Source organism: Halichoerus grypus, chromosome 8, assembly GCF_964656455.1.
Source record: "Halichoerus grypus chromosome 8, mHalGry1.hap1.1, whole genome shotgun sequence".
Taxonomy (NCBI): domain Eukaryota; kingdom Metazoa; phylum Chordata; class Mammalia; order Carnivora; family Phocidae; genus Halichoerus; species Halichoerus grypus.
Genome location: NC_135719.1, coordinates 16,862,616 through 16,934,704, shown reverse-complemented (window position 1 = coordinate 16,934,704; position 72,089 = coordinate 16,862,616). Strand labels below are relative to the sequence as shown.

The following is a 72,089-nucleotide window of genomic DNA, read 5'->3' as shown; positions in this document are numbered from 1 at the left end:
AGGCATCCTGGGGAGACTGCATGGGTACTTCTACATAGTGTTTGAAGAGAGACAAGAGCAGCAAGGCCTGGACCGATCCTCGGGGCACAGCGGCAGTTAAGCCAAAATCCTCACACTTGCAGCAGGTGTCTTAGGTGTTACAGAGTGTGATGAATAAGAAAGCTTATGAACGAGGAAGAAGAGGCCCTGGCAGGGGTGTAAACAAGGAGGAGGAAGTAACCAAGACAGAGACATGAAGCCAAAGGGGCCAAGGGTGAGACAAAAGAGCGCCCTGCAGCAGAAGTCAGAGGAAGGGGCTGGTGGGGAGGTGTTGGTTAGTGTATCTTTGCTGCCAGAAACGTATGGGAAGGAGGACATCCAAAGTGAGAAAATTCCTGAAAAGGCAGGAAGGGAAAGATTTCCAGGCTCAGACGAGAGAATCAAGTTTGGAAATCGAGGCGGGAACGGTGGAAGGATGAGTGTAGAAAGAAAGGTTATTTGCTGGAATGTATGGCCACAAGCCACAGCAAAAGAACTTTGCTAGCTCAAGTAGAAAGGAATTCATTTGGAAGGCTTTGGGGCAACTCCCAAAATGCATGCGAAGGCCAGATAACCAGACTCGGCAAGAGGGCTGAACCAAGGGAGACTGGGCCTAAAAAAGACAGGTGAGCTCCAAGCACAGCATGAGCTTGGGTTAGGCCCCATCACTGGTACTAGACACGTACCAAGGACACAGGTGTCATCTGGTCTCCTCTACTGTCACCTCAAAGCTCTGAAATCCCCAACTGTCCTCCCAAGATTCAAAAGCCCGGTGCCAAGTGTCTTCTTAGCTAACCCTCCATTATCTGCCCACTCTCCCCCCGCCATGACTTCTAAGAGCACCTGACTATTCCGCTTTCTGAGACATACTTGATGTCCCACCAGATACCCAGGGCAGACATTCTTTCAAAAAATAAGGCTCTTACAAAAACAAAATAAAACAAATGAACCAAAAGCCTCATACAGTCAAAAGTAGCCAAAACAAGAGACACTTGTCTACCACTTGCCACCTCGCCAATTCCCAAACCTGCATTTCAAAACCAAAAGCAAAACAACGTATATGATGCAAAAGTCTTCTGCCTCACATAAAAACAGTCTGCCTTCGTACCGCCGAAATCACCCTACTACCCAGAGCAAGCCATTAAAATCTCTCCACTCTATCCAAGCTCCAGCCCCAAGACCCCCGACTGACACCCTTTCCTTTGGTTTGCATTCTCTAGCAAGCTTGTTCTGGTATTTTGCAAACCACCAAGCAGTGACAAAGTCAGACAACACTAATGCATGTGTAAACTTGGTGGAAAGAGATTGAAAAGGATGTTAAAACACTGACATGATACAATAAGGAAGGAAACTCTGGGTAATAGCTTTAGTTCTCTTCTCTGTGGCAGGTCTCCGCTGTGGGTCACATCAATCGCTTCCCTACGCCAGAGCCCCCTCCACGTCTACTTTGCCTTCAGCCAGCACTTTTGCAGCTGGGGACACTTAATCCTCGGGGTGAGCCTGTGACCCTCAATGTCACACATGAAGATGTCGGCTCTGGGTCATCCCGCGTGTATAGGGTTACAACAGCCTTTCAGAACTGCCTTTCACTAACTTTTTCTTTCTTTTTAAAACATCCTTTGGTTTTATATCGGGCAAGAGCAAAAATAAGATTACTTGATAGTAAATCGCCCCTATCGTACAATTACAAAATGCTGCTCTTTACCACATTGTAAGATTTCAATACGCAGCCAGCCTATTTCTGATTTCTTCATGGGGACTAATGTGATGTAATAATAAAGATGGCTGTATCCCCACCAGGTAATTCAAATCCCCACTTAAATCCTCCACAAGTGGCCCCAACTTTCCTCTTGTCAAAATAAAGACTAAGACGCAAGATGGTTTAGGAACAAATGAAAACTCCATCGCCTTCAACCGAACTCTAGCTCTATCTGTGCAAATAGTAAGCAGTATTTCCCTCTGATTCAACCATCTTTCATTTAAAGAACTATTTCACACTTGAAATTCTCAGGCCATATGCAAGTGTTATGGGATAAACTGCGTTCCTCCAAAATTTATGTTGATGTCCTAACCCCAGGTAACTCAGAATGTGAATGTATTTGAAGATAGGGCCTTTTAAAGAGTGATTAAGCTCAAATGAGACAATTAGGGTGAGCCTAATCCAATCTGACTGATGTCCCAATACGAAAAGGAAATTTGGACACACAAAGGGACACCAGGGACATATACACAGAGAAAGAAAGCAGCCATTTGTATGCCAAGGAGCAAAGCCCCAGAAGAAACCAAAGCTACCTCTACCTTGATCTTGGATTTCCAGGCTCCAGAACTGTAGGAAAATACATTTCTGTTGTTTAGCCCCCAGTCTGTGGTACTTTGTTATGGCAGTCCTAGCAAACTCATACAGCAACCCGTTCAAAGAGACCAACTGAATTATTAGTAAAGAAAACAGTGTATGAATTGCCATCTACTTTCATCGGTGTTTTAAATATTTTTCCCATGTCATGAGTGGATGGATTTTGTAATTCCCAGTAGGAAAACATACTTGAAAAGCCTAATGGCAAATCAGTTGTAAAACGTTTTTGCTGTGTCGGGGCAGGCAGTAAGGACTGTCTTCGAAGTCCCCCGACTTACTTTATTAGAAGGCCAGATAGATGCTGGCTGCTTGCATGACTGTGTCCCTCGTTAAGTGATCTGTGTTGTTTTTCTTTCAGCAAAGGCTTTATTTGTTTAAAAGACATGAGTCTCGACTTCCAAATTGAAGTGACCGTTTGCAGATAAGATTCGTAAGTGTCCTAGGTCCACTGCCCCCACCTCAGACTCTAAGACAGGGAGTGTTGTACAGGTGACTTATGAATGAAGTAATCCCAAAGGCAAATTAAGTCAGAAGATCAGGAAAATAAAAAGGAGGAAGCCAAATAAGGACATGTCTTCAAGCAACGTTTTACAGATAATCACTTCAGGTATATCCCACGATGAGGATCACTGGATCATGAGAGTGTAATTTGCACCTCAGCCCTGTCCTGACCCAAGGCAACAGCCATGGAACTTTCAAACTCCCAAATCCATCAGTCACTGGCTTAGGGGATAGGAAATTGCCAGACTCTACCAGGCCAATCCTTTGGGGGGAAAGAAAGAGCTTCAGATGCTGTCTATTGGGAGCAAAAGCGCCTCAAAGTCCTGGGGCCCCAAAAATAAAATAAAAGGGACTTGAGGAGGTCTGGTGGGAATACCAGCATTATACATCACAGTAAACACTGAAATCATTCTGTTTCTTCAACTCATCCGTAAGATTATGGGTCGTATTCTGGAAGGTCACCTAGACTTTTGGAGTCTGCATTGCTTTAAGAACTTCAGCATCACTCAGATTTTTATTAGGCCCAGATATTCCTATCATTTCTACCATGCCCCGCCTCCTATTCCAGGCATTCCTTCCTCAGGGAACCCAGCTGAAATGAGCTACCTGAGCTATAGAGTCTCTGTGTTCCCACTTCCTCTGCCCCGCCCCCCACCTTCTTCTCAAACCTTCTTCACCCGGCCCATCCTCTTTCTGAGGGTCTCTCTCTCTCTCTCTCATCACATCCTTCACTCCTACTCTCTGATGTTCTACATTTTTCTAGACTCTTGGTTGGATTTCTTTCAGCACTGTGCTGGCATCCTTATTGTAATCTGGTTGACAAACAAGAACAGTATCATGGGCTGATTTTCCCCAGGGTCTCAGAAGAATGCGTGCTTTCTCCTGCCACCTCGGGCTGGGTTGAATTAGGACTTACATTCCTGTCTCTGTCACGGCCTCCAGTGGGAGCATTCACGGTTTTGTAGTCTGAAAAGTCCCTTGATTTCTTGGCCTTTATATTGACTAATTGAGAATTTGGCTTAATAGGATACAGCAAAAGTAGGCATAAGAGAAATGTGAGTCATATGCTGATACAATTTATCTGTCCCTGTGGGGCCTGCTCAGGCCTAATCTTACATACTGCTTGGATATGGTGACGCCTTGCTGAATGGAATAGATACACAGGTCATAATGAGTAACTCAGGGCCTAGGGTCACCTGGTTTTCCATAACCAAGAGTTCAGTTTTTATCAAGGCCCAATATCAACCCCAAAGCTCTTTCTGTAGAAGAGAAGAAATTCCTGCTAAAAAGTAACTGGACTAAATCCTCAGTGGTCTGAGATTCTCCTCTTGGGGTTTGTCATTGTCTCCTCCAGTATCTTGATATACTTCCAAAACTTTAAGTGCCATTTATTGGATCTGCTTTGACTGCAATCTGGACCGTCTAGGGAAAATTGTTCTGGATCCCATTCCAATTGGGATACTATTAATTTTCTAGGGCTGTTCTGTTGTAACAATTTACCACAAACTCAGTGGCTTCAAACAGCAGGAATTGATTCTCGCACTGTTCTGGAGGCCAAAAGTTAAACATCAAAGAGTTGGCAAGGTTGGTTTCTGCTAGAGGCTCTGACGAGAATCTGCTCCATGCTCCTCTCCTAGATGTTGGTGCCTGTGGCAATCTTTGGCGTTCTTGGCTTGTAGATGAATCACTCCCATCTCTGCCTCTGTCTTCCCATTGGCCTCCCCTCTGGGTCTGTTTGTATCTTTCCCTTTTCTTATGAAGATATTTATCATTGGATTTAGGGTACATGTTTTTATAAGGATGATCTAAATCTAGGATGGTTTCCTCTAAGATCCTTGACTTAATTATGTCTGCAAAGACTCCTTTTCCAAATAAGATAACATTTACGGGTCTTGGGATTTAGGACATATATTTCAACCCACCACAGAATTATTTCTGATTACTCAGTTATTAGCTTTAAATATCCATCCAAACATAACATATATTCTTACTAGTACACAATACAAGGTGGAGGAAACAAAGGAAACCTGTCTTTTACTTTGGAAAAAAATACTCCAACATCTCTAAGACTATGAGGTAGTAGGGTTTTCACAGAATTTATGTCCCTTTCCATGACATACATAAGTTTTACTAAGGCCAAAGAATTTTCTTGTATTCATATTCTAGCAGCTCATGTCACCAGTACATTTGGCCCATGTAATATGTTATGAATGAGTGAGACAGTCATGCCTCTGTAGACTAAATTGTGGCATGGAGCCGAACAGTTGAAATAATTCTGAGGTAAGATGGTTATGACATGCTGTTAGATATCTACCTACGTAAAATAAACTATCCCAGTGGATCAACAGGAGGACTTTTATTGCTTTGCTCCTCGAAAGAGATCACCTCCAAATAATAAATGCAATTGGAGTTGCCACCTGCTAAGCTTTAACAATTCATTTTCTTTCTCCAAGACCAATCCAAGATCAGTTGACCTGGCCAAACCTGAGAGTTAAGTAAAAACAAAATAGAAATCGCCATCCTCACATCTTGAGCCCTACTTAATGCCCATCACCCAATGTGATGAGCACTGGGTTTTACACACAACCGATAAATTATTGAACACTATGTCTGAAACTAATGATGTACTATATATGTTGGCTAATTGAATTTAAATAAAAATTAAAAAAAAACATCATCCTCATATTTTCCCAGGAAAATAATTTTTGGGGGGTAGCATTAAATTTAGACATTTCTCCATAGACTTTGTAGTATCTTTGCATTATTAGTTTGATAGCTAAAGGGAGCTCCATAGGCTTCAACTTGGCTCTTCTTACCTTAATAGCTCTTGTATCAAAATCTGGAAGGCCAGTTCTTCCAGGATAGAGGGTATACATAGCAACTACATGCTCACCAACCAGATAATTGATCACAAAAGGGTTTGTGATCTACTAAAACTATGAGAAGCATTTGTGAATCAAAACTCCATTTGTTTCTTGACCCTTGTAAGACTCTATTATGACCAGTGCAAAGCAATGGTACACTGAGATCCCAAGAATTGATATTACATATAGCCAGTGTCCAGTGACCCTCGGAAGATTTGAGTAGCTCATTCTCTTTAGGGGGAAAAACAAAAAAACCTGCTACATAGCTGAAGGGAAGTTAAATAAAAGATTTAATATGTGTATTTCTGACTCTTTTTTTTCAAAACCTCAAAGGTACTCAGTCTGACAATCAGGCAGTGAGGTATGACATTTTGATCCAAATTCTATTCTCTCCAGACCAGGAGCACTTTTCAATTATAAGAACCACGGGAAAGGGGATTTCCACTTTGGAGAAGATGGACTCTTCCCAATATTTTTCAATATGGACTCTTCTCAATACTTTTCTCTGTTCGTCTTACTAAGTACAACTAAAAATCCTGGATGTCTTCTCTATTTAAAGGAGAAACAGAAAAATCCACAAATACAGTTGGAGACTTCAACACCCCTGTCAACACTTGATGAAACAACTCAACAGAAAATCAGCCAGTATAGAGAATAAAAGATACCCTCAACCGATAGGATCTAATTGACATTTATAGAATACTCCACCCAGCAACTGCAGAACACACATTTTTTTAATTGCCTGTGAGACACATACCAAGATAGACCATGTTCTGGGCCATAAAACAAACCTCAACAAGTTTAGAAGAACTGCAGTGATACAGAGTGTGTTGTCTGACCACAGCAGCATGAAACTAGACATCACTCATGGAAAGAAAACAGGAAAATCTTCAACACTTAGAAACTAAAAACACACTTCTAAATAATACATGGATCAAAGAGGATGTCTCAAGGGGAAAAAAAACAAAACATTAACCTGCATGAAATTATGTAAACCCCTCATTCCTTCTTTTCAGCTCTCTGGGGTATGAGGGCAGCTGTCTCATTCTATCTTTCTGGAAGATTCCATGCCCAATGAGCCTTCTAATGGTAGAGACACCATGGCCCCAATACTGACTGTCAGTGGGCACTTTTTTCCATATTACCACATGCAATAATTACATCAGTTATTTAAATATTTAATGTGGCTTTCAGAATCCTGTTTCTTAAGAGAAAAGAAATTTTATTATCTTCAGCCACACCTCAGCCAGATAGACAACCCCAGAGAGCCACTGCTGTTCTATCCCCTTAGATTATACTGCCTTCAAGACACTTCTGGATCCCACACTGTAGATCACTGGGTGTAAGGACACTTGGTTTCATACAGTGGAGTCCAACTCTGCCTATGGAGACTTGGTAACTTCCAGAACTGATGGGAAGCTGGGTAACCAGGCTTTGAAACTCAGCTGGGACGAGGAGAGACCAGACAACAGGAAGTATAAGCATCTTCTTCCACAGAACTATCTTTTTAGGACATCTCCACCCGCAACACTATCACTAGACCTCAATATCATCATTGCAGGACTCTGGATGCTGCCATAGTGCCCCCCCACCCCCGAATAATGTTCCAACTCTCTCTACAGGACACGACCACTCATTTAGGAATAAATGTCCCAGACAAGAACATCCATCTGGCCCCCGTGCCACCAAGTCAGGATTCACAACTGCATTTACTTGCTTTCACCCTAATAATTATGCTGTCTTGTTTCCCAAGAATGACCTTTAAGATCTCGGTAAATTAGAAGTGTGGAGGTAAATGATGGGTGGATAGAGGAGATGAAATTGATGGGCTAAAGAAGGTGGATTAAAAATAATCTATTATTAAACTCTTTATTTGCCTCTACCCATTCATTGGCAGAAGGGATGGAATGCCCAGGCCAAATTTTATGGTGAAATTTACTGTATTACCTTACTGAAAAGACCAGGAGTAGATCTGACTTTAATTGATAATTAATCCAGAGTTCAACGGTCCAGACCTTGGTTTTTGTCTGCTTCTCAGAATGCATCCCCTCACCTACACCTCAGACTCAGTCTTCTACTCCACATGGTGACAAGAAACCTGCTGCTTCCCTGGGGTCCTGGTCCTCTCAGCTTTAAGCCAAGTAATAAGAGGAAGAAGGGTCTCAAGGGTGTCTTTCATTTGAGTTCAGCAAACCCTCAGTGTTTCTCACTATGTTAGCCCCGGACAAATTCCCTAAACCCTAACCTGTCACCACAGTCAATATGATGTTCTGCATTGATTGGCCAGGCTTTTGGAGGGATGTAGAGCAAGATTATAAGTAGAGGCCCATATAGTATATGTCAAATGATTTTAAAATTTTAAATCAAATTACATGTTAAGTAAAATATATTCTACCCTCTTAACAATATACTTTAACAATAACCTGGGAGGAAGGTCTGCATTTAGAATTCTCAGACTCCTTTGAGGCCTGCTCTGGAATATGGGCATCATGGAAAAGGGTAGCCCAAAGCCTGATGAATTCTCTTTCCTTTCTTACCTGTGGCCTACGGCCTGATGAATTCTCTTTCTTTTCTTGGCTCTAGCCTGTAGCCATATGTACACATGTGGTCACTCTGGCGTGCACATCCATACTTGGTCCACAATGCCACAAACAGCTAGCTATTAACCACCCAGGTGAGCACATACCAGCTGCCTTGTCTGCTCTCAGGAGAGGGAAGAGGCCACCATGTGACTTGGAAGCAGGTAGAGATGTTTAGGAAGGTCATTTTGGGATCCTGGATACTTAGATCTAGAACATGGACAAAAATGGGAAGTGGGGGGTCCTGTTGGGCATATCAACTGGGCTCAGTGTATTCTCCACAGTGCAGATGAATATGATGCAGGACGGCTGAAGCAGGACCCAAGATAGGGCCCTACTTGCACAGATCTGGGGGCAGTGCTGAGCAGAGGGTCAGCTTCTTGCCCTTCCTTATAGTCAGGAGTGAAATCAACACCACAGGAAGCATAGGGCCATTGAATGAAGATCTAAGAGTGGTCCTCCAGAAAGAAATTAGAGATCGCCCTCAGACTTTGGATAAATGGGTATCGGGTGGCCAGGAAATAGCAAACGCCAACTGCACGCATGACTTTAAATATGCTTTAAAATTGGACAGGTGTTTTTGGCTCCCACTTTGTTGCTCTTCTGGGTCCACTGTGGGTCAGTTTGGTTTCCTTCCAATTTAAATTTCACTGCTTGCCTCCATTAGCCCCGTGCCTTTCTCTGCTGTGCTAGTGATCCCGGGCTCTGACCCAGGCAGAGATTCCACTGAACTCTCTCATGGAACATCACCCCAGCCACAGCCCATTGCCTCTCATCCGGACGATCGTAACTGCCTCCTTATGGGTCCGGTTCTCTGAATCCTGTTTTTTCCCTCACCCTTACACCCGACACTCATCCCCTCACTGCTGCTGCCTTCTATCAACAGACATTTTCCGTTCTGTAGTCAGAGCAAGAATCTTTTAAAAATAATTTTTAAAAACCTAAATATTGCACCTGCTATGAAGACCCCTAGCCCTCAGGACAACGCTGCCCCTCAGTGTGGTTGGCAAAGCATGCGTGGTCTGGTCCAGGTTAACCCCTCCTCAAACACCTCTCTCCGCTCTGCCCCACGGGCCCTCCCTCCCCAGTTGTGGGGGATTTCTTTCACTTCTTTGGATCTCTCTCTCTCTCTGTCTCTCTCCCTCCTTGTCTTGACTCTCTTATCTCCATAGTTTCACAAAGTATTTTCCCTCTCCCAAATGCATTCACATCTCCTTCCTTTTACTTTAATTAAATAAATACTCATCATCCTTTAGCTTTTAACATAAAAGTAATAACCTCTGGGATACCATGCCTGACTCACCAATACAGGGTGTGTTCCCCAAATGCAGAACCCCACAGAGGATGCAGCCTCATGGCAAGTCAGATTATGTGTATAATGACACATTCCTATATTAGGCAAATTCATGAGGAATGTCACCTTCAGTTCTCAACAGAACTCTATGGGGTGCTTGGTTTTATTATTGCTTGGAAGATGGGGACTCTGAAGCCTAAGGACTTAGGGACTTCTCCAAGGCCAAGGCTACATAGGTAGCAACGGGAGGTGCCAATTTTCTCTCCAAATACCATGAACATCAGCCTATTATTTGCATCCCTGGTGTCCCAGCCTTCCCGACAGTAGAGAGATCATGGTTTCTGTAATTCCTAACACATCCTCCTTAAAAGCCCAGGCTGGAGCTGACTGAAGCTGCCAAGAAAACAGCCAATTAGTGCTGTGTTTGGGGTTCCTTTTCCTCTGTATTACTGCACTCCTTGAAGACTCCTTCCTTTGTTTATCCACTGAAGTTCAGCAGACCCCCTGGGGCTTGCTCTAACATGGAATCATAATAATTAGTCCAAAATGACAATTCTATTATAATTTCACTTTTATCTCCGGAGATGCCCAGACACCTTGCCAACACTCAGTCTGTACTTTTGTCTGAAGATGGGACCAACTGTGGGAGGAAGTGGGAAGTCCCCTTATGGAAGCAAATGTTGTAAAAGAAAATTGGTATCTGGTTCCTGTCCCTTGTGCATGCGTAATATGTGGGGGTTAACAGAATGCACTTGTAATTTATAACTCTATGCTGACAGATATAAGCTTGGCAAAGGCAATTTTAGGGCGGGGAGAGGGATGATTGTTATATCTGGAGTGCTCTATGTCTCAGAATTTGATTGTAAGTCAACTTATTCATGGCAATCAACTTGGAATGAAGGGTTTCATGGGATGTAGGACTTCCGGTGATAAAGCTGGGACAGTCCAGAGCAAAATAAGATGCGCTGGTTGCTTTCCCTAACACAGATACCAGCTATACCTACTATCATAGGATAGTTATAGTTTTAAATTTTTGAGTAAATTTCAGAAAAATTCCACTTTTTACAGTGGCTACACCAGTTTTCATTCCCACCAACAGAGCACGAGAGTTCCTTTTTCTCTACATCCTTGTCAACATTTGTTGTTTCTTGTGTTTTTGATTTCTCAATGCTCAAAATTCTAGGATTTTTTTTAAGTAGTCTCCACGCCCAGCCTGGAGCTCAATGTGGGGCTCCAACTCATGAGATCAAGACCTGAGCTGAGATCAAATCAGATGCTTAAACAAATGAGCAACTCAGGTGCCCCAAAGTTCTAAATACCAAGTTTTTAATGTATAAATTTCTATAGATGATTGTCTCCCAAAGCTATTCCTGCTATGATGTTGATTGCTTGCTTTGTATATAAAAATGGACTCTAGAATTGGACTCTGGTTCAAAATATAGCTTAGCCACTCACTGGTGAGTGGTCTTGAGTAGGTTCAACTACTTGGGACCTCAATTTTCTCATCTGCTTAGTACAAATACTATTATGGTATGTTCAAAGAATTAATGTAGCCAGAGTACTAAGCACCAAAGTATACACTCTAAGCATTCAATACATTTAACCTACTGTTTATTAATACCACCATTATTAACATCTCCTTAAATCATTACTTGGTCTATTATTCTGAAGTTATAAACTTTTACTTCCTTCTTGGTGCCTGTATTAGTCAAGTTTCTCCAGAGAAAAAGAACCAATAGGAGATAGATAGATAGATAGATAGATAGATAGATAGATAGATAGATAGATAATGATTTATTATAAGGAATTGGCTCATGGAATAGTTCAAAGGCTGAGTGTTGGTGGTATAGATGCTGGGTCAGGTGTGAAGGTCTGAGAACCAGGAGCACTGAGGGCAGGAAGATATCTCAGCTTCAACTGTCAGACAGAGAGAGATTCGGACATTTAAGAGTTTGGGTTGAATGATGCCTACCCACACTGCACAGAGCCATTTGCTTTAGTCAGTTCACCTTTTCAAATGTTAATCTCTTCTGGAAACATCTTCACAGGCACACCCAGAAATAATGTTTAACAAACATCAAACACACCCAGAAACAATGTTGAATCCTGTGGCCCGTCAAGGTCACTCATAAACTTAACCATCACAGCGTCCAAACTGGAACACATCCCCTTCTGGACAAACAACTGAACGCAGTGGTAATACCTTCTCGCACAGATCTTCCCGAGTAGCACTTGCTCAGAGACATTTGTGTTGAACGTCTTGGGACCTACCCTGCGGGCTGCACGTACACATGGGCCCCTTGAGGCATCCCATTTCCTTCATCTCTACAGCTCAGTGAGAAGCAGAACTGTCCCTTCTCCTGACCTCAACTGAGCACGTCCATGTCACACAGTTAGGGAGCAGTGATCTAGATCCCAAGGCCTGTCCTTTTCCTCCAAGTCCAGCGCTTTTTTTTATTGTCTCCTGTGTCTTTTGAGATAATCCCTAGCGCCACCGTTAAACAAAAAGCAGTAGGCAGTCTTAAACATTGAAATGTTGCTCAAAACCTCCTTAGTAGGGACAAAATAATCTATTCTTGAAGGAAGAAAGTTGAAATTCAATGTATTCAGGTTGAACTTGCTGCATCCTAGAACATTAAGCCTGGATGGTTCAGGCGATTAAGCATCCGACTCTTGATTTTCAGGTCATGATCTCAGGGTCGTGAGATTGAGCCCCTGCATGGGGGGTCTTCGCTCAGCGTGGAGTCGGCTTGTCCCTCTACCTGTGCCCCTCCCCCCACTTGTGTGCTGGCTCTCTCTCTCTCTCTCTCAAAAAAATAAATAAATAAAATCTTAAAAAAAAAAAAAAGGACATTAAGTCTCTGGCATTGTTCTCTCAGACCTTCTGAAACCTCACAGAGATTAGAGGACATTTTGAGATTAAGCAAACGGGTCAGAGAATGAGGATAGGAAGGCCTCTTGAAACTCCACTACAGATATTGACTTTAAGCATAATAGTCCTTTAAGGAGAAAGTTTAACTGACAACATAGTCTTTTTTTTTTTTTTCTTTCTTCAGATACCTCTTGTGAAACCTATTTTGACCCAGAATGTTTATTTTGGATGATCCGTGAATTTTTACGTTGAAGGGGACTTCAGGGGTGAGGCTGAACAACGCCATTTTGTGGCCAGCAACAACTGAGGCCAGGAAAGCTGAGTGACATGCCCAACGTCACACCCCAAGGAAGGAGAAGCACCACTGATAGGACCTAGATCTCTTGATTCTTAGTTAAGGGTCTCTTCAGTTGTGAGCCTTTCCCTGTAGGTCCCTTGTTACATTTTTCTACCAGCTACAAATGTCCTCCCAAGTGTAGCTTTCTCGGAGAGCCATGAGCCTGGAGCGTTAAGGATATGCCATGTGGAATCAGCCAAATCTTAAACCTTTCTCTCTGGCCTGCCTGGTCTTAGCCTTGTTTGTGACCTGGGTTCTAGCTTTCATTCGGACTCCCTATTTTTCCTCCTCTCCTCTGTGCATTTTTTTTTTTTTTTTGATTTTATTAGGATTGATAAAGTTTGCTTTTGTCTGCACTCAGGATATTACTTAATAAAATACAAGGTCACTTGTGTGAATGGGAGTCAACATATGGTAGTGATTACATGGTAAAGGAACAAAAGCCCAGCGAGGGAACACAAAAGCACATTTTCTGCTGCCAACTAGCAGCACTCACTGAGGGAAGCAAAGAGTCTGCCTGTAATTCTGTCAACAAGCCTGAGGCACAGACTCTTGAAAATCCCAGAAGTGAATCTGTGAGTGAGGGGAAAAGCCCTAATGAAAGAAAATAGAGAAATGAGCTCTGTGCTGAGCAGAGTCACTCCCTGTGGCATTGTGATTGGGGCGCAGGCATCCACCCACATACACTTGGGCTGAAGTCCCTGTCTCCCACCCTTGTGAACTTTACGTTGTTGGTCACATGGCGCAACCTCTTTGAGACATAGTTTATTTTCAACAACAACGAAAAGGGGAATACTAATAATACCTACTTTGCTGAGTTATTGTAAAGGCTGTAAATACTGTCTGATGCTGGGCATGAGAACTCAAGACATGTTAGCTATTATTATTATTATGATGATGATGATGATGATTATTACTAGCACCTTCCATCATTATCATCTTAGTCTAAGCCATCATGATTGATCCTACCTGGCAAAGATCAGTAGTTCATAAGAACTTCCCGACAAGTTATAAATACAAACTATTTATATTTTACCATATGTGTGTTTGTGGATACAGTTACACAATCTTTTATCCAAAATCACAGGTCATACACACTTTAGAGAAAAAAAAAAGAAATCAGAACTTTGGAAATATTAGATAAGTTATATAGGGCACATAGCGTATGCTATGTAACAATCCCAGTGAATTCCTGAGTAGTGCCCTACAATCAGTCACATTCACTTCATTGTCAGGGGTTCCCAAGACCATCCCCAGACCTGGTGATTTGCTAGAAGGACTCGCAGAAGTCAGTATATAGTCATGCTCATAGCTATGAGTTATTATAACAAGAGGACACAAAGCAGAATCAGCAAAGTAAAAAGCTCAAGGGACAAAGTCCAGAGGAAACCAGGCATAAGCTTCCAGAGTCTTCTCCCAGTGGGGTCACACAGGATGCACTTGATCTCTCCAGCTACATATTGTGACAACATATGTGACATGGCGTCTACCACGGAAGCTCATTGGAGATTCAGTGCCCAGGGTTTTTAGTGGGGACTCGACACATGAACACCCTCCACCTTGCACAGACCAAAATTCAAGACTCCCAGAAGGAGAAAGAGGTTTTCAGCATAAGCCACATTGTTTCTATGAACAGCTGAGCATAGTAAGCCGCTCTTATGAGTCAGGGATGGTGGCAACCCTCCCAAAATGCAAGTTTCCAGATGCCAGTCAGGAGCCAATCATGCGGAGGCCTTTTTAAGGGGGAGCAGTCTCAGGCCTGCTGCGCTCACTCTTTCCACGCAGCTTTCTGTAGCAAAATCTGTGAATAATTACACGAAGAGTCATGAAGACTCCAAGCAGCCTCATGCCACTTTGGGTCAGGCTTTGCCACCAAATCAATTCAGATTAGGTCAAGTATTGCTGTAAAACATGTCATGAAAGCCTGTGGTTTTCAGAACTTCTTGGGTTTTGGAATTGCCATGAAGAGATTAAAGCTGTTTTGTTCTCTCTCTCTCTCTCTCTTTCTGCTTTTTCTTTCTTCCTTCCGTTTTTCCTTTATTCCCTTCTCTTCTCCCTTTCTTTCTCTCTCTCTCTTTCTTTCTTTCTTCTTAACTTTACCTTTGCTCAATCTAATTATTAAGGAAAATGTATACAGTTGCACAAAAGTCAGGAGGTGAGAAATGCAAGCGTTTCATACCATTACAGGCTTTATACCATACATGGTGGTATGATGTCCCTTGAAGGGAGATTGTGATAAATGTAGGGCAAACCCTAAAGCAATGACTAAAATAACCAAACAAGTGGTTCAGCTAATGAGCCAAAAAGGAGATAAAATGGAATCCCAAAATTATATTTAATTAATTCCAAACAAGATAAAACAACAGAAAAAGGGAACAAAAAACAAATGGGACAAATAGGGAACAAACAACAAGAAAACAGAGTTAAACCTAATGATATCAATGATTACATTAAAAGTAAAGAGCCCAAACATTCCAATTAAGAAGCAAAATGTCAGATTGGAGAAAAAAGCAAGACCCACATTCGTGTTGCCTAGCAGAAATGATCTCTATAACAATGCAAATAGATTAAAAATGAGGATGAAAAAATATGCTATGTTAACACTAAAACACAAAACAAAACAAAAAAACAGAAAAACCAAGCAGAGTGGGTATATCAGTATCCCACAAACTAAATTTCCAAGAATATTAGAAGAGATAAATAAGGTAATTTTATGGTGGTAAAAATGTCCTTTAAGAAGACAAAACAACCAAAAATGTTTATGACCTAAGAGAGTTTTAAAATTCACAAAGCAAAAATCCACTGAAACTGCAAAAACAAACAAATTCACAAAGAGAATCAGAGATTTCTATCCCCCTCCCTCAATAATTGATAGAGTGAGCAGACCTAAAATTCAGGCAGGATATAGAAAAATTGAACAAAATTATCAACAAACCTGACTTATGTTACATATATAGAATAATCCACTCCAAAACATCAGACTACACGTTCTTCTCAACCACACATGGAACATTTTTATAAAGTTATAATTTGGACCAGAAAACAAATCTCAATAAATTTTGAAAGATTCAATTCATGCAAAATATGTTCTAGGATAAAGTTAGAATTTAATTACAACTCAAAACCAGAAAGATTGCTTGAAAACTTATGAAGTACAGAAACTAAGTAACATATATTTAGGCAATCCATTTATCAAAGAAGCAATCAAAAAGGAGAATTAGGAAATATGTTGAATGGAAAAAGAAAATAAAAACACAGCATGTTAAAATTGGTTGAATACTGTAAGATAACACTAGGGTGATACTTGTACCACGAAACAATTCTATTAAACAGAACACATGTCTTACGTTAATGGCCTATGTTTCTACCTTAAGAATCTAGAAAATAAAAGGAAAGGCACATTTGATCCAAAGAAGAAGAAAGCAAATAGAAATGGAAATCAATGAAAAGGAAACAAAAAAAAATTATTACTAGAGATAATAAATGAAACTAAAATTATTTGAGAAGACTGATAATATGTAATATTGACAAACTAGCCAGGCTTGATGTGAAGGAAAGAAAAGAAGACCCAAATTGCTAATGGGACAGATTACATTAAAGCTGATTCTATAGCTATTGGTGAACCTCAAGGGAATTTTGTGGACTTTTTTCTTTTTCTTTTTTTTAGATTTGATTTATTTGAAAGAGAGAGAAAGAGAGAGAGTGGGGGAGGGGCAGAGGGCGAGAGAAAATCCCAAGCAAACTCCGCACTGAGCACGGAGCCTGACATGGGGCTCAATCTCGTGACCCTGATATCATGACCCGAGCCAAAATCAACATCCATCTCTTAACAGACTGACCAATTCAGGCGCCCCCAAGGTAATTTTCTAAATAACTTCATGTCAATAGATTTAACAATGTAAACTTTGAATTAGGCAAAAAAAAAAAATTGTTTTAGATCCAACTTCAAAGCATAGTTATAATCAAATATTTTTTAAAAATATACTTCAACACTTTTTAAATGTCTGCTCTTCAAACAACACTGTTGGGTGGATAAAAATATAATCCACAGACTAGGAGAATATTTGCAAAGTTTAGCTCCGATAAAGGATTGGAATCTAGGATAGGTAAAGAATACTCAAAACTCAACAAGAAACAGCACAATTTTAAAAATGAGCAGAAAGTCTGATCAAATATTTTACCATAGCAGATATATTGATGGCAAATTAGTACATACAAACATGCTAGATTTTGACAAGTCATTTAAAAATGCAAGTTAAAACCACAAGGAGGTATCACTACATACCTTTTAGAATGGCTAAAATTAAAAACCATAGAAAGTACTGGCAAGTGGGTGGAGAAATTGGAACCCTCATATACTGCTATTGGAAATGTAAAATGGTACATCCACTTTGGAAAATCATTGGAAGTGACTTTAAAAATTAAACATCCATGTACCATATGATCCATTCTACTCCTAGCTATTTACTCAAGAGAAAAGAAAGCCTATGTTCTTTCAAATACTTGTATACAAATATTCACAGCAGCCTTATTTATAATTGCTATAAATTGGAAAGAATCCAATTGTTCATCACCAAGTGAATATATAAACACATTATGGTATATCCACACAATGGAAACAACTCAGCAATATAACTGAATGAGCTGTTGGTATACACTACAACAAGTGTATGAATTGAGAACTAATTATCCTGAGTGAAATAAGCCAGATAAACATAGAATATCTTCTGTAGACTTCATTTATATAAACTCTAGAAAATGAGAGTTAATCTACAGTCATAGAAAGCAAGGAAGGGATTGCCAAGGGGCACATGGAAACTTTGGAAGATGGATATGTTCACTGTCTTGATTGTGGTGATGGTTTCGTGGATGTATAAATAATTCAAAACTTTAATAACGGTATACGTTAACACGTACATTTTATTATAGGTCAACAATTAAATAAGAACATTGTACAAATATGTCAAAACTTATTAAATTGCATACTTTAATATGTAAATGTTATTAAAGGTCACCTATACCTCGATATTTAACCGCAGATGAGAGATTGTTCCATATCCACCCAACAAAGCTTAAAAACAACCCTCAAGAGAATCAGACTATTTCCAAGCAAACTTAATCCGCATTCCAGAAAAAAAAAAAAAAAAAGCCTCCAGATACTTAAAGGAATAATCATTTAAAAAATTCAGCACTAAGCAACATAAAATTCACACTGCATGGCATTTAATCGAGATTGACAAGGCAGGCAGGGAAACAGGAGAAAAGACCCATGGCAAGTAGAAAAAATTCATAAATAGAAAAAAACCCGGAAGCAAAACAAATGATAAGAATTAGTAGACAAAGAAGATAAACAGTATTATCAATATACTCTCTACATTTAAAAAAGTGGAAGAGAGAATGAGCAGATAGGAAAAATAAAAGATATACAAAGAACCAAAATCAAAATTTTCAAAATGAAAAATAAAATGTCTGTTGAAAAACACATTGGATAGGATTAAGAGCAGGTAAGATATTGCAGGGAAAAATTAATTAACCTAACCATATAGAATGAAACACACAGAAAATGGAAGCCTAAAGATGGAGAAAAAATGAGCAGAGCATTTGTGAGCTCTGGGACAACATTAAGTGGCCTCACATATATATGTGTGTGTATTATTATATACGTGTATTATATATGACTATATTAAGTGTATATACAAACAGTTTTCAAAATGAAAAAAAATGGGGTCATAAAATATTTGAAGAAAGGATGTTTGAAATTTTTTTTTATCATAACCAAATTCAATGAAAACCATAAACTCACAGGTTCAAGAATCCTAAACAGATTATTCATCACACACTTATTGTGTGTGGTAATTAGGCATGGTAAGAGGTCTCTAAGTTTATAATCCTGGCCTCCTGGTGTTCATGTTCTTGTGTCATACCCTCTCCCTGCATATGTGATGAATTTATTGGTTTGCATCAAATAAAAGAGAATATGGCAGAAGTGATCAGATGTCATTGCCAAGATGAAGTCACAAAAAGATGGTGGCTCCATCTTGGTCTCTTTCTTTCTCTCTTTGATCACCAGTGGCCATGACATGGGGACCCATAGGCCACCTATGGAATAGCCCATATGGTGAGGAATGATGGTCTGCCAACAAGTGTTTGAGTGAGTTTTGAAGCAGATTCTCCAGCCGCATTTGAGCCTTGAGATGACTGCAACGTCATGAGAGATGTTAAGCCAGAAACATCCATCCTAGCCACACCAGGATTCCTGCCCCATAGAATCTCTGAGATCCTAAATGCTTGTTGCTTGGAGCCATTCAGTTTTTAAGTAATTTGTCACCTATCAATAGGTAATTAACATGTTGAGTATGCATGAATCTAAAATCAAAAATCTTACATTCTAGAGTTTATCCTTGAATCGAGAAGGTTTTCCAGAAACATTTGCAAAACAAATGAATGTATGAAAGATAAGACAGGTACCCCAAATAACTGTTACCATAAGGATGAAAGCAATTGTTCTTCATTAAAGCTTTATAAGATTGGCAAGGATATTGCTCTGAGAGTTCTTGGGAGGAGGCATTGCTTCTGGTTGAGAAAAGAGGGGATTCTTTCAGGAGGAGACAGTATTTTGGACCTTGAAGGGATAGAATTTGACTACATTTTTCTGACAATGAATCTAGGCACTTGGAATGAAAGAATTAGTCAGAAGACTGATGGGAAACCAAAGGGCACGTATAGGAAACCGTGAGCAGAATGTAGCATGAGAAAACAAGAGAAAATATTGATGGAATAAATACTACTCTTCTAGGCAGATCACCATGACTTCTGTTTTGGACTCATGTTATAGAGATACTGCATATTAACACAAAACATTAGTTCTTACAAATAACTCTTTTTTCATTATACTTTCCTTAGTCACATTGGACATGTGGTATCTACCTGCGTTAAATTTAAAGGCATGAGCTAATTAGCTTTCTTATTCTCAGAGAATAATAGTCAGATAAAGCGCAATGGTAGACTACTAATCTCTTCATTAGGCAGAGTATTTCTGTATTTCAAAAAGCTGCAATGACAGGTACACCTCGAGAGAGGTGTGATCACAAAGAAGAAAAATCCATTTTCTTTTCTGACTTACGTTACACCTACACGTAGTATGAACTTTGATTATATTGGGCCCCTTTGACTTATTGTCTATATTATTTATCTTCACACTTTGATTTTCTTTCCCTGATGGTTTATAGTAGTTTTTCCTTGCCAATTTAAATTCTAGCTTCCTTCTCCATACTGTTCATTGATCACTCGCTTTCTCATTATTAATTTCCGCCCTTTAGAGTCCAATAACACTTTTCATGGTGCTGCTAATTCCGTCCTTTTTTCCACTGCCATGTTTCATCATTAAGTGACCGTGGGAGTTTCCAGCTCGTTGGGGACACAAGCCTCCTTGAACACACCTTGCTCAAATGTGCACTTCAGAGCTGTACAAAACATGAGCAGGAAACAGCACAATGACCCTACATGCATTTTAAAGATTTTATTTATTTATTTTACTTGAGAGAGAGAGCGTGCACACAAGTGGGGGGGAGGGGCAGAGGGAGACGAAGAGAGAGAATCTCAAGCAGACCGCGTTGAGCAGGGACCCCGACTTGGGCTCGATCTCCCAATCCTGAGATCATGACCTGAGCCAAAACCAAGAGTCAGATGCTTAACCCACCCAGCCACCCAGGCCCCACATTTTAAATGCTGGTCCTCTGAGCCTACTCCTTCTGACTCAATTTACAATTCTCTTTAATTTAACAAAATTGACATTTATGCCATATACTAAAATACAGTTTGTTCAGGTGAAATAACATGATGTTAGGCTTTGCTTGGTTCTTAAGAGAAGTGATTAGTTTTTATTGCTGGGGAAGAAAGAGCCTGTAAGAAATGAGACATTATGGACACAAAACTTAACCAAGGCCCAGAATGTTTTAATCTACTGTGTGGGCATATAGCTTGGATGCCTGCCTTAGTTTTATGGAATTCCTGAACATATTTTACCCCTGAATGTGTGTGGTAAAGCATACTCAGTTCGATATCTAAGGCTGGGATTTTCAAATGAGAGTTACTAAAGCGAAATTCCATTTTGCAAATTCATCAAGTAGGGTCCAGTTTCACCAAAATCCATCAAGAATAAGGAGATAGGTCACAAACTCATTTGGAGGGTGGGTGCAAAGGTCATTATAAAAGTTCAAAACTACAACCAAATTTGTCTGACATTGAGAGAATCAGCTGTGAAACTCTCTTTCCTTTATGATCTAAAATATATTTTGCATTTCACTGAATTGGTTTTTATCCTTCCCATTCTTCATTTTAAAATAAGCCTAATAGGAAGTTCAAACTACCAAGCCAACTTATTTTTTTAAATAGGCCCTTAACAGAATGTATAAAATTTTAAACATAGAAAAAAAAAGAGCACATTTATACTGGAAATTAAGAAATTCATTTAGTATTAAGGTCAAATTTATTATTATTTTTAAAAAAGATTTTATTTATTTATTTCCACAGAGATAAGAGCACAAGCAGGGGGAGTGGCAGGCAGAGGGAGAAGCAGACTCCCCACTGAGCAAGGAGCCCAATGTGGAACTTGATCTCAGGACCCCAGGGTCATGACCTGAGCCAAAGGCAGATGCTCAACCGACTGAGCCACCAAGGCATCCCAGATTTCTTACTATTTTATTCTCTATTTTGGGCCCAGAGTCTCTCAGGAAGATACAACAATAGTCAGTATAAATATGAACCTAAAAAAATAGGAAAGCAGGTCATTGTTTACCAAGTCAGCTTGAAAATATTATTATGCGCTTAATAAAACCCCATGTATTTCCTGACTACTTTTCAATCCATTAATTAGTGATTCTGTATTTTCTTTGTAGGTCCTCATTACAGCCAGTAATTGGAGGCTCGATGAGTGAAAACTTATTCAAATTATATGTCCCAGCACTCACAAATATAGGCTGGAGACGTCAAGTCCAAAATTTGTTAATGTCCTCGACTAAGTGTTATTTGTTTCCATGTATCTATATTTTAATTTTCTGATTACTCGAGTAAACAATCACGGAAATATTGCTAGACGGGTCTGGCTTCATTTTCTGAATTGATCTCCTGCTGGTTGAGTGTGTGTTCCTTGCAGTGGTGTGCGCTAAGACTCAATCCTGAGGATCTCCTCTCTCAGCAATTGGGGTTGCCCGGAGTCATTGTGTTTGCTAATTCCCTTGTATATTTTCTACCTGGAATCCTGCACCTGACTCTGTCCTTTACTTGCTGGACCCTGCGGGTGCTCCTACTACTTCTGACATGCTATTGTGCTCATTTGTTTCCATGTTTTCCCCCTTCAACAAACTGTGAGCCCCTGCGGGGCAGGAGCCTCATCTCTTATTTATGTATAGCCATAGTGTTTACTTTAGGGCTTGACACATTGTTGGCCAGGGGGTAGGAATAGCCACCTGACTTCTAGCCACCTGCCTTATCCGGCCAGCACAGAGTTAATAAATGAATTCCTTTAGGTGGGCAGTTTGTGGGAGTCTCTATTTTTTTGTATGTGGCCAGTCACACATTTATTTCACCAGCCTGGCCCCTATAGGCATGCTAGTCTGTGGCCCTCATTGTAGCTACTCAAAATATGTTGTAGTTATGTGGGTGAATGTGTCAATGAATGCCCGTCTAATTGCACAGAAAACTATTATTCCAATATTCCAGTCCTGAAAATTCTTTCAGTGTCATCTCAGACTTACAACAGTAAAGGTAGAAAAATATAACTTTGTTATACAATGTCCAAAAAAGCACTGCAGAGGTAGACCTCTCTGAGCATTCTAGTAGTCAAATTAGGAAAACCAGTTCACTTGTGCTCTGTACAGAATTCAGGGGATGCCAACAAACCAATCGTGTGGAAAAGCCTAGGTTTGCATACCCGTCATGACCGACAACTTCTACCTTGGATCATCTTAAAACAAGCGCGAGGATTTTAAGAACAATAACCCTGGCCAACATTCCAAGTGCAAATTCAACAACACATTTCTCAAGACTGATTCCAAGATGCTCCAAACTAGGGCCAATGGCAGCACGCAAGAGAACAATCCAACAAAAGGATTCCGTGTGGGCCACGGCAGTGCTGTACCGTATGGAATGCTCTCTTGGTCTGGTTTAATCTGGGGGGAAAGCTTAAGCAACAAGCTCATTGGATGGAATTCACATCACCATACATCAAAATACCGATGCGGACGAAGTATTCTTGAGAAAGGTTAAGCTTCACCTAAAAAAGTAAATTTGGGTCTGCTTTAATTAACTGATAAATGGGGGACTGAGGCTCTAAGATTTCCCCTACCATTTCTCCAACAATTTTAACTTTTTAAAAGCAACTATTACCAGATGTTCATTTTGTCCATAAAAATTCTCACCCTTGAAAACTATAATATTTATGAAAATGTAACTTTGAGCAACCTACTACCTGGGAACATATCCAGCCAATTAGCTTGTGTTAATACATGTGTGGGTATTTGAAATAATTTGTTACATAGGCTTATTATTAATAAGACAGTTAAATGTTGGTTTTGGTTTCCAAAGAAAGATTTTATAATAAGTCTTCCTTCTGAGCTATTAGAAAGTAGACTCCTTTTCTGTTGGGGCCACTCCCTTGTTCAAGAAACTGAAACCCCACCAACCACTGTCTTTTTTTTTTGTTTTTTTTTCTTTTCTTACCAACTGCAGGAAAACATGGATTTAGTTAAGTGGCAGGGATAGGAGTGAGTCACTAAGTGTGGTCTCTCCACACAAGCCACTATAAAAAGGGGATATGTTTTCTGTAAACTATCATGACAATTATATGATAGGAAGAAACCGAACCGAGCAAATATAATAACAAAGATGATTTGCACGAACAGTAAAAGGAATGCCATTTTCTCAAGGCCATGCAGCAAAGTGCATATGCTTCCTTATGGCAAACACTAAACATCGGCCACTTGGATGGTGGATTAAATTTTACCTTAACCATGATGTGGATTTCACCTCCTGGAAGATCTAGATCTATATATTTATATCTCAATTGTTTTCCCACTTCAGTTTTTTTTTTTTTTTTTTTTTGGCCCAGAAATTAAAAGCAGCACCAATGAAGGAAAATGTGAGGGATGCTCATGGTCAAGTTTTTATGTCACCATTAGCAGATCTCACAAACTTTTCCTTGGGCATTCAAGGGGTTCGTACCCCCAAGATGAGCTTTGAGTCCTCCAAAAGAGCTGGACTGGACTGACCACGTGACCAGCTCTGGAGGGAGGGCACAAGGAGTCCTGTTGTGATTCCCTAGGAGCAGAGAAGAGTTGGAGCTTTCGATCCTTTGCATTTACAGACTGGGAAAACTCCTTTAACTCCATGGGCCGAGATCCCAGGTGACTGTAGCCACTGAACTTGTCCTATTTAAATTACTCTTGCTCGTTCAGACAGACACAGCGACATTGCTAACATACCTCCACCGCAGTGCTTCTGAAATACGCCATTCAACATGGAAAAGAACAGGTGAAATTATTACATCGCCCTGCAACCCAGCATATGCTGTCCAGCATCTAAGAGCAATTGTATCTGGTAGGACTCTAATCTAAACGTGGGCAGTGAGAAATCCCCACCTCAAAGATCATATTCACAACGGAGTTGTTTCTTCAGAGGCTACACATTTTGATGTTCATGTGGATTAAGAAGGCAAGACCGAGAAGAGCGGAGATTTTATTTTTTTTAGAAAAGTAACAATTATGACATCAAGGACAGTGCCTATAAAACTTGGTTCAAAACTTGTTTACGTCAAGAAATTCAGTGTTACAACAGTGTATTGAAAATTTATCAGCCACATATGTGAGTCCCGCTGCTGGCACATAGTGAAGTCGAGTTGGTTAAAGTGATGAGATTATTTCCTGGATGGAACATACTAGAAAGCAGCAGGCAATATATTTGGACAAGTAGAAAAAAAAAGAGAGAAGAAAAAACAACAAAAAAACCTTCAAGGAAGCTTGACAGAAGAGTACATTGTGGTGAGAGATGAGGAGGTATGACCTTCGATTTCTGTCTCTTTAGATGTTTCACTTTCTGCAGGATTTAATGATTGAAAAATGTTAGTCATTTTCAACCTGTGGTTGAGCTGCAGGAACCACAGAACAGGAACCCCACTGTGGCAGGAGTTGGAAGCAAAAAGCTTTTTTGTGTGGGTTCACTTACTATTTTAATTCTGTTGTATTATTAGTGGGCTTCCAAGGTATGGTTGCTACTTCTCCTATTTACTGCTCTTTCCCTCCTTCCTGTATCCTTTATGTCCCCCCTGCCCCCATTACCTTCCCTCCCTAAGGCAGGGGATCTTGCCAGCAGGGAGGCCACTGTGGGAAAAGCCAGATTTGCCATAGGCTCAGGTGACTCTGCTACTAACTTGGTTCATACCCTCAGGCCAATGATTTCATGGTTCTGGGGCTAATTTTCTTCATCTTAAACCAGGGATATTATGAACTGTTTCACAGGTTTGTGAAAATTAAATGGGATCCCATGTTGTAGGCCGAGTCCAGAGATCAGTGAGCGGTGAGCCGTTCTGTTCATTCACAGGGAGCTGCTACTCTAAGTATTCTTTGCATGAAGACGGCAGCTCTGCTTTGGCCATGTGTTCTAAATGTTTTTCCTCCTGGCCCCCAATATTTCTTACCATACTATTCTTCTCATTAGCCAACGTTTAATAAGTGCGGATCATGGGCCAGGACACTGCGCTTAAGTACTTCATGAAAAGCACTTAATTATTTCTCAGAATCTATACAATAGCTATTATTTGCATCCCAATTTATTAAAGACAAAGTGGAAATTCAGAGGCATTAAGTGAACTCTCAGGTTCATACCATCAGTTGCCAAGGCAGGACTCGGTGAGGTCTTTCTGACTCCGGAGCCTAGGCTCTTAACCACCAGTTACACCAGCTCTTAAATTCTCCGGCTCACAGGCCACCCACTCCCACAACCTATAGAATGCCAGTCTGTCCCACACCCAGTTTAGCTCCTATAACTCTCTTGTATCTAATTTCTGCTGTTCCGTGGGGGTGGCCGGGTGTGTATTTCTGACCTCCCGGGAGGCAGGGATCATATCCCGCATATCCCTCCTAAACCACCCAGCGCCTTGCAGGGCAGACTCGGTACACGGGAGACATGGGCTCTTCAATCCAAGGGAAAAGAAACTGACCAGGCAGAGATCAAGAGTAAATAAAGTGCAAGAAGAGTACAGCAGGAAGAGGAGAGGAAGGAGGGAGAAAAAGAATTCAAGGGAAAGGAAGCAAGGTCAAATATTTGCTGAGTGCCTTAGTGCCCATCATCGGACCTAAGCATCTCTAAGGGTCTCTGAGTAGGAGTACTCAACGCGCTGGGCACGGAAATCGGCCTAATCTTTCCAGACCAGGAACCAAGGCTCAGCAAACAAAGAGCTCAGCGCGTCTGGGTGGCCGACTTGCACCCACAATCGCGCATGCATGGCAGGGATTTAATGGGGTGCCTGGTTCTGGTACTTCCTTGCCAGGGTCAGGGTGGTAAAAACGCAGGCTGCTCTCTCCCCACTGATCCCTTAGGGAGCCAGGGCACAAAGCGGGCACCCCTCTGAGTATCCGCGAAGACCTGTTACTCAGCAATTTTAAGTTTGCAAGGCACACCTCTCCTCCTTCCTCACTTTGAACTCAGCTCCCCTATTCCCTGCCAGACTGCGGGGGCACATCTTCCTTTTCTTTCGAGCCAAGCCAGAGGATTGCGTTATGAGGGATCTCTTCCTCTTCGCTCCGCGGGGGCCAAGGACCAGCCGCCCGCGGAACCAGCGGCCGCCGCGGCGGCGCTTCGGTGGGAGGTGGCTCCAAGGTGACGCGCGGCCGCCTCCGCCCCCTGTAGGCGGGGCTGGCGAGCGGGGGCCGAGGAAGTCGGACGGCCCCGGAGGTGCCCCGCCCCCGCCGCGTCCCGGCTGCTCCTGCGCGTGCGAGCTGCCGCGGCGGCGGGTCCCGGCAGGTGAGGGGCGCGCGCCGGCCGGTCGGCAGCCCCGCGACGCAGCCTCGGACAGGTGAGGGGGGCGCCGGGCTCAGCTGGCAGCGCGCGCGGAAGGGGCGCGGGGGTCGCCGCCTGCTCTCTTCCGGGGCCGGGCGTGTGCCTGCCACCGAGGTGAGGCGTTGGGGAGCCTGAGGGTTCGGGATAGGAATTCAGTGGAGCTCCTTCCCGGGAGCTGCGGGTTCCGGAATCCAAAAGGGGTGCCAAGGTCGGGAGGCCGAAATCCGAGGCGGGTAGTCCTGGAGAGCGCACGAAGGGCGGGCGGCTTGCCCCAGGAATTCTTGGCTTTTTAAAGGGCACACCTTTGGTCCCCTCGGGGCGCAGTGGAGTTAGTCACCGCCACCGGCCAGACTCTTTCTGCAGAGGTGAGCCCCTCATTTGTGTGGGATTTGATGCGCTCCCTTCGTGGAGACCTGGAGGTTCCAAAACAGAAACAAAGGACATTATTGACAGAAGGGTTATTCCATCAAGAATATATAATGATTATAAACATATATGTATCTTTCTACAGAGCCTCAAAATATATAAAGGAATATTGAGTCTTCCAATTCATGAATATAAAATATCTCTCCATTTGATTAGATACTGATTTCTTTCATCAGAGCTTTGTAGTTTTCCACATGTAGATCCTGTTTAGATTCATATAAGTATTCCATTTTTTGATGCTACTTTCAATAATATTTTTTTTAATTTTAAATTCCAATTGTTCATTACTGGCATACAGGAAAGCAGTTGACTTTAGTATATTAGCCTTGTTACATGTGCCATACTTGCTTACTATTGCCAAGAGTTATTTTGTAGATTCCTTGGGATTTTCTACATGAACTATTAGGTCATCTATGAATAAAGATTGTATTTCTTCCTTTTCAATCTACACACCTTTTTTTTTTTTTTTTTGGTCTTATTGCACTACTTGAGACCACTACTACAATGTATAATAGGAATGGTGAGAAAAGACCATCCTTGCATTGATTCCAAACTCAGGGGGAAAGCATCCATTTTTTCACCATTTAATATAATGTTAGCTGCAGGGTTTTCATAGACAATCTTCATCAGGTTGATAAAGTTTCCCTCTACTTCTAGTTTGCTTAGAGTTATTATCAAAAATGGTTGTTGGATTTTGTCAAATACTCTTTCTACATCCGTTGACATGATCATATGATTTCTCTCCGTTAGGCTGTTGATATGATGGATTACATTGATTGTTTTTTTATTGTGAAATCAGCCTTTCATAACTGCAATAAACCCTACTTGTTTGTGGTGTATAAATATTTTTACCCATTGTTGGATTTGATTTGCTAATGATTAGTTTAGAATTTTGCATCCGTGCTCATGAGAGTTATCAGTCTGTATTTTGCCTTTCTTGTAATATCTATCTGGTTTTATTATTAAAGTTCTTCCTTTTTTTCTTTCTCCCTCTCTCCCTTCTTTGCATCCTTCCCTAGGGGCTCCTTCCCAGAGAAGTCTGCATCTGGCTGCTAGCTCAAAAGTACTGCATTGTTATACTGAAGCTCTGTCAGTGTGATAGCAAGGTATGGGTGAGGGAAAGCATTTTATAATCTTATGGGTTATTTTCAGCCTGTTAGTGGACCTGTTTATCTGGGCTATGGATGTTCACAAGTGTTTCTTCAGAGGTATAATTCCCCCTTCCCCTTCCACATGGCTTTGGCAAAACAGAAAGGCAAGTGGGAGTTGAAATGGGAAAAATTATTTTCTCCATCTGAGATAAGGCAAGATGGATATAGTTTTTCTGCCCCTTGGAAGGCAGTGCTATGTTATAGAGCCCTCTTGGAGAATATGTCACAGTAAAGAATCTTCCCCTTCCCCTTCCAAAGTCACAAAAGGGACTTTGTGACTGTGAGAATCTGATGGAGTTCCTAGAGGTAAACTTGAGGGTTTCTCCAAGACTGAAGCAGCCAGGAGTTTTCCCTCTCACACCAGTCCACACTCAGCTTCCAGCAATTCATCAAAATTACCATGATGTGTTCCTACCAGTTTATGACTCCAGCAGGTCGGCTCCAGGTATGTATACCTCAGCTGTGACCCCCTGCATTGGCTTTTCTCCCCAGTTTTGGAATGGCAGCTTGTCCTTTGATCTCTGTTCTCTGAGGAGCCCAAGAAAAGTCATTGATTTTGGGTTTGTTCAGTTTTTTCTGTTGTAAAGATGAGAGTGATATCTTCTAATCTCTTTACATGTCAGAACTGAAACCAGAATTTACGTTTTTATTTTCATTCAGTTCAAAAGACTTTCTAAAATCCTTTAATTTTTCTTTGTTCTGTGGTTATAAAGAAGTGTGCCATTTCATTTCCACATATTTGGGGTTCTTTCAGTTTTTTTTCCTGTAAGCTAATTAAATTCTATTGTGATCAAAAAACATACTTTGCACATCTTGAACCATTTCAAATATATTGAGACTTATTTTATGGCACAGAGTATGGTATATCTTGGTAGATGCTGCATATGCAGTTGCAAACAATGTAAATTCGGCTGTTTTTTGGTTGCAATATTTTATAAATTAGGTCAATTAGATCAGAATGGTTGATAATATTATTCAAGTCTTCTGTAGCCTTACTGATTTTCTGCCTACTTGTCCAGTCAATTAGAGAGAGACTAATTATGGAATTGTCTTTTTCTCCTTGCAGTTCTATCAGTTTTTGCTTTATGTATTTTAAAGCTTCATTAGTAAGTGCATAAGTATTTTGGGTTGTTATACCTTCTTGATGAATTGGCTTCCTTATTATTACAAAAAAACTTTTATTTCTGGTAATATTTTTGCTTTGAAATTTAGTTTGTCTTATATTAATATAACCACTTCAGCATTATCTTTAAAAAAAAAGATTTTATTTATTTGAGAGACAGCGAGAGAGGGAGCACAAGCAGGGGGGAGGGGCAGAGGGAGAGGGAGAAGCAGACTCCCTGCTGAGCAGGGAACCTGACACAGGGCTCAATCCCAGGACATTGGGATCATGACCTGAACTGAAGGCAGACACCTAACTGACTGAGCCACCCAGGTGCCCCAACAGCATTATCTTGATTAAGCTTAGCATGAAATGTCTTTTTCCAACATTTTAACCTATTTGTGTCTTTATACTACTATACATACTTTAAAGTAAGTTTCTTTTTTTTTTTTTTTTTTTTTTTTTTTTTTTTTTTTTTTTTTAAAGATTTTATTTATTTATTTGACACAGAGAGAGAGAGAGGAATCACAAGCAGGCAGAGTGGCAGGGAGCGGCAGAGGGAGAAGCAAGCTTCCCGCGGAGCAGGGAGCCCGATGTGGGACTCGATCCCAGGACTCTGGGATCGTGACCTGAGCCGAAGGCAGACGCTTAACGACTGAGCCACCCAGGCGCCCCTAAAGTAAGTTTCTGATAAGAAGCATATTTGGGTCTTGCTTTATTTATCCAATCTGACAATTTCTGATCTGTAATTGAGGTATTTACACATTTCACCTGCAATATAATTATTAATATGGTGGGCAGAAATCTACCACCTTGCTATTTGTTTTTTAATTGTCTTGGCTATGATTCATTTCCTTTTTCCTCTTTTCCTGCTTTCTTTTGGATTAAATGAATATTTTTTATGATCCATTTTCTCTCCTTTTTTGGCTTTATTAGCTATAACCCTTTGTTTTGTTATTTTAGTGGTTGCTTTATGATTTAGAGTATATCTATAGTATTTTTAATAAGTTTATTTTTTAAAATAATCTCTACCCCCAACATGGGGCTCACACTTATGACCTAGATATCAAGAGTTGCATGCTCTACAGATGAGCCACCCAAGGACCCCTATCATACACATTTTTATTTAATCACAGTCTCATGTCAAGTGACGTTATATGCATTCATGTGTAGTATAAGAAACTAACAACAATATACTTCCATTTCCCCACTCTTAGCCTTTTTGGTTTGTTTATATGCATTGTAAATCTACAGATGTTATCAACTTCCCTACTACATTGTTTAAGCAGTCTACTACCTTATAGAAAATGAAATATTTTTTAAAATCCTATGTATTTACACTTATATCTTAGTCGATTTAGGCTGATAGAACCAACTACCATAGACTGGGTGACTTACAAACAATAGAAATGTATTTCTCAGTCTGGAGGCTGGAAGTCTGAGATGAGGGTGCCAGCATGGTTGGGTTTTGGTAAGAACATTCTTCTGGGTTGCAGATAGCTGAATTCTCCTTTATCTTCACATGGCAGAAAAAGAGCAAGCTATTTCCTGGCCTATTCTTATAGGGCACTAATCCCATTGATAAGGGTTTCATCCTCATGACTTAATCACCACCCAAAGGTCCCACCTCCAAATATCATCACATTGGGATTTGATATCAATAAATGAATTTTAGGGGGTACATATTCAATCCATATCATTCAGACAACATTTCTGATTTTTTATTTTTATAGATTGATATTTCTTTGATATTTTTTCCCCTCTGCCTGAAGAATGTCCTTTAACATTCCCTATAGTGCAGGTATTCTTGTGGGGAAATTTTTCAGATTTTGTATTTCTGGAAAAATCTTTTTTTACATTTGATGCCTCCATTATATTTCTACTGGATAGTGCTGTGTTCGATATATGTCCCATATCTTTTTTTTCCCCTTGTTTTTCGCCTTTTTTTTTTCTTTTGGTCTGTCAATCTTGATATTTTTTACTGATCTGTTTTTCCATCTATTAATCGTCTGTTCTGCTTTGTCTAATCTTCTATTAAACCAGTAAGTTAAATTTTACTGTCAGATATAACATTTTTGTCAGTTTTAGAAATTTACTTTAGATTCCTATTCTCTGATGAAATTTTCCATCTTTTCTTCATTTTAAAGAGCATTTTAATCATAAGTTATTTAAAATCAATTATCTGGGCGTGCCTGGGTGGCTCAGTCAGTTAAGCGTCTGACCCTTGATCGGCTCAGGTCATGATCTCAAGGTTGTGAGATTCAGCCCCACGTTGGGCTCTGTGTTCAGCATGGAGTCTGCTTAAGATTTCCATCCTCTCCCTCTGCCCCTCCCCCTCTGCTCACATACTCTCGACATCTCTAAAAAAAAAAAAAAAAATCAATGATCTGGAACTCCTTGGTTGTGTTTCTATGTTCTTTATAAAAAATATGATTTTGTATGTCTTTTGGTCATTTAGTCCTGTTTTAATTGTCCTAGTAATTTTTAATGGATACATGACACTGTAGATGACACAATACAGAGGCTCTTGATGATGTCATTTTCCTCCACAGCAAGAGAGAGATTTTCTTCCAGGGACCATATAGGGACAGTGGATCACCATAATCTAGTTGCTGTTTAATTTTAGAGTTTTGGGGTTGGTGTATTTCAGTTTTGAGATTATTCCTAAGCCATGGTTAATCTTCTAGAGTGTGGTTTTTCTTCCAAGTCTTTGCTTTTATTCCTAGTTCATGGTCCTTTGGGAATCTCAACTGAAAGTCTAGGCTATATTCTAAAGCTCCTCCAACTTGTTAGGAATTGAAATCCAACCATAGTCTCCCTAGCAACAAGCAGCTGCTAAAATTTCTGCTGTACTATTTGGCTTCCCAGATGTTGTAGTTAGCTGGACTTTTGGACTCTTGCCCTGACACATTTAGCATAGGAATTAACCAAGGATTTCGATGGGAATTAGAGATTTGGGGGACTTCTCTGTATTTCCCTATTCTCTGGGATTTTGTCCCTCAAATCCCAACCAATGTGGCAGTGTGGCATTCTGCCAACTGTATCTTTGCTCCAATAAGTGAACCACTTTCTGCTTGGCCTCTATTTCCTGTACAGAAAATAGGAAAATGTCTTCATGGGAAAAGCCAGGATAAATGTGGAGTCTTCTGTGTGCTTCTCTCTTCTAAAGGATCACAGTCATCCAAGTCTCATCTCTGTTAGGTATTCTTCAGTGAGTTCCAAGAGTCATCTCATACGTAGTTGTCAGTGGGAGGTTTAGTTTTATTCAGTCTAATCCACCTGTCCCAGAACCAGAAATCTGCAATGCTCATTATGTTTTACCTGGTAATTTGAAGTGTCTTATATTGGAAACTGTTTCTCTGAAATTCTAGTTTGCCATATTGCCTCCAAAAGACTTACATCTGTAATAAACCATGGTACCTTAAGAGATCCATTTATAAAAATTAATGTGCAATCCATCTTTTCCTCTTAAATTTCTAAACTATATTTAACCTCCACTGCCAGGTACTTGATCTATTTAGTTGAATTCGAGTCACACATGTTTTCATTTAATAGCCTATAATTTTTAGGAAATCCGAACAAGGACAAAAGAGTGTCATGTGGCACAGTGAAACCTGAGATTAGAGTCAAACTGGACTGATGATGTGGCCATTTGCACTTTTTTAGCTAAAATTTCCTCATTTGTGGGGTGCTTGTTTGGCTTAGTTGGTAGAACGTATGACTCTTGATCTCAGGGTCCTGAGTTCAAGTCCCACATTGAGGATAGAGCTTACTGAAAAAAATAAAATAAGGGGCACCTGGGTGGCCTCAGTCCATTAATCATCCGACTCTTGGTTTCAGCCCAGGCACGATCTCATGGTCCTGAGATCGAGCCCCATATTGGGCTCTGTGCTCAGCATGGAGTGTGCTTGTCTTTCTCCCTCTGCTCCTCCCCCCACTCATGCTCTCTCTCTCTTTCTCTGTCCCTCTCTCTTAAATAAATAAACAAATAAAGAAAGAAATAAAATCTTTTAAAAATAATAACAAATAAAATTTCCTCATTTGTAAAACTTTTCTTTACCTTTCCTTAATTATAGTTTCCTCATTTGTAAAATGAAAATAACAATCTCTTTATGTGTTCTTGTCATGGACAGGCACTAAGATGTTTACAATAGCGTTGTCCATGGGGGCACAAATGTTTAAAACAGAGTAAAGGCAAATTTTTCATTTAAAAATTGTAAAACCCTTTCAGTAGGGTTCTGGCTGAATAAATTATGGTGTATCCACACCATGAACTAGTGTGCAGTCATTAAAAACAGTAGCGAGGCCACTTGACTTCAGAGACTTATTCTGAGATATTAAATGAGAAAAGAAAGATGCAGACACGTGAATATAATTTTTAACTATGTAATTGTGTGTACACATATCTACACATATCTATATATTCCATTGAAAAAAACCACTGAAATGCATATATTATGTTAACATGGGCTTCTGGATAAGGGAAGGTGGGAAGGGGAATAGGGTTGATACAGAAGAAAGAGAAAAAGACAAGAAAAGGAAAAATGGGCAAATAAAATTTATTTCAAGAAATGCATGTATGCCATGATCACTTTTATATATTTTTTTAAAATTTTATTTCTGTTTGTTTATAGGAATAAGTTAATTTTTAAGTGCTGACTTTTCAACTTTAAAGTGTAAATTTAGTATCATGAATGTAAGTTCTTTAATAAAACACTTAAGTCATGAAAGGCAGTTAGAGTTGAAGGGGTAGATCCTTAGCTTGAAGATCTTCCAAGTGCAAATGATCACATTTACTAACAAAACAATCTTGATTCCTGTGCCAAGATCTCCTGCTAGGCCTAGTAGACATCCTAGCTTGACAGAATCTGGCTTTTATTTCTGGTATTTGTAATACTCATTTTAATGCTAAGGTCCTCCATATGCATTTTCATAATACAAAGGCTGATAATTCATGCCATGTATCTCTTTATGAAATAAATTGAATGAATAATTGAAATTTATTCCTTGGTTCCAAGTAAAAGGTTAGCAAAAAAAAATAAACTTTCCGAGAGTGAATGTTCAGTGTGTGCACGTAAGTATAAATTTAGTTGAATCACTAAATTGCACTTCCATGGAATTGTACTAACATGCCCTTACTTGCCTAGCTCTTCCTAGTTCTTTTCCCACCCTCACAATGTTTTGCAAGTTTCAAATCGTCATTCAGATGAATAATAGTCACAAAAGAACATATCTGCCACTGAACTTTTGGAATTTCTAGACTGCCTAGTCAGTCGGAGGTTTTGTGTAAAAGACCAGGTGTGAGCGGGGAATGATGTTCATGCCCTAGAGGTCAGGCTATCAGCCCTACCCTGCCAGCCTTGAGGGAAGATATCACACAACTTACACACCTAACCCATACTACATTTATTTGTGCTATTTATAAATGTCAGTAGGGACCTAAGTCCATGCTGGAATTTGCTAAATGGCATTTGACCTCTTGATCCAAAGTGAATGGCTAAAGATTTGGTATTATGTGCCAAAAGGCTAAAGATGTATGACGGAATAATATGTGAGCTATTAAGGGAACTGATTAATCACAATTGTTAATAATTACCAAACACTTATTATGCATGAGTTGCTCTTGGTGAAAAGCCTTGTGTATAAGAATGGACTTAATCCTCAAAGCCCTCCTAGGAAGTAGGAAGCATTATCCTTCTTATTTTACAGGTGGGGAAACCGAGGCACTGGGAAATTAGGTAAATTCCCACTGATAGAATGCAGAACTAAGATTGAACAGAGTTATTTGAGATCCACATGACATCCTCTCAACCACTATCTTATATCTGTTTAAACCAGGAGTGCCCAGAATGTGTGCTCTTCTCTTCTGTGCAGAAATTAGGCCCCTGTTTTCTTGTGCAGTGACCAGCACATGGAGAGTCTCGGCTTCTGTGGTAACAGGTCAAGAATTCAAGGATGAGACACAGATTTGAAGGTCCACGTTATGGTAGAACTGGGTTGTCATTACCTGGCTTTCATTCCTTCTTTATGTAAAGAGAGTTTGGGGTCGGGGGTGGGCACGTGGTGAAGGGGGACAAAGGATAGGATGGAAGAGGGATGTAGGGAGAGTAAGCTGTACACCGAAATTTGCTCTCAGCGCCTGGCAGCTCAGGGGCAAGAGAGAAATAAAGAAGATCCTCTGGGAACTTACATGTGTTAACAGTGAGACAGACAGACACACTGCGTCCCAGATGGAGTAGGAAAACAGAAGTCTCTGAGACACTCGGAGGACCCCTGGGAATGTGGACAGCAACTGAAGTGGCAGGTGGGGCATAACATACAGACAGGAACATGGATCCTAGAAGGCCCACCCTCAACACCTGATAGATCTCATTCAGATCTCTTGGCTCAGAATGTATTCCAAGAATATCTTCCCATGAAACTTCCAGAGTGGCAGCAAGGAGCCAGCCTGCTTGTGGGACATGCTGGCAACAAGAACAAAGTGTTTCTCTTTTCCCTGCCCTGCCACTGTGACTCCAATCAAGAGTCAGCCAGAGAACAGAGGAAAAGCTTCCGATGAAATTTTGAGCCCGACTGTGATTGATTTGATAATCCTGAATTAACCCCAAATTGCTACCTGTAATAGAGAATATTTGGAAGGTGACCAAAGAAGCTGTCTGACTCACCAAAGCGACTCCAAGTAACCCTATTCACAGTATCCCTCCTACAGCGTTAATATCTCCAGCCTCTCCCCCACTTTCCTACAGTAAGGCTCCTTAAGTAGAGCTCCTATGTTCTTTTAACTCTTTGAAACAAATTCGTGAGCTCAGATAATTTCAGCTATATTTACTACCGAATTAGGAAAGAATTCAGTAAGGTCCCTTTCCAGCGCTACATTCTTGGAGTCTGAGAGATTTTTTAAAAGCGCATGCATGCGTGTTTGTATGTGTATGTGGGAGTTGGGGGGGGTAATCATAAAATCTATTGCTTTGACAACTTTCCTCTGACTATATGAATTATATGAAATATTTTTCAGCCTCAAAGCTAGGAAAAAAATATTATCTAGAAACCGATAAACTTTCTCCTAATAGTCAATAGTTTACGTGAAATATTTGACATTAAATAATCAGAGGTCCTCAATCAACAAAAATGGGGGGGAATGTTCTAGAACTGCTGGACACTATCTCTCTTAGAGAATGTCTGTAACATATAATTACATTCTCCAAGGTGCTGATAGTGTTTTGATTTGGATAGTTGATGGTTTAGGAAGGAGTCCACCAAACAATGCCACAGACTATAAACCACAGCTCCTAAAAACATCAGTTGTACTAAGGAGAACTAATAAACTGTTTTGCTCAATGATCCATCCCGTTTTATGCCAACTCGTTGATCTTTGTAATCAAATACCATTCAGGTTAGTCTGGCCTCAGCTGGAAGCTTAGGAGTAAATTAATATGTCATGGACTGAGTTCTTAACAGTGATGGACTTACTAATACAGACTTCGGCTAATATCTATTTTCCAAACAGTTTAGAGAGTGATGATGAAATATATAGCAGCTTCCCCCAAAGGGAGGTGTTCTGATAATTCTGGAAACAATGTTAAGAACAACATGGAAGGGGATGAAGATGAAACTATTGGGGATTGGTGGGAAAAATATATACCCCCTATCAATTTAAAGGTTGATGCTTATAGGATGCAGAAGGGTCTGTTATAGATACTGTGTAGGGAGATTTTTAAAAATAGAGTAGACCAGAAACATGTATGCAAGTGAAAAGCACTATATCTACGAAACTGCGGGGAGTGGGGAGAAGGTCCTTATGGACATAGTCCATTTCAAACCTTTTCCACTATGGACATCGGGTTCAAGAAGGTCAAGCATATAATAGTTCGTCTCTTTCTGTTTCCCTTAAAACAAAAAGTCAAGCAGGATCTCAAATCATCTACAATGTCATCTATGTGGTTTATTGGTGTTATTGGAACAACATAAACTGGAACATTGCACGTAGGAGGGATATATTATCAACAACATATCCATAACACCTAGGACTGCCTAAAACCATGAATGCATATTTCCCATTGTCTTAATTTCCTCTTGTCTTGAAACTTCCTTGTTAGAAGTTCACTGAGACTGAGTGCATGCTTTTTCTGAGGCAAGCGGTTATTAAAATGTGCAAAGTAAAAAGATAAGCACTAATCACTCCAACTAAGAACAAGATGGGGAGCATCCTGAGAACAATTAGAAATGAGTTTGAAAAAGGAAAATATATCATGGTAGATGCCATTTTCCCCCAGATAACACCTATTTATTTAATTATTTATTTTTAAATATTTTATTTATTTATTTGTCAAAGAGAGAGAGAGCAGCAGCAGGGAGAGTGGCAGGCAGAGGAAGAAGTAGGGAGAGAGAGAAGCAGGCTCTCCACTGAACAAGGAGCCTGATAGGGGACTAGATCCCAGGGTCCTGGGATCACCACCGAGCTGGTGGCTTAACTGATTGAGCCACCCAGGTTCTCCAAATTACACCTCTTGATTCAATCCAGTGCTTGGTAGAATGACGGACAATTTTGAACAACTGCACTGAAGCCTCTTTAAAAAAAAACCCTGTGTCATGTAGCTTGTCTTTAATGTGGAACAGGGCAAAATCGCTTCCTAGTCTAATTCCCCAATTACAATTGAGTGTAAACCCCCAAATCTGACAAAGATCACCATTTTGCAGTATCATAGGTTTTGTTAACAGATGAGAAAAATGTCTTTCTCTGGAAAGGGAGGAGTGGTATATTCTCATTTCGTAACATATATTTCCTCATAGAATTTAAGGACTATACTCAGCTTATATATTAAATTCAGTTGGTAAAAATTCATTGATAGTCCATTACTATTGGTGAACTGCAGTGTAGGGACTTGAGGAAATCCTCCCAAACCCCTGCTTGCTGGATACTTCTCTCCCCTCCCTCTTTTCAACTTCATCAAAAGTGATTCATTATAAGCAGACATATTTCTCTTCCAGCTAATCCCAAATGGTTGGAATAAAGAGCTTGACACCAATTTTAAGCTTTTCTTTTTTTCCTCCCCTAGTCATTTATTGTGGAAGAAAAATAGCCCTAAAAAAATGGATTTTTTACTGCGTCCTCGATAAATCCTACATGCATTTCTCTTATTCTCTGTCCACTGCAAACATGCCTCTATCAAGATTAATACTAAATTCAGCCCAAGGCTGAGCACTAGATTTGAGCAATGACAAATTCCTCACATTTCCCCACAGATCTTTTACTTTTTCTGCTAAGTTGTGAATTTCAGGCTTGCCCTCAAAATAGACACAGTGGAAAAGCATTCCTATCACTGACTGTAAGTCATTATTTTTGAACCCTGACACATTGATACATCTCAGCTTTTTGATGTGTTATTTGATCTTTCATCCAGCTAATTTTTGAACTTTCTACAAATTTAGATCATTCATAGTTGAAGTCCAATCTTGTGTCTTGAGAGGAGAATAGAGAAGGATATAAGTTTTTTAGGTCAGTTGTCCCCAGATTTTGCATTTTTATCAGTAAAATATATTTTTTAAAAATTAGAAGATGAAAATGAGACGCAAACTAAAATGTGTCAAGTACAGACGTGCACTCACATAAAAAGAAAAAATCTCTACCAGCTACTGTTTCTTCAATTTCAGGATAAAAATCTCAGGACGAAAAACAGTTTTTTAAAATGAATAGTTTGCTTTATGTGAATTTTCTTACTTTGTTGGAGATTTATCATGTATATACGACTGTCTGCAGCTTTGCTTTTGGGACAATGGCATCAGGCAAAAAAAAAAAAAAAGAAACTTCTGTCCACACAGTTCTAAAACGGGGATCAGCTGACCCGGCCTGTGATCCCAGCAATTTTTTTGATAAATAAATAACAATTCTATGGGATTGTCATTTGAGTCAGGAGAATCATTTTCCTTTCAGAAGCTCATGAGTTCATTTGTATTGAAAGATCATCATAGAGATCAAATGAGACTGTGAGGCATGTAACTGATTAAAGGGACAGACTTACTAATAAGTATATACCGCTTGACTACGAGCCAGAAATTGGAGATGAAAACGGTTTTCAACTAAATTCTGATCATTGCCATCCAGGGTGCATAGAATTATTCTGGACATTTTAATTTATACATATTTTACTAAGTTAATCATGAACCCAAAACACTGAATCACAGAGAAGCCCATTATAAGAAACATTCTGCCTCATTCCAGGTACAAAAATCCCATTCATCTTTTGGGATTCACACTTTGCTTTTGAAAAGATAATTTTCCTCATTCTTGGAATCCTCACTGTGACCTTGATTTTTTTTAAGATTTTATTTATTTGAAAGGGAGAGCATGAGCAGGGGTGAGGAGCAGAGGTAGAGGGAGAGGGAGAAGCAGACTCCTCACTTAGTAGGGAGCCCTGATGTGGGGCTCAATCCCAGGACCCTGAGATCATGACCTGAGCTGAGAGCAGATGCTTAACCGACTTAGCCACCCAAGCACCGCATGACCTTGATTTAGAAGGCTATTTTTAGGTGCCGAAGATTTCTTGGAGACTCTCTGTACTATTCTGTACTTGGACTATTTGAATGAGGCCAAAGGCTGCCCTAAGAAAGTAACCATAACGTGTTGATCACATTTTATTCAAATTAAATGAATTCTGTAAACAGGTGCTAAACATGAGTCAGTGTGGGGGACACCTTCCCTTGTTTTTCATTCTATCTGTTCTGTTTGGAGAGAACAGCTTCCCTTGTTCTATGCCCTTTTATTTGAGAAATTGTCTCAAATTCTTCTCCACTCAGGGATTTGAGTTTTCTTTTTGGGTTGCATTACCTGTGTCTCCGTCATGCCTCAGCATAAAGCCATGTGTGGTCCACTGAGTGGTCAGGCTAGCCCTGGGACACTCTCCCTGATTGTGCTAGTCTAGAAAGACTACAACCCCTCAGGTGCATAACTGGGCATCTACGAAGTCAGAATTTAATCTCTGAGTTTTTTAGAACTAATTTTAATTAATTAGTTAGAATGCATGGGCCTCGTTGGACCTTCTAAACAATGACCAGATATTGTCCATGTTAATTTATGGTGGGGATGGAGAGGGATACCTCGAGTGACTCCAGATACTGGAAGGTTATGCAAGGTCATTAAGTGGTGGAAATGCCATGTAATACCATTGGAGAATGGCGGGGTCAGGGCGTATGTATGCCCGTTCCATTTCTAAATGGAATGTTTTAAATATTCCAACTGCTAATTTTTGATCCTGGTTAATTGTGATCTACCCCCCATACACACAGAGAGTCCCTAAATCCCCCCTTTTCCCATTGCACTTAACATTTTGTAATACACTCTATGGTGTCTCTATTTTAGCTGTTTCTTTCTTGAGTCTCCCCTCACCCCTTAGCCATATAATTAAACTACATGAGGGAAGGGATTTTTGCTTGTTTTATTCACTTCTGAATCCCCATCGCCTATGTAAGTGCCAGACATGCAGCATGCATTCAAATATTTACGAATGGAGAGCTTAATTCTCTCACCCATCACTATACAGATAATCAGCTTTTAATGTGAGATTTCGTGTTTGTGTTTTCAGCTTGCAGGGCACTTAGGATCTCATTGGAAAATGTTCAGGTGAGGATCAAGACAGATATGGCCCATATCTGGAAGAGGATTTCCATGTAGCAATGCTGTGATGCACACAATCATTGTGTTCTTCCCAACTGAGATCTGTTCTCTTCACTGCATGTCAGGCAGACCATATGAACACCAATTAGAGTTTGCAATAGAAAGGAACACTTTTGTCATTCCTGAGCTCAGGCAACTTCAGTATTCCATGTAAGTATTCTATATTGCTGTATAACATATTTGAAATTAAGATATTTGGCATTCTAGATGTAACCCACGACGACCATAGTGGCCAATTCCCCAAAATGCTTGAGACTCACAAGGGTGTCCTATTGACAAAAGACGGAAAACAGATGGAAAAACAGACTTGCAGAAACGGTAAAGTATTTCTCACCAATAGACTCAGTAAGCAGCCTTTGCTGGCTCAGGCACCAGCATCTAGAATATAATGATAAGTCGGCTCCACACACAGCAGGTCCCACAAACTATGGGTCTTTGGATTCACCTGTACACATATATGTTAATTTGGCCAAAAAAATGTTGGCCTCATTACACTGACGTCAACATGTCAAAAATCTACTGAATTCAAGTCAAAATCTGGGTTACTGGCAGCTCTTGGACAATTAGGAGGCCTGGCAATATTGGGCAGGCATTCCCACAATTACATTAGTGATAAATCTTGTGCCATTCATCCTGGCCGCGCCACTACTGAATCTTTTTTTTTTTTTTTTTCCATTTTGTTCTCGCAACGATATCGCCTGCTGCCTGGTCTATATTTTTAGAGTGTGATGTTGACTCTATTCTTAATTTCTGCTGAAGTTCCAATTACATGCTTATTAAATTACTTCGGTAGAGCGTGCAACTCTTGATCTCAGGGTTGTGAGTTCGAGCCCCACGCTGGGTGTAGAGATCACTTCAAAATAAAATCTTTAAAAAAAAAAATGAACACATACTTAAGGAGCGCCTGGGTGGCTCAGACGGTTAAGCATCTGCCTTCGGCTCAGGTCATGATCCCAGGGTCCTGGGATCGAGCCCCCCGCGTGGGTCGCCCTGCTCAGTGGGGAGCCTGCTTCTCCTTCTCCCTCTGCCCCGCCCCCCTGTTTGTGCGCGTGCTCTCTCTCTCTCAAATAAATAAATCTTTTTTTAAAAAAAAAAACAGTAAATCAGGATGTGGTAAGGACAGAATGGTTGAACAAACTATTAATTTACAGCAGCAGGATCCAGGAACCAATTCTATGGACCGGACGGTAGGGTCCCAAAGCTATGTACCTCCTTCACTGAGAAGTGGCCACCATACCTTTGTGGGAAGGAGGGTATCTCAGCTTGGAATCTGTCGCTCTCCTTCTTTCACTGTTTTGGTCTGACGATTCCTAACTTGGGACATATTCCACGTCCTGTGCCGCCGTCTTTGGAGTGCTCCTGCACTTAATCGGGACCGTTGACACTAAACTGTGGCAGAAAGAGAGGGGTCTCTACAAATGCAACAGAAGTTGTATATATTGGTACAGAGATCGCTGCACTCCATTTCCACAGCTCTCGCTGTCTGCGCTGAACTGCCCCTCCTGCAGGAGCTTGTCTTCTAGAGTAAAACTTGCAGGATGTGTGATGCAGGTACTTGTCACTCTGGAAAAGCATCTCTTTGCTTTGTGTTCTCCTGGATCTCTTTCTGTGCCACTCTATGCTGCACCAAGTCATGGAAAAAGCAGTTTCCGGGCTGATGGCAACCCCCCCCCCCCAAAAATACAAAAATGAAAGATTTTGGTAATTTTTATCTCACAAGTAAATTTTTGTCTCCTTCATCCATATCCCAGAAGACTTTTTTTGTTTTGTTTTTTTGTTTTTTGTTTTTGTTTCAGATCCCATAAGATTTGGCTGTTCACTCGTATCGGTCTGCTGTGTGTAGGCTGCGCTTACTGATCCTAAAGAACATAGTGCCATGAGCCCGTTTTTCTATGATCCATGTGGATGTATGAACACGGGCATCCCCAATGCGGTGGTGTGACCCACACATGCCTCGTCTTTCAGAGCCCTTCTGAACTCACAAGGGAAATAGATGATTGCTGGGTGGGATGGAACCAGTATGAGCAAAAGGAGAAACAAGCAGTTTATTTATTTATTTTTTTAAAGATTTTATTTATTTGACAGAGAGAGACACAGCGAGAGAGGGAACACAAGGAGGGGGAGAGGGAGAGGGAGAAGCAGGCTTCCCGCTGAGCAGGGAGCCCGATGCGGATCTCGATCCCAGGACCCTGGGATCATGACCTGAGCCGAAGGCAGACGCTTAACGACTGAGTCACCCAGGCACCCCAAAACAAGCAGTTTAAAGTTTGGTATTGAGATCTAGAAAACCCAGACTAAAGGTAAGCCAAGGTTTGTCATCACAGGAAGGGGAGGACTACACAGGCAGGAAACAGAACTCAAATGAATTTCAAAGGAGAGAAAGTCACCACTTAACCCAGGCAGATTTTTGGCCCAGAGCCTTGCTGTGTAAATGGAATTCTATTTCCCAGGGACCTCTGAAGCCAGGACTGCTGAGAACATTCACTTGCTTTTGCAATTGGAACATTAGAAGTTTACATCAAGATGGCAGGGACTCTTGTAACTTTCTGTAAATTCCTAAGACCCAGTGTATTCATAGGACAGCTAGAGCATATATGAAAACCCACTGAGCCTTTCCTTTTTCCTTCAGCTTAATACTTGTGAGCCCAAACAATCCAGATTTCATAAACATATTCAAAATTACTATTTCCTTTAGAACATATTCAGGACATAGGCTGAGGTGTTAGGAAATACAGAAATGAGTAAGCTGTCACTCGACATGTAAAAGATGTATCTTTAGTGTAAAGCTTTGATTGTTGGTTTGGGAGGAATGGGAAGATATGATAGAAATAAAATGGAATTGGACTCTGAGTAGTCAAAGTCACTAACACTTTGGGGGCCAAGGGAGGGGGGTAAGAACACGGTACAGTCCTTACAAATAATTTAATATTTGCCCTGGCCATTGGGGCATAACCCATTGCTTTTTAAAAGGACCACAGGGTTCCTTATCTCTCTGTCCTTGTACTTTGGTGGATCCCCATAAACAAATGTGTATTTATCTTGCAAGCCTCAGCACAAACTCAACCCCAAGCCCCTCCTGCCTTCTGACTGCTCACTCCTGGGTTGAGCACACGTTTTCCCCGGTGCTTATACTCCTTCCCTGTTTGTCTCCCACCACATGTGCAAGGACAATGGCTATGTCCACTCTCCCTTGGCTGACAGGGTTTAGTACCTGAAACACATGTTCAGTAGTGGTCTGTCCCATTAACGCATGACCCGGTGGCCTTCAATCAGAGAGGACTGGCTTCAGTCTAGGCCTCAGCACTTACAAGTGTGTGACAGCAAATTTTCTCCAATTTATTAAACCTCTGTTTCCTCTCACACAGAAAGAGAACACAGGATCCTTTGTGAGGACAAAATGGAAGGACTTGTGCAAAGCACTCAGCCCAATTCATCAAAGTAGAGAGAAAATACAACAAACTTTCATGATCTATCAACTAGCTTGGTTGAATTTAGATTATTTTCAAGATCTGTTTTAAAAATCTGTGGTTCCCAAACTGTGTGCCACAGGGAACTCGTAGGAATGCCATCGTATGTTTTTAGTTTTCAAGGGACACATGGGGACATTGGACACCTCACAACCATTACTATCAAAATTTTTGGACTCTAAATACTTAATAAAGGGAACCTTTAGACGTTTCTTTCAGCTTGGGTCACATCACAAAAGAATGGAGATAATAAAGTTGCTATGAACCAGAAAATTGGGAATCTCTGCTTTAGAAATTTTTTTTAAAATAAAACATTACAATTGTAGTATAGCCTCTGTGGATTTGTACCTCTCTCTTCCCCTTTAAAGTAACTACAGATCTGAAATTTGAAAACTGACACTTTTTTTTAAAAAGATTGTATTTATCCATTTGAGAGAGAGAGAGAGTGCGAGCATACACAAGCGGGGGGAGCGGCAGAGGGAGAGAGAGAAGCAGACTCGCCGCTGAGCAGGGAGCCCAACACAGGGCTCCATTGATCCCAGGATCCTGAGATCATTATTTGGACTGAAGGCAGAAGCTTAACTGACTGAGCCACCCAGGTGCCTCTGATAACTGACACTTTTATTAATATTTTTATGTTTTCATTGCACATTTTCTTCCATGTGCATAAATCATATTATTTTTGTATGTTTGGCGCTTGACATAAATAGCGTCAGGTACATTATCTTTCCTGAACTTGCTTTTTTTCTACCATGCACTGATACACACTCTCTTAATTGGTATTACTTTATAATAAATATGAATATCTGGTAGGGTGAGTCTCTCTACCTTGTTCTAATTCAGAATTATGTGGGGTTTTTTTGTTTGTTTGTTTTCAGGGGTTTTTTTTGCCTTATGCTTCCCATATACATTGTAGAATGAGCATTTTGAGTTCTACCAAAAACCGATTGGGTTTTGATTAGAATTGCATGAAATTTATATACTAATTTGAAAATAATTGGCATCTTTATGAAAGCATGTCTTCCAATCCAAGAGCTTGCTTAATTTCTTTACTCTGCATCATTCAATAAAACCTGTTTTCCCTCCATAGAAGCTAGCTCATCATTTTTTAGAGCTGTTTCTACCTTTTCCTATTGCACTGGACTCGTCTTTGCCTTGTTCCTGACTTGAAAAATAATGGCTCTACATTTCACTATTAAACATGAAGTAGTTTGTAGTGTTGAATTAGATAATATTTATAAGTTAAGGTTTAGCTTTCTATGCTTTGTGTGTGCCTATGTGTCTATGCAAATCTTAGATGGATACTGGATTTTAATAAATTCTTGTTTTATGTCCATTTGGGTACTTTAGAAAGTTCTTATCCTTTAAATTAGTTTGTGTGATGAATTGCATTTATAGTTTTTTCTCCTCTTAAATCATCCAGGAAGTCTCATGATAAATCAACCTTGATCATAATGGTTTTAAAAATAATCAAGTGGTAACTTCTGTTTGCTAGTATTTCTTCAGGATTTTTGAGTTTACTTTCATGAGAGAGATTGCATAATACACTTTGTGCTGTTCTTTTTCAGTCTGGTGTCAAAGTCATTATTAACTTCAGAAAGGGAGTTAAGGAGGCTCACTTCATTTCTTCTACTTTCTGAAATATTATGTATAAATGCGGATAATGTATTTCTTCATTTTTGCAAAAATTAGCTCCTAAAACATCTGACCCGGAGTCAATTCAGGAAATAGACTGTCATTTACTGATTTTAAAAAAATATTGTAATGGTTAAACGTCAGTTCTGGTTTCTGGTTCTTCTTGAAATACAATTTTTGTTAAGTTACTTGTGCAATTAGAAAATTAGATAAATATAATCAGAACTAAATAATTTCTAGAAAATGATCCATATATCTCCGTTTTTAATTAGTTGGTGTGAATTCATTCATGATTTTCTCTTACCATTATCTACACTGTATCTCTAATCGTGACCCTTTTAGTTCCTAATATTTATTAATGCCTTTTCTTTCTTTTCTTGCTCAACCACATCAGAATTTTCCATTTTATTAATTAAAGCAAAGGAAGCATTTTCCTTTTTTTTGAGTGATTTTCTTTGTGTTCTATTTTATTAACTTGTGCTTATGTATTTTTTCTCCCTTCTGACCTCTTCGGGTACCGTATCCTTATTAAGAATTTTCTTGGAGGTGGACACTTAGCTCATTTAACCTTCTTTCCCAATATAAAGATTTAAGGCTCTAGCTTTAGGGACATTCCCACAACTTTTCCCAGGATCCTGAGATCATGACCCGAGCCAAAACCAAGAGTCAGAGGGTTAACCAACTGAACCACCCAGGAGGCCCCCGCCCCGCCCACAAATTTTGATATGAGGTATTCTTACTATTGTCCAATTCTCAAGAATTGCTTAATTTCCATGATGGATTCTTTGGCCCATGAGTTATTTAGATGTGTTTCATATTCCCATGTGAATGGGTTCTTCTGCTTATTATGCTCCCATTCTCTAACTTAATTGTTATCAGACTTCTGGGTCTGTACAATATTAAAGCTAAATTAACTGCTACAATGTGCTTTCTGGCCTAATACATGTGCTTCAAAGAAATGCTGCCTCTTCACATCTTATGTTATTTTTTCTCAAATGGTTTGTGCATTCTCTTCTTATTGGTTTTAAGATCTCCTTATACAGTTTAGATATTAATACTCTGTGCTATCTGGGTTGCAAACATATTTTTCAAAATTTATATTTTTCTATTGACTTTACTGAAGTCATCTTTTACCATGCTATTTATAGAGTGAAATTTGCTTATCTTTTTTTTAATGCTTTATAGGATTCCACATTGCCTGAGGACCCCACCACTTTAAATGCATATAGACTCCTATCTGTTCTTGTAGGATTTTTATACATTTCTTTCAGAGAAAGATCCGGGGCTGAGGAATAAATTCATGTAATTTTATTTATTAAATGACCTTTTATGAAAAATGCAAACATAAATACAAAATTTGATACAAAAGTGTGTATTTGTCCAAAGTGTGAAAAGAAATCACAACAGAAAAAAAAATTAATATATTGACAATATCTCAACTATCCCCCTAATCCAGAAAGATGGCATAATATTTTTTATGAAATGACCGCTTAATACATGTCTGTAGTAGTGTTTTTATTTTCCTACATTTTTTGGCTTCATATTCTTTGATCACTTCACTATATAATTGCAATTGTATATTTTCCATAGAGAAAATAACAAGAAAAGTTAGCCTTTCCTTTAGTAGACTTGATCAAAAATTGTTTTGTTCTTGATAATTGGGATGTATCACACATATGAATTCAGACACCAACACATTCATTATAAAACCTTTCAAATAGGAAATCTGAAAAACAACACTTCACTCAATTCCCAAAAAGAAAAAATCCATGATGCCTTTGTATTGGTATAACACTGCATTCTCGAGTTGATTCTTGAGAGGGGAGAACTTCCATTTTGACTAAATAGCAACGAGAATTCCATCTTATATCATCAATTGTATATATTTGATCATTGGAAGGCTTTCTACACATTGATTTCTGGCCCTGTCCTTTCCAAACCTTGTTCTCCCCCACTACACCTGTTCTCCAGGTGCCGGGCGCAGTAGGACATGGTCATAATGTGGCGTGAGCTGAGGTTCTGTGTCTTGGTGAGACAATGCTGAGTGGGGCGCTGTGATGGGTCAGAGAATGCTGAGTGGGTCAGTGCTAGCACCCTGGACGCTGATCCTACACTGCAACACTTATCCATAACTTAACGCAGAATGATCGCCAACCACAGGCATCTACCCCACCAGGCCAAAACTAAATGCATCCCTTAGTCAATCTCCCCTCTGCCAGATCCCATAGGCTCTGTATTTTTTCCAGTGCCATCTGATGACAGAGATGTAGGAAGGGAAGAATGGAAAGTGGGATAACCAACTCATCCCAGTTTGCCCGGGACTTGGCCGATTTTAGCACTGAAAGTCCCATGTCCCGGGATCTCTCAGTCCTGGGCCCACAAGGAAAGCCTATTGCTCTAGGGGAGAAGAGACAGCGGTCTTAGCTGTTGCTGCTTAAAATAATTTTGTTTTGGGGCACCTGGGTGGCTCAGTCCTTTGGGCGTCTGCCTTCGCTCAGGTCATGATCCCAGGGTCCTGGGATTGAGGCCCACCTCCGGCTCTCTGCTAAGTGGGGAGTCTGCTTCTCCCTCTCCTTCTGCCTGCTACTCTTTCTCTGTCTCTGTCAGATAAGTAAATGAAATCTTAAAAATAAATAAGTTAAATAAATTAACTTTGTTTTGCAAATTTTTGAGAACTTTGAGCCCATGGACACGGGGCTCGGCACTTCCTGGGGCATCAGAAGCGACCCAGGCCAGTGAGAGGCTTTAGTTCATGTCAGGGGCTAGAGATGAAGTTCTGGTAGCTTTCCAGTAAATTTGCTGAGTAGATCATTTAAGTCCTTAATCTATCTTTAAAAGTCTTTATCTGAAATTCATTGTCTACTTGCGTTCTTTATGTTTTCCCTAGTCTTCCTTCTTCTGGCCATAGTGCTCCTTGAGTGCTTTGTTATGTTTCTATGCCAACGTTCTGTGATTCAGGTACCACTTTTGGAGTCCCCATTTGTCAAAGAGGGGATGAGGCAGTCTCCCCCTGGGGCTAGGAGAGTAGAAGGGGAGCGGTGTCCACCTCCCGCTGGGGCTCCCGGAGTGAGCTATGCCTCTGCTCCTGTAAGTCCCAGGCTTGGAAGCACAGAGCCACTGCCCCACTCAGCACGGCCGGGCATCTCCATATCAGGGAGCCCCGTGCATCTCCATATCAGGGAGCACCGAGCATCTCCGTATCTGGGAGCATCGAACATCTCCGTATCTGGGAGCACCAGGCATCTCCATATCTGGGAGCAGCAGACATCTCCGTATCTGGGAGCACTGGGCATCTCCATATCGGGGAGGACTGAGCATCTCCATATCGGGGAGCACCGGGCATCTTCGTATCTGGGAGCACTAAGCATCTCAGTATCTGGGAGCATCGAGCATCTCCATATCAGTGAGCACCAGGCATCTCCATATCTGGAAGCATTGAGCATCTCCATATCTGGGAGCACCGGGCATCTCCTTATCTGGGAGCACTGGGCATCTCCATATCGGGGAGCACCGGGCATCTCCATATCTGGGAGCACCAAGCATCTCCGTATCTGGGAGCATCGAGCATCTCCATATCTGAGAGCACCAGGCATCTCCATACCGGGGAGCACCGGGCATCTCCGTATCTGGGAGCACCAAGCATCTCCGTGTCTGGGAGCATTGAGCATCTCCATATCTGGGAGCTCCAGGCATCTCCATATCTGGGAGGAGCAGGCATCTCCATTTGGGTAGCACCGGGCATCTCCATATCGGGGAGCACCGGGCATCTCCGTACCTGGGAGCACCGGGCATCTCCGTATCTGGGAGCACTAAGCATCTCCGTATCTGGGAACACCGAGCATCTCCATATCTGGGAGCACCGGGCATCTCCATATCGGAGAGCACGGGGCATCTCTGTATCTGGGAGCATCGAGCATCTCCATATCTGGGAGCACCGGGCATCTCCATATCAGGGAGCACCGGGCATCTCCGTATCTGGGAGCACCGGGCATCTCCGTATCTGGGAGCATCGGGCATCTCCGTATCTGGGAGCATCGGGCATCTCCGTATCTGGGAGCATCGGGCATCTCCGTATCTGGGAGCATCGGGCATCTCCGTATCTGGGAGCATCGAGCATCTCCGTATCTGGGAGCACCAGGCATCTCCATATCTGGGAGCACCAGGCATCTCCATATCCGGGAGCACCGGGCATCTCCATATCCGGGAGCACCGGGCATCTCCATATCCGGGAGCATCAGGCATCTCCCTATCAGGGAGCACCGGGCATCTCTGTATCTGGGAGCATCGAGCATCTCCGTATCTGGGAGCATTGAGCATCTCCATATCTGGGAGCACCAGGCATCTCCATATCTGGGAGCACCGGGCATCTCCATATCTGGGAGCACCGGGCATCTCCATATCCGGGAGCATCGGGCATCTCCCTATCAGGGAGCACCAGGCATCTCCATATCTGGGAGCATCGGGCATCTCCGTATCTGGGAGCATCGGGCATCTCCGTATCTGGGAGCATTGAGCATCTCCATATCTGGGAGCACCAGGCATCTCCATATCTGGGAGCACCGGGCATCTCCATATCTGGGAGCACCGGGCATCTCCATATCTGGGAGCACCGGGCATCTCCGTATCTGGGAGCATCGGGCATCTCCGTATCTGGGAGCATCAGGCATCTCCGTATCTGGGAGCACCGGGCATCTCCGTATCTGGGAGCATCAGGCATCTCCATATCCAGGAGCACAGCCCCTCCGGTCCCCCACCCATGCTGCGCAAGCGGCCCCAGATCTCAGCACATCTTATTCCAAAGATCTGCCACTCTGCTCATCTTTACTACAGAAATCTCTGAGGCTCCTTTCCAGGATCTTACAGAGTCCGTGAAAAAAGAAGGCTCAGAGCAATTTGGTTTGGGTCTGATTTTCTGCTGTAAGTCCGGTAAAAAGCCTCAGCTGTGCCTAACTGTGGCCTTTTGCCCTGGGCGCGTGTGTGTATGTGTGTCCACAGACTTCTATACGTATGTGTACATATACAGTTGGCCCTTGAGTAACACAGGATTTAGGGGTGCTGACACCTGCACAAAAATCCCCGTACAGGGGCGCCTTGGGGGGAAGGGTAGAGTTGGTCGAGCAATGGACTCTTGGTTTGGCTCAGATCATGAGCTCATGGTCCTGGGATTGAGCCCCACAATGGGATCCACGGTCAGCGCAGAGTCTGCTTGGGATTTTTCCATCTCCCTCTGCCCCTCCCCCACCTCACACTACGTCTCTCTCTCTTTCAAATAAATAAATACATTTTAAAGAAAATCCGTGAATAACGTTTGACTCCCCAGAAACTTAACTGCAAATACACTACTGTTGATCAGAAGACTTACCAATAGTATAAACAGTCGATTCAAGCATATTGTATATATGCAGTATATAATATTGCAGATATTATATACTGTATTCTTACAATGAAATTAGCTAAAGAGAATGTTATTTCAAACTTATAAGGAAGGGAAAATATATATGTAGTATATTTTCAGTCCTATAGTTATCGAAAAAGATCCACATGGAAGTGGACCCTCACAATTCAAACCTGTGTTGTTCAATGGTTAACTGTATATAAAACATTATGATACTATACAAACATATATAAAATACATGTGTACCCATCATTGGATCAATAAATGACATGATGCTGGACAACAGAAATCATTACCTAAATATATTTACATTATTTATGTATATTACCCTGCCTTCTTCAACAAAGAATTTGCATAGCTTGCCTTAATTTTAGCTCAGACTTAAGAAGATTCATCTATTCTTTTTTTAAAGGATTTTATTTATTTATTTGACAGAGAGAGAAAGAGGGAGATAGAGCACAAGCAGGGGGAGTGGCAGGCAGAGGGAGAGGGAGAAGGAGGCTCCCCGCTGAGCAAGGAGGCCGATGCGGGGCTCGATCCCAGGACCCTGGGATCATGTCCTGAGCTGAAGGCAGACGCTTAACCGACTGAGCCACCCACATGTCCTGAAGATTCATCTATTGTAATGCAAACAAAAGGATATTTCTCAAACAAAAAGAAACAGCCATCTCCTGCCGTCGTCTCTAACTCATTTCTGTCTGTTAAATGCCGGTGGGATAACTGGATGCACGAAGTGCTGTTGTCATTTCTGACACCTGAAACGTACAGGGTGTGGGTCCCCTCAGAAGAGCCTTCCGTGTTTTGGTTCAAGCATAGGAGACTATAAGCCTTACTGGAGACGCAGAGGCTGGAGATGTCTTTCACACTTGGCCGTTCTCAAGAGAGGCTGAAAATGTAAACTCAAAAGCCAACATACTCACTTGCAATGGACATTATACCTGGGGATGTGACCATTAAAGGCCACTTGCTACATCCCAAGGGAGAAGTCTGCTCAGAAAACCTCGTTGTGAGTCAGAATGTTCCAGGAAAGAGGGACCTGGGTGGCTCAGTCGGTTAAGCATCCGACTCTTGATTTCAGCTCATATCAGGATCTCAGGGTCGTGAGATCGAGCCCAGCCTCAGGCTCCATGCTCAGTGTGGAGTTTGCTTGGGATTCTCTCTCTCCCTCTGCCTCTCCCCCTCCTGCTCGCTGGCATGCATGCTCTTTAAACGACTGAATGAATGAATGAATGCAACCTTAGAAAAAAAAAAAGAATGTTCCAGGAGAGGAAAGAACATCAAATGATTGCTGGGGTATGTCAAACAGGAATGGAACGGGGAAAGCATATGAACATTAGGTCATCCACATCCAGGTTCGAATTTTGGCTCCAATCGTCAGAGGTTGTGTGGCCTCCTGCAGGGACCTCTCCTTCTCTCTGGGCCTCTATTTCTTCTTCTCCGTAGTAGGGATGACACTTGGGATTGTGCTGAAGAATATCTGCTCTAGCTTGCTCCAGTATTAACTCACTTCACCCTCAGGACCGACCTGCAAGGTTGGAACCATGAGCCTGGTTTCACCCACGAGCGGAAAGAGGCACAGAAGGCGGCATATCCAACGTCCTGATCCCGGTGAGAGGCAGCCCTGGAGTTCCATGTCAGGTCTCTGACCGCTAAGTCTCCTTCCAGCCCCTCCATGGCACTGTGGGCCTCTCCCCTGAAGCACGTGGTAGTAGGAGGTCATCTATGCAATCTCACTCTGCACATGTCCGCATTTTCGGCAGTGTGAGCATGTGACTTGCCCCCGTCATAAACACCTCCAGCCACACTGCCCTGACCTGCCTCCCTTCCCTCTTCTGATGACATGGCAGCCTGGCCAGGGTAGTATATTGCATACATTTCCTGCTGTTCCTACGATTTCATTATCATAGCAGGTGGGACAATGGAGTTACACAAGACCACAGAGAGCTATCAGATGTCCCCTCGAAAGCTCACCGAGTGCTTAATTAAAGTTTTTATAACTTTTTATACAGGTGAAGGAAACTTTTGGAGAGATGTAATTAAATCGCTAACATACATGAAAGTAGGTGAAAAGAGACTCTAACGTTCAATACATACTTGTCACCATCTGTCCCCACTCACCACACCATCCTTGTTTATTATGGAACTTAAGGAAGCCTCGAAACATGGGCCATTTTGGTCACCAAAATAGGCTATTCCTAGAAAATATACGTTTTCATCTTTTTTAAGTATAAAAATTAGGATTTTGTGCCTTATTGGCAACACATGTGGCTTGTCATTGTCAAATCTGGGCTCGGATGTGAGCTTCCCTGTGTAGAGTCTGTCTCTAACCTGGGACCAGTGACTTCCCTTCTTTGGGGTCTAGTTTCTCATTTTTAAATGGGCCCAATGGTTTTCTCTCTATAAGCTGTTCTGGGGCATAAACAAATGAGCAGATGTTAACAGACTTAATATATGAGTAATATAAACACTCTCTCTGCAAAAATGCCTACTGGGAAGGTGGGTATGGATGCAGGTGTGGTTTCTACTTGGGGTAGGGAATGTGGTGAGGCAGGGCGCTCTCCAGGAAAAAACAAAACAAAACCCACAGGTGGATGTCACATCAACCTGCATTCAAACTTTATCACATACCTGCAAGATTCTTAATCCATCAGGGACCCCAAGGTATCAACTGAGCTTACAACCTATGTAGGAGAGCTGTGAAGATAAAATTGAACAATGGCTAGGAATAGGGACAGAGGGACAGCGGGAGGGGGACCCAGGCAGGAGGAGTATTTCAAGATTCCCATCTAGGGATTCCTGGGTGGTTCAGTCAGTTAAGTGTTTGGCTCTTGGTTTCAGCTCATGACCCTGGAATCAAGCCCCATGTCAGGCTCTGAGCTCAGCAGGGAGTCTACTTGAGGTTCTCTCCCTCTGCCTCTCTCCCTGCTTGTTCTCTCTTGCACTCTCTCTCTCTGTCTCTCTAAAACAAACAAATCAACCTTTAAAAAAAATCTCCATTTCTCCCCCTTCAGCTCGTCCTCCCAACGCAACCCCCAGAAATGCAATGGTTTTACCAAGAAGAGAGAGCACAGGGCGGGCACCATGAAAAGCTTTGATTTCTTCCCCTTTTCTTGCTGCTTCCCTCTCCTTGGGACTTGTGCTAAGAACTTGGACTGTACAATTTCATATCATTTAAGAAAGAAGGGATATTAGGGGGCTGAAGGGTTAGCCACTTGGCAAACATGAAAGCCTGCTCCAAGACATCTTTATAAGCTCTATGCCCATCGGGGTGCTCCTCAGAGCTGCCTCCCTGCAGAGCTAACTGAGGCTTCAAGACCCAGCTGCTTACGCCCTGCCCTTCAACACGGGGCTTTCTTTTATCCTGTGATTGCTAGGGAGAGCTACAAATGGAATCCAGCGGGCAGCGATAGATAGCATTATCTGTTTTCCTTGTCATTTTTCGGTTTCATTTAGGTTCGACTGCCTTAAGCACTGGAAAAGCTTTACTTAGAAGGCTGGGCTCTGCACTTCCAGGTTGATCAAAATAAAGCAGAAGCCGAGCAGCCTAGTTTTAAGGGCACAAAGGAAAACACAGTTTGGTGACGGGAGGTTTTGAATTACAGTGGGCAAAGATAGTGACTTCTGCTTAAGACTTAATTACTGAGTGCTTTAATAGGCTAGGTGGGAGCCATTGAAGGACTTTATATAGAGTATCACTTAACTCTGACAAAACCATAGAAGATACATAGGATGAAGATACACAGGATGAAGAAATCGAGACTCAGATAATTCACTTGCCAAAAATCAAGTAACTAGTAAATAATGGAGATCCAGAATATAAGAAAGAAGCGGTATTAGAGATTCAAGGTGACAGTAGATCTTTCACGTTCCAAAAGTCATGCCTTGTCCATCAGGCCGTACGTCTGATGTACGCAAAATAAATATTGCCATATTTCTCCAAGTATAAGATGATATCAATTGTAAGATGCTCCTTTGTGTATCACAGTGGGGAAAACAGTCTGTGGATTAAACTGACGATTAATTCCACGACATGCTTGGACTTCAGAGATGTAAAAACAGAGAAGAAAAAAGTACCTTTTAATATTCATGAAGAATGATCCTTTAAAAGTCAGCCAATCTGAAATGTAAGGAACAGAATAGTTACCTGCTGGCCCAGCTTTTGGGCAGCCTGATGGTAGCCCAGGGGTATTCTGGTGACATCTTGCTTTCTCCAAAGCTCAGCATGAAATACCGGCGGTGATTCAGGACTTTACCTGCAGGTGGCAGTGCAGGCCACCGGATATGGCCTTTGGCCTCCTAGGCGGGGTTTCAGGGGAGGAGCAGAAGGGGGCAGGTGAGAAACATGTTTCCACAGCTTCCATTTTTATTCACCCTTCTGTGCTGTTCCAAACCTCGGAGTCTTTTCCGTTCCCTTTTTCTCCTGTCTGGTCTCTTCTTTCTCCGCATTAACTCTTTTTCTACCCATATTTCCAAAGTCCAAAAGAGGTAGGCTTGCAATGAAAACGAATGCATCCTTCTTTTCCCCCCGCAAAATCATCAGAAATGTGGGAGTTAGCTAACGAGAAGGAAGCTGGTGTCTTAGTTTCCTGTTATTCTGTGATGTTTGGGTGTCTTGATTGTATATGTCTGGAGCATATCCTAGATATAACCTCAAGATAGAGATTATTCCAGGGGCGCCTGGGTGGCTCAGTGGGTTCAGCATCCGACTCTTGGTTTCGGCTCAGATCATGATCTCAGTCTGGGATCGAGCCCTGCATCTGAGCTTGTCCCTGTCCCTCCTCCTCCCCCACGTGCTCTCTCTCTCAATCTAAAATAAATAAATAAATAAATAAATAAATAAATAAAATCTTTAAAAAATGATAGAGATTATTCTATCTAAAGAACATTTCTCAGGTAGGTGTTCTAATCTCGATGTAGCTAGTGATCAAACCCAGTTGTATCACTCTCCTCCCAGAATCTTGAAACACTTCCCCTGATTCTAGACAACTTCTCCCACCTCCTTGCATACCACCTAACCAGGCTCCAGCTCCCTGAGAACCTGGGAACACATCCTGTGTCCACTCCCAGTCCCAGACCTCTCCCCAAAATCTTCTTCCCCTCAGTCTCTGCCCATAAAAAAGGCTCATTCTTCAAGACTAAGTTCAGAGTTCCTTAATGAAGTCTTTGCTCACTTAAACCTCATTGCCCTCCACCTATAGCTTTTTTTTTTTTTTTAAGATTTTATTTATTTATTTGCCAGAGAGAGAAAGAACACAGGCAGAGGGAGAAGCCCCAACATGGGGCTTGATCCCAAGGCCCCGGGATCATGATGGGAGCCGCAGGCAGTTGCTTAACCAACTGAGCCACCCAGGTGCCCCCACTTACAGCTCTTAACAGCTCTCTGTAAATATGTTCATTGGTATGCCAGTCACCTCATGAGTTATCAATGTGGCAGTCTTCCTCTGTCCGTCCGATTTCTATCCATATCCCTAGCACCTCGAACAGAGCCCAGGTTATAGTAGATACTCGACTGATATTTATTGAATGAATGAATAATTGAATGATTCTTTTCTAAAATATACCAGAACGGACAGGGAAATTATTTTTAACTTTTGCACATTAAAAGCTTTTAAAACTCCTGACGTCCAGACTCCACCCAGAACCAGTGAAATCAGAACTTCTCAACTGATGTTTGGGTTGAGCCCAGGCATGGGTATTTTGTAAAGCTCCCCAGGTGATCTCAAGGTACAACCAAGGTTGAGAATCACCTCCATGGCAATGGTTTTCAAAGTGTGGTCCCAGGACCAGCATTAGAATATTACTATCCTCTTATTGGAAATGAAAATTCCTAGGACCCACCCTATACTGTAGAATCAGAAATGGCAGGGCTGGGGGGATGGAGGGAGTTGACAAGAATCTGTGTTTTAACAAGGCCTCCCATGATACAAAGTCAAGTTTGAGAAGCACTGTCTTAGAGGTTTACTTTAAATAAGTTATAGAGACTGTGTGTGAATGAATCCCTCCCACCTTTTTCTTCTAATTTGATTCTGGCCCCTATTTCTTGCATATGGCTGTGCTTGCAGACAAACAACAAGCCCCTTTTAGTTGAAGATTTTTTTTTTCCAATCTAGTTTTGTCTTACGATCAACATCAACTTATGGTAAAATAGCTTACCTATTTTATGTGGGTTTTTTTTTTTTTTTTTTTTTCAATCCTTAAAAGGCCAGAGAAGTATTCTCATGGCTATTTTTTCAAATCCTGGAACAGAAATGAACAAAACCCAACATACATGGAACTTGTCCCATATGCCAGGCATGGTGCTGAAGTGCCCCATCATCTTACAATAAATCTAAGACATCCATCCCACAGAGGAGGAAAGAAAGGCTGGAAAAAATAGGATGAGTCCACAGGGACACAGCAGAGATGTGAACCCAGATCTGTGCTACCATCCGGTCGTTCTCAGGATTCTGATGACCCCCATTTTGTTATTTTGCCCATAATCCCATAGTTTTCATGAGGAAAATCGGCTGCTCTCAAGAATCCCTGGCTAGCTCTCGAACAGAGGTGGTCACTTTGAGCACATGAAGTACTCACGCTGTTTCCTGCTCATTTGCAGTGGAATACACTCAGGGCTTTCTTTTTCTCTAAAACCTTGGAAAGAAACATGGTTTCACAATGCATCTAGGGTTAAAAGCACAGTTTTCTTCTAAAATGTCTACTTCTCTGAACGTCATACGCTTTGTTCCAAATCTGCGGTCTGAATTCTTGGATTCATTATTCACATGGTTCCTTTTTGAATCGTGAACCTTAGTACAGTTGTACAGGCTCTGTGCTAGGCTCTGTGGAGGACCAGCAGTGAAAAAGACAGACAAACCCCACTTGCTCACCTTCAAGAAGAACCGTATACATAAAACTAACCAATGAAGACACTAAGTCTAGATGTTATGACTGTATTATCCAGGGCAATAAGATAAGAAGAGGACCTCTATGAGTTCAATTCTATAGTGTCTTGTGTGTACGTCTTAAGAGGTCTTTTGAACAGAAAGATCTTTGAACCTATGCTTCTCTATTTTAGTTTTTTGGGGAACCAGTATGGATGGTGTTTATTTTGGGAAATAGAGTAAATATTCCCAAGTTTGGAAGAGTCAGCCTATCAGAAGATGCAAACCCAACATTCCATTTCTAAAACAGGACACCTCAATCATCAGACCTCTTTCTCTGGGGAATGGCCAGCCAGCGTCTTCAGCAATTATACCAGTCAGAGGAGAAATTTCCGTGACTTCCGTGGGCCATAAAAATCTGATACCGTCAGCAAACTGGAAGGCATTTCCAGTGAAGGTGGCTTCACATACAAAAGCAGCAGAACTGAGTACCACAAGCTCATGGCAAACCGCCAGGCCTGTTCCAGGACCCAGCCCTGCTCAGTGATGCTTATTCATCTGGGAGACTAATCCTATCTCAAATCCAAGCTGTGGGGCAAATAAGGCACCCAGGGGAGACTTTCTGTGCACCTGAGCACTCAGAGACACGCTCCACTTGCAAACAGGTGAGAGAACCTGAAAAAGCAATCTTTTTTTAAGTCTTTAAAACATGAGAGAGCTTATCAAGACAGGGAGGAATTGCTAAGCCAATATGACAGAGAAACTGCTTACGTGGATAGGTACATCAACTGGGAAGAAAGGTTTGCCCTAAGGGTACTTATCAAGCCCAGAAAGTTTTAGATTTCCTTCTGACAGCCTAATGGGGCAAAGGGGATAGAAATGACAGGTTTGGCAAGGTCTTTTTTTTACAGTAATGGAAGTGTTCTAAAATAAGCTTATTGTGATGGTTATATAATTCTTTATATATGCTAAAAATTCGTGGACTTGTACACTTAAAATGGATGAATTGTATGATATGTGAATTGTATCTCAATAAAGGTTGGGGGGGAACTCAGTTGCTGGGTTTTACACCAATAAGACACAGGTTGAGTTTCAGAGAAATTTTAGTATAACATGTGTACTCTATACTTTTTGCTCCATTTTTCTGTAAATCTAAAACTGCTCTTAAGAAATCATCTAATGAAAAGAAGAAAAGAAACAACTCTCTCTGTGGGCATTTGGCTGTCTCCTCCCTGCACCACTAGCCTGGTCAGAGCCTCTGTCCTCTCCCTCCCACGGAGCACCTGTGGTCTGAACGTTGGCAGCCTTCAGGACCCCCAGCCTGGCCTCGGCTGACAGTTCTCTTGTTTCTGTCTCAGGTAAAGGGACTGAGGACAAGTTGCTCATGATGGAGCCCCAGGGGAGAGACAAGGAGGCTCTGAGCTGGGTCTGCCAGGGAGATGTCAGGAGAGTGAGATGTGGTTTAATGAAATAAGAGGTGGCAAACTGAGCCCAAAGAAGGACCTGCCCCCTTCCCAGAGACCCACTTCTGATACTTGGTGGACCAGAGACCCTCCTGGGGGCCATCTTGGGGGTTGCGGGCTGAAGATGGAGAACCACATGGACCACTGTGGTCACCCCTAGAGCAGAGTTAATCCCTTCCAGGAACACTTGGATTGAACAAGGACATGCTGACTCCACAGAAAATTCGTGAAATTTTAAGACTCTGCCAGTTCCAACTCATTTCTCCTGACTTACTAGGACTGGAATCCAGGTGTCTTAGTTAATACCTTTGGGGAGGCCCTTTCAGTCCCGGGCACCTGCCTGCCCAGAGTGGCCTCACATAAAGAAGAGGGAGCCTCAGAGGAGACAGATCCCTGGGACCTTTGTGGGCAGTGCCAGGCTTCCTTGCAGCAGAAGGAAGCTTTAAATCAGGAAAATGCGCCTCACTCGAGGATGGGGCCCCGACCACTCTGCCCTGAGAGAAAGGGTCAAGGACTGGCCCTACTTTGACCCCCTAGGTTTCCTGTCAGGCCACGTGGGCCTCGAGTGGCTGAGCACCTGGCTACAATCAGTCCTTTCCACCTCCCCTCTCCCCGTGCCTGTGGAAGTGAGATCACTTTCTATCTGAGGGCAAAGTTAGGGGGAAACTGTCTTCTAGAAGCTGGCTGGCCTCCCCCTTCCCCACCCCAACTGATCTGCTCTGGTTGCCAGGCACATGTTTACCTTAGAGACAGAGCACCCCCCCCCCACCAGGGTTCTGAGCCTTCAGTTGAGACCCATAGAACACTGGCCCTTGGAGGCAGAGCTGTGGAGCCCTACACAGCCATGGAGGGCCTGCTGCCTGCCATCAGATCCACTTTCCAGGTGGTCCTAGAGCCCCTGTGGGGTGCGCTGCTGCTGATTTCTGAAAGCTGGAGACATGTTTCAGTTCTCCATGAGTTTCCCTGGGAGATCCTGGCATATATTGTAATACTGGTTTTGACAGCGAAGAAACGACACATTTGGAGAAGTGTGAAGGTGCTAGGCAAAAGGTGTTTGGCCCACGCTAAAGTCTGTGGAAAAGGTAGTGGGAATATGGGACCAATGACACAAGCTGATGATGCCCTAGGGCTGCCCGGGGTGGAGGCCAGTCTTCCCACATTACAAACCTTATGCTTCTCAGCAGTAAGTACTAACCGCTGTAGGCTGGCACTTCAGAACACCATTGACTTTCTGAAAATGGTGCAGAAGACCCAGCCTCCTAAACTTTCCCAAGTGACTGGTGATAGACCCATCTTAAGAACGTCAGAGAAGAATGGAAAACAACTTTGGAAGAAAATAATGGACGATTTGAATGGAAACACTGACGTTCTAGAGAGTCCAGAACTGCTCGCCCAAGAAATGGCGAGATGGAAGCAGAGACTCCAGGAAACAGAGCAGGAGAAAGAAAGGCTAGAGCAGTCGAACGCAGGAATGCAGCGGGCTCTGAAAGATAAAGTCAGCCAGTTAATACCACTGGGTGAAAACCTTCTGAAGGCCATCCCCTGGCCTTGTCTCCTTGGAGATCTCTTGGGTCACGTCAACTGGGAAGTCAAGCAAAAGAGGGAAGCAGAAAATGACAATCAGCCCATCCATCGGTCAGAGGGTGATCTGAAGGGTGTCACTGACGATGCTGATTCCAATGTGTCCCTTCAAAGTGCTGAAGAGAAGAATGAGGAACTAGCCAGACAACTGTGGGAAGAAAAGCGAATCAATGAAGAGCTTATGGGACAAATCACAGATCTTCGAGCCAAGGAAGCCTCTTTGCAGACGGAAAATTCACAGCTTCAAAGTGAGATTCAGCAGTTGAAACGGAAGCTTCAACTTCTGCCTCAATTATATCAAGAATACACCAGGGAACTTGAGAGAAAATCATTGGAGAAGGAAGCGCAGTGCTCAGACATTGAGAAGAGTCTTTCCTACACGTGTGGAAACATCGAGTCCGCAACTCAGATTCGCAACTTCTACAAGAAGATGGCCGAAGACACCCGCAGAGAACTGGAGGAGAGCACCTCGCACTATCTAAAGGACATCCTCTTCTATGCGAATAAAGTCCAGGAGAGCTGGATGGCAGCTGTGCTTACCGAGCGAAAAGTCAAGGAGCTAAGGAAAGAAAATGATCCCATCAGGCAAATGTTGGCCAAAGCGGAGTTCAACCTCCCGCCTTTCCCAAGTGGCTGTTTTGCTCCTGCTCCCCCACAGGCAGCCCACGGAGGCCCAGAAGTGTCAGGGGACCCCCTGGATCCTCAGCACCCCCAGGAAGGAGAAGAGCCAGGCCGCGAGGGCTCACGCATCCAGGGACACCCGCAGGTTTGACTGAGCTCACCGCAACCCGGTCTTGAACTCCCACAACCACGGCATAACATCTGCATGTGTTTTCTGTCTTTAAAGTAGTTTTGACTTATCTCTTTTTGGTTTAGATACTGCTATTTAATTGATATTACAATTGCTTTTATTCAAGTAGATTTAGCATTATACTTTTCAGATAGTATTTCTCCAGTAAAGTGTCATTTCCTATAATTTTTACCAATATATTGTTTTCACATCATCAGACCCTCTAGAATTAGATAATATTAAGTATTGTATTTTGATTTAAATTAAAGATCCACAATTACTTTAACAACTATTGAAATTTGGCAGGGATACAAACATTTAAAGTAACATTTTTCTATGGCATGAGCATTTTTCTATGCCATTTTGATACTCACGAGCATGTATTAGAAGTCTGTACAAGTAATTTAATAAATATCTGAATAAATTTTGCTTTAAAAAAATTAGGAAAAAAAATCCCCTATTCTAACTTCATAATATTTTGATTAGACTAGCTTTAAATTCATAAATTAACTTATCGTAGTTTAAAGTTTACAATTTTTTCTCCCCTTGTTAACTTTTGTAAACGTTTTTCTTTTGTTTAAGATATTGTTTGCTCTTTAGACGTTTCTAAATTTTATGCAGTGAAAATGAAGGTTTTCCCTTGATGGCAAGAAAACACACACACACACAGCCCACCATGCCGATTACAAGGCACCCTGAGTCTGTATGTCAGGAACAGAGGATAATATAACAGTAAAGAAAGCTGCAAAATTTTAAAAAAAATTTAAAGAAAGAAAGAAAGAAACCATGCTCACACAATTTGTATAATATACCTAACTCATATACACACAAAAGGAGAGTTGTCCAGAAAGTGAGGAAAAAGCAGGGGGAGACTCCCAGATGCTAACAACAGGGGAAGCTCTTCCCAGCCCTGGGACTGCCTGGAGGGAGAAGGGGGGTGCAAGTGGGTGGCTGTCCTCAAGGAAGACAAAGATTTGCTGCAGGTACACATGACAGCCACCAGAGGGCGTGGGAGTGCAGGCCAGGGAAGTGCACGGCAATAACTTGGAGAAGGACCAGCACACTTGGGTCTATACAATCTAAAGTGTGTGTGTGTGTGTGTTACTGCATTAATTCATATCCGTTTATTTAGTACAGGCAGATCTCGGAGATCGTGCAGATTTAGTTCCAGGCCACCACAATAATGCAAATGCCACCATAAAGCAAATAATTCAATAATTAATATTTTTCTGGAAGTCATTTTTTTTCTGGTTTCCCAGTGCACACAAAAGTTATGTTTATTACACTACACTGTCGTCTAGTAAGTGTACAATAGCATTATCTCTAAAAAAATAAAAATTAAACCATGTTGAATTAAAAAATATTTTCTTGCTAATAAATGCTAACCGTCGTCTGAGCTTTGAGCACGTTGTAATCTTTTAGCTGATGGAAGGGTCTTGCTTCAGTATTTGCTGACTGATCAGGGTGGTGGTTGATAGAAATCTGTGGCAATTTCTTAAAAGAAGACAACTACGAAGGTTGCCGCCTCAGCTGACCCTTCTCGTCACAAAAGACTTTGCTGTATCGGGCAGCGCTGTGGAGGGATGTGAAGAAATTGGAGCGCTGTTGGGTGGGAATGTGAAACAGCATAGCTGCTGTGGAAAACAGTGTGGAGGCTCCTCCAAAAATTAAAAAGAGAGATACCATATGATCCGGTAATCCCACTTCTGAATATGTATCGCCCAAAACTGAAATCAGGATCTGAAAGGGGTACCTGCACTTCTAGTTTCATAGAGCACTATTAGTAGCCCACGAGAGAACGCCATCCAAATGTCCACCAACGGATGGATGGATGGGCTCAGAGAATATGGTATGAATGAGTAAAGAAAACGTAACATTATTCTTAAAAGAGAAGGAAATTCGGTCACACGCTACAATATGGATGAACCTTAAGGATAGTATCCTATGTAAAATAGGCCAGTCTTACACACACACACACACACACACACACACACACACACACACACCAGATATTGTCTGATGCCTCTTATATGAGATCTCTAAAGTTGGTGAAAAAATAAAATAAAAAATAAAGCAGTCCAACTCCTACAAACAGAAAGTGGACCCGTGGCTGCCACGGGCTGAGGAGTGAAAGGAATGGGTGGTTATTGCCTGGGTATAGAGTTTCAGATTTGCAAGATTAAAATTTCTAGCAATCTCTTGCTCAACTATGTGAATTTAGTTAATAATACAAAACTACCAAACTTAAAAGGAATTAAAAGGGTAGATATCATGTCATGTGTTTTTTACCACAATTTGAAAAAAAAAAAGAAAAGGAAATGTGAGATTTGGGATTTGAGTGGTGGGGAATTAGACTTGAGCTCTGTCTCCGACCAATGACTTCACCTCTCTACATTTCGGTTGAAGGAGTTGATCTAAATAATTTTTAAAGGTTCTACCCAGTTCTAAAATCTAATTGCTTTATAATTATAAAGAGTATATCTTAGCCATTGACTCTAAGACAAAGACCTTTGTAGTACAAAATGTTGACCTCCTTATCTTCCAAAAAATCCCTCCACTACACCTTGTCAGTCGTATCAGACAGACAATCAATTCACATTGGATGCTCAGTGATCAGCATCTCAACTAAAGTAATTCATGCTGAGCTGTGAATTGTGCAAGACTGTTGAATCTCAGATCTGCACCTCTGAAACAAATAATGCAATATATGTTAAGAAAGAAAAAAAGAAGAAGAAGAATGTAGCAGGAGGGGAAGAATGAAGGGGGGGAAATCAGAGGGGGAGAAGAACCATGAGAGACAATGGACTCTGAACAACAAACTGAGGGTTCTAGAGGGGAGGGGGTTGGGAGGATGGGTTAGCTGGTGATGGGTATAGAGGAGGGCACGTTCTGCATGGAGCACTGGGTGTTATGCACAAACAATGAATCATGGAACACTATATCTAAAACTAATGATGTAATGTATGGGGATTAACATAAAAATAAAAAAAATTAAAAAAAAAAAACCAAAAAAAAAAAAAAAGTAATTCATGCTGAAAACAACACGATAATAACTTGAAAAAGGACAATGTTTACCTCAAGCCGAAGGAGGACCAAATTTTAAATATTCATATTATGCTCATTATATTTTTGATCACTAATCTTTACTGGATGTGTATGAGAAAGATGAGAGCAAAGGTCATAGGAAGAAAGAAAATTATCTCTGAAATGACCCTGATATCAGGTGAAGATCATCTGAATGCAGGAAGTACTAGAGGGATGGAAAGGAAGGAGCAGAATTATGACAGGTTGAGGATGGAACTTGGTGGGTATTAGACAGCAAAGGATCAGAGGATTTTCTAAGGTTTCAGTCTGGAGGGATGGGGGTAACAATGAAACAAGCAAAGTTTGTAGAAAGGAAGGTGCCTATGTCGAAACACACAGGAGACAGGTTGGGCCCTGGGATGAAGAGGCATCCTGGGGAGACTGCATGGGTACTTCTACATAGTGTTTGAAGAGAGACAAGAGCAGCAAGGCCTGGACCGATCCTTGGGGCACAGCGGCAGTTAAGCCAAAATCCTCACACTTGCAGCAGGTGTCTTCGGTGTTACAGAGTGTAATGAATAAGAAAGCTTATGAACGAGGAAGAAGAGGCCCTGGCAGGGGTGTAAACAGGGAGGAGGAAGTAACCAAGACAGAGAAATGAAGCCAAAGGGGCCAAGGGTGAGACAAAAGAGCGCCCTGCAGCAGAAGTCAGAGGAAGGGGCTGGTGGGGAGGTGTTGGTTAGTGTATCTTTGCTGCCAGAAACGTATGGGAAGGAGGACATCCAAAGTGAGAAAATTCCTGAAAAGGCAGGAAGGGAAAGATTTCCAGGCTCAGACGAGAGAATCAAGTTTGGAAATCGAGGCGGGAACGGTGGAAGGATGAGTGTAGAAAGAAAGGTTATTTGCTGGAATGTATGGCCACAAGCCACAGCAAAAGAACTTTGCTAGCTCAAGTAGAAAGGAATTCATTTGGAAGGCTTTGGGGCAACTCCCAAAATGCATGCGAAGGCCAGATAACCAGACTCGGCAAGAGGGCTGAACCAAGGGAGACTGGGCCTAAAAAAGACAGGTGAGCTCCAAGCACAGCATGAGCTTGGGTTAGGCCCCATCACTGGTACTAGACACGTACCAAGGACACAGGTGTCATCTGGTCTCCTCTACTGTCACCTCAAAGCTCTGAAATCCCCAACTGTCCTCCCAAGATTCAAAAGCCCGGTGCCAAGTGTCTTCTTAGCTAACCCTCCATTATCTGCCCACTCTCCCCCCGCCATGACTTCTAAGAGCACCTGACTATTCCGCTTTCTGAGACATACTTGATGTCCCACCAGATACCCAGGGCAGACATTCTTTCAAAAAATAAGGCTCTTACAAAAACAAAATAAAACAAATGAACCAAAAGCCTCATACAGTCAAAAGTAGCCAAAACAAGAGACACTTGTCTACCACTTCCCACCTCGCCAATTCCCAAACCTGCATTTCAAAACCAAAAGCAAAACAACGTATATGATGCAAAAGTCTTCTGCCTCACATAAAAACAGTCTGCCTTCGTACCGCCGAAATCACCCTACTACCCAGAGCAAGCCATTAAAATCTCTCCACTCTATCCAAGCTCCAGCCCCAAGACCCCCGACTGACACCCTTTCCTTTGGTTTGCATTCTCTAGCAAGCTTGTTCTGGTATTTTGCAAACCACCAAGCAGTGACAAAGTCCGACAACATTAATGCATGTGTAAACTTGGTGGAAAGAAATTGAAAAGGAAGTTAAAACACTGACATGATACAATAAGGAAGGAAACTCTGGGTAATAGCTTTAGTTCTCTTCTCTGTGGCAGGTCTCCGCTGTGGGTCATATCAATCGCTTCCCTACGCCAGAGCCCCCTCCACGTCTACTTTGCCTTCAGCCAGCACTTTTGCAGCTGGGGACACTTAATCCTCGGGGTGACCCTGTGACCCTCAATGTCACACATGAAGATGTCGGCTCTGGGTCATCCCGCGTGTATAGGGTTACAACAGCCTTTCAGAACTGCCTTTCACTAACTTTTTCTTTCTTTTTAAAACATCCTTTGGTTTTATATCGGGCAAGAGCAAAAATAAGATTACTTGATAGTAAATCGCCCCTATCGTACAATTACAAAATGCTGCTCTTTACCACATTGTAAGATTTCAATACGCAGCCAGCCTATTTCTGATTTCTTCATGGGGACTAATGTGATATAATAATAAAGATGGCTGTATCCCCACCAGGTAATTCAAATCCCCACTTAAATCCTCCACAAGTGGCCCCAACTTTCCTCTTGTCAAAATAAAGACTAAGACGCAAGATGGTTTAGGAACAAATGAAAACTCCATCGCCTTCAACCGAACTCTAGCTCTATCTGTGTAAATAATAAGCAGTATTTCCCTCTGATTCAACCATCTTTCATTTAAAGAACTATTTCACACTTGAAATTCTCAGGCCATATGCAAGTGTTATGGGATAAACTGCGTTCCTCCAAAATTTATGTTGATGTCCTAACCCCAGGTAACTCAGAATGTGAATGTATTTGAAGATAGGGCCTTTTAAAGAGTGATTAAGCTCAAATGAGACAATTAGGGTGAGCCTAATCCAATCTGACTGATGTCCCAATACGAAAAGGAAATTTGGACACACAAAGGGACACCAGGGACATATACACAGAGAAAGAAGGCAGCCATTTGTAAGCCAAGGAGCAAAGCCCCAGAAGAAACCAAAGCTACCTCTACCTTGATCTTGGATTTCCAGGCTCCAGAACTGTAGGAAAATACATTTCTGTTGTTTAGCCCCAGTCTGTGGTACTTTGTTATGGCAGTCCTAGCAAACTCATACAGCAACCCGTTCAAAGAGACCAACTGAATTATTAGTAAAGAAAACAATGTATGAATTGCCATCTACTTTCATCGGTGTTTTAAATATTTTTCCCATGTCATGAGTGGATGGATTTTGTAATTCCCAGTAGGAAAACATACTTGAAAAGCCTAATGGCAAATCAGTTGTAAAACGTTTTTGCTGTGTCTGGGCAGGCAGTAAGGATTGTCTTCGAAGTCCCCCGACTTACTTTATTAGAAGGCCAGATAGATGCTGGCTGCTTGCATGACTGTGTCCCTCGTTAAGTGATCTGTGTTGTTTTTCTTTCAGCAAAGGCTTTATTTGTTTAAAAGACATGAGTCTCGACTTCCAAATTGAAGTGACCATTTGCAGATAAGATTCGTAAGTGTCCTAGGTCCACTGCCCCCACCTCAGACTCTAAGACAGGGAGTGTTGTACAGGTGACTTATGAATGAAGTAATCCCAAAGGCAAATTAAGTCAGAAGATCAGGAAAATAAAAAGGAGGAAGCCAAATAAGGACATGTCTTCAAGCAACGTTTTACAGATAATCACTTCAGGTTTATCCCACGATGAGGATCACTGGATCATGAGAGTGTAATTTGCACCTCAGCCCTGTCCTGACCCAAGGCAACAGCCATGGAACTTTCCAACTCCCAAATCCATCAGTCACTGGCTTAGGGGATAGGAAATTGCCAGACTCTACCAGGCCAATCCTTTGGGGGGAAAGAAAGAGCTTCAGATGCTGTCTATTGGGAGCAAAAGCGCCTCAAAGTCCTGGGGCCCCAAAAATAAAATAAAAGGGACTTGAGGAGGTCTGGTGGGAATACCAGCATTATACATCACAGTAAACACTGAAATCATTCTGTTTCTTCAACTCATCTGTAAGATTATGGGTCGTATTCTGGAAGGTCACCTAGACTTTTGGAGTCTGCATTGCTTTAAGAACTTCAGCATCACTCAGATTTTTATTAGGCCCAGATATTCCTATCATTTCTACCATGCCCCGCCTCCTATTCCAGGCATTCCTTCCTCAGGGAACCCAGCTGAAATGAGCTACCTGAGCTATAGAGTCTCTGTGTTCCCACTTCCTCTGCCCCGCCCCCCACCTTCTTCTCAAACCTTCTTCACCCGGCCCATCCTCTTTCTGAGGGTCTCTCTCTCTCTCTCTCATCACATCCTTCACTCCTACTCTCTGATGTTCTACATTTTTCTAGACTCTTGGTTGGATTTCTTTCAGCACTGTGCTGGCATCCTTATTGTAATCTGGTTGACAAACAAGAACAGTATCATGGGCTGATTTTCCCCAGGGTCTCAGAAGAATGCGTGCTTTCTCCTGCCACCTCGGGCTGGGTTGAATTAGGACTTACATTCCTGTCTCTGTCACGGCCTCCAGTGGGAGCATTCACGGTTTTGTAGTCTGAAAAGTCCCTTGATTTCTTGGCCTTTATATTGACTAATTGAGAATTTGGCTTAATAGGATACAGCAAAAGTAGGCATAAGAGAAATGTGAGTCATATGCTGATACAATTTCTCTGTGCCTGTGGGGCCTGCTCAGGCCTAATCTTACATACTGCTTGGATATGGTGACGCTTTGCTGAATGGAATAGATACACAGGTCATAATGAGTAACTCAGGGCCTAGGGTCACCTGGTTTTCCATAACCAAGAGTTCAGTTTTTATCAAGGCCCAATATCAACCCCAAAGCTCTTTCTGTAGAAGAGAAGAAATTCCTGCTAAAAAGTAACTTGACTAAATCCTCAGTGGTCTGAGATTCTCCTCTTGGGGTTTGTCATTGTCTCCTCCAGTATCTTGATATACTTCCAAAACTTTAAGTGCCATTTATTGGATCTGCTTAGACTGCAATCTGGACCGTCTAGGGAAAATTGTTCTGGATCCCATTCCAATTGGGATACTATTAATTTTCTAGGGCTGTTCTGTTGTAACAATTTACCACAAACTCAGTGGCTTCAAACAGCAGGAATTGATTCTCGCACTGTCCTGGAGGCCAAAAGTTAAACATCAAAGAGTTGGCAAGGTTGGTTTCTGCTAGAGGCTCTGACGAGAATCTGCTCCATGCTCCTCTCCTAGATGTTGGTGCCTGTGGCAATCTTTGGCGTTCTTGGCTTGTAGATGAATCACTCCCATCTCTGCCTCTGTCTTCCCATTGGCCTCCCCTCTGGGTCTGTTTGTATCTTTCCCTTTTCTTATAAAGATATTTATCATTGGATTTAGGGTACATGTGTTTATGTAAGGATGATCTAAATCTAGGATGGTTTCCTCTAAGATCCTTGACTTAATTATGTCTGCAAAGACTCCTTTTCCAAATAAGATAACATTTACGGGTCTTGGGATTTAGGACATATATTTCAACCCACCACAGAATTATTTCTGATTACTCAGTTATTAGCTTTAAATATCCATCCAGATCGAACATATATTCTTACTAGTACACAATACAAGGTGGAGGAAACAAAGGAAACCTGTCTTTTACTTTGGAAAAAAATACCCCAACATCTCTAAGACTATGAGGTAGTAGGGTTTTCACAGAATTTATGTCCCTTTCCATGACATACATAAGTTTTACTAAGGCCAAAGAATTTTCTTGTATTCATATTCTAGCAGCTCATGTCACCAGTACATTTGGCCCATGTAATATGTTATGAATGAGTGAGACAGTCATGCCTCTGTAGACTAAATTGTGGCATGGAGCCGAATAGTTGAAATAATTCTGAGGTAAGATGGTTATGACATGCTGTTAGATATCTACCTACGTAAAATAAACTATCCCAGTGGATCAACAGGAGGACTTTTATTGCTTTGCTCCTCGAAAGAGATCACCTCCAAATAATAAATGCAATTGGAGTTGCCACCTGCTAAGCTTTAACAATTCATTTTCTTTCTCCAAGACCAATCCAAGATCAGTTGACCTGGCCAAACCTGAGAGTTAAGTAAAAACAAAATAGAAATCGCCATCCTCACATCTTGAGCCCTACTTAATGCCCATCACCCAATGTGATGAGCACTGGGTTTTACACACAACCGATAAATTATTGAACACTATGTCTGAAAGTAATGATGTACTATATATGTTGGCTAATTGAATTTAAATAAAAATTAAAAAAAAAACGTCATCCTCATATTTTCCCAGGAAAATAATTTTTGGGGGGTAGCATTAAATTTAGACATTTCTCCATAGACTTTGTAGTATCTTTGCATTATTAGTTTGATAGCTAAAGGGAGCTCCATAGGCTTCAACTTGGCTCTTCTTACCTTAATAGCTCTTGTATCAAAATCTGGAAAGCCAGTTCTTCCAGGATAGAGGGTATACATAGCAACTACATGCTCACCAACCAGATAATTGATTTTGTATCAGATAAAAGGGTTTGTGATCTACTAAAAGTATGAGAAGCATTTGTGAATCAAAACTCCATTTGTTTCTTGACCCTTGTAAGACTCTATTATGACCAGTGCAAAGCAATGGTACACTGAGATCCCAAGAACTGATGTTACATATAGCCAGTGTCCAGTGACCCTCGGAAGATTTGAGTAGCTCATTCTCTTTAGGGGGAAAAACAAAAAAACCTGCTACATAGCTGAAGGGAAGTTAAATAAAAGATTTAATCTGTGTATTTCTGACTTTTTTTTTTCAAAACCTCAAAGGTACTCAGTCTGAGAATCAGGCAGTGAGGTATGACATTTTGATCCAAATTCTATTCTCTCCAGACCAGGAGCTAATTTTCAATTATAAGAACCACGAGAAAGGGGATTTCCACTTTGGAGAAGATGGACTCTTCCCAATATTTTTCAAT

General features: G+C 41.6%; 1 long non-coding RNA gene across 3 annotated transcripts; it reads left to right on the top strand.

Moving 5' to 3' along the window:
- Window positions 1–26,698: 26,698 nt before the first annotated feature.
- On the top strand, window positions 26,699–46,715 carry LOC118554111 (uncharacterized). Of its 3 annotated transcripts, XR_013450289.1 has the most exons (4): window positions 26,699–26,886; window positions 28,316–28,402; window positions 41,129–41,370; window positions 44,586–46,715. It is a non-coding gene; the product is annotated as an uncharacterized LOC118554111 (long non-coding RNA). The 3 variants fall into 3 exon arrangements; XR_013450288.1 differs by lacking the exon at window positions 44,586–46,715 and having other exon boundaries at window positions 41,129–41,912; XR_013450290.1 differs by lacking the exon at window positions 44,586–46,715 and having other exon boundaries at window positions 26,699–26,984; window positions 41,129–41,912.
- The last annotated feature ends 25,374 nt before the right edge of the window (window positions 46,716–72,089 follow it).